At 36.5% G+C, this 72,089-nt stretch overlaps 1 long non-coding RNA gene and 1 pseudogene across 1 annotated transcript; both read left to right on the forward strand.

The window, feature by feature from the left end:
- Window positions 1-16,204: 16,204 nt before the first annotated feature.
- Window positions 16,205-49,381, forward strand: LOC127683310 (uncharacterized). Its single transcript, XR_007977517.1, has 3 exons — window positions 16,205-16,303; window positions 23,305-23,416; window positions 46,574-49,381. It is a non-coding gene; the product is annotated as an uncharacterized LOC127683310 (long non-coding RNA).
- Window positions 49,382-50,633: 1,252 nt separating this feature from the next.
- LOC127683682 (homeobox protein TGIF1-like) lies at window positions 50,634-54,544 on the forward strand (annotated as a pseudogene).
- Window positions 54,545-72,089: the final 17,545 nt, after the last annotated feature.

The raw sequence follows: 72,089 nt of genomic DNA on the forward strand, positions 1-72,089 counted from the left end.
ACACACGAATACAAATATAGTTTCTTACTCATTATAAACTTAAGCTTCAGAACATGTTAATGAAAGTAACGATTTGAAGGAGAAGACAGCTAAGATTTCCCTCCGCTATTTTGAAAAATGTGCAGAGATTTGATTGTAAAGAAAAGCGAAATGGGAGGCAGGTGATTGGGGAATAGGTGGAGGGAAGAGGGCTTATGGGATTTATGGGGAGGGGTGAACCAGGAAAGGGGAAAGCATTTGGAAAGGAAACAAAGAATATAGAAAAAAAAAGTCATCCTAGGGCTTTTCTCTCAACTTAAACCTAACTCAGATCACATATGCTCCTATGATTAACATAGTTAACGTTCAATTTTAAAGAAGTGTCTTGTGCTGATATGGGGCTTAAAGATTCTCCCTTCAAATGATTCTAAGTTTTATGTTTCTCAGAAGGAGGAATCAATAAAAATTTATGCTGAATTCCCAGTTCATCTTTTTTTCCCCATTTAAATGTTGCCTACTCTATGTTTCTGCGGTCTCTTTTGTATAGAATTTGATAAGATTTCTTGAACCAAGAACCAGAGCTGTTAAAAATTCTTTGTACCCTTTTCATACAAACATCCAGCTTCTTACATAAACATTTTTTATCATCTTGGAATGATTCATAAAGCCTCTAATCCCATGGTGTAATAGGACACTGCTCACTTACGCATTCCAGGGATGAGTAATTTTACAAGCCAGGGAAAGAGACAAATATATTAAAATGATTCTGTAATACAAATTTCAAGGAGAGAAAGGATAAAAATGGAAGTGAATGTAGAAATTGAAGGTTTTTCTCATTATGAAAAAAGGTGTAGTAGAGCTGCCTGTCAGAGGACTTAAAACATAAGTCTGCATAAGTAACCTGGCAATCACTCTGCCAGAATCCTTCCTCATGTTCATGGACCTACAAATATTCAATGTTATTGCTGCTAACTAAAGTGAAAATTGCATAATAATCAGCTTGCATTGAGCCAGGGGCCAGAGAATCAGTGAGAAATCTCATTTTCCTTTCAGGCAGGCTCACATCTTTTCAGAGGCAGAGTGGTTAGCGTCTCCTAAAATTTGAAGCTTTGCCTTCGAAGCTGTTTGTTGAGTCCCCACTGTTTAAGAGTCAGACTGTAGCCAGGTGGAAGCTGGGTTAGCCCATCACATGAGACAGATCCTATTTTAGAAACTGAACCACATAGTTAAACAATGTCCTTTGTCCTGGATGAGAAAAGTTAAAGATAGGCAGAGGTTGGCACAGGCACAGAGTGTGAATAATTACATAAGGTTTCCTGGATGAGCAGACAGATTGAAACTTAGAAGGCAGTCTCGATAAACAGAGGTGGATGAAGATAATGAGCTTTAGACATGATCTCATGAACGAGAACCAGTATCATGCATAGATGGCTAGGGCCTGGCGTGCTTCACAGCTGTTTTCAGAAAGCTTAGATGCTAGATTTCAGGATATGATGCTGTCAAGTTTGTAAGGTAGAATCAAGGATTACCATTTTCATAAATCGCAAGACTTGCAAAACTGAAGTCAAGAATGAATATTTGCATAGGATTTGTTCATAAAAGCAGTGGAAATGTTATGACAAGGTACATGGGCTGAGTCATTTTCTTCAAAACCTTCTCAAAATATGACATCTGAAGCTCAGTTGTATGTTTGTACACTTTTGATTCATATTGCTTTGCTTGGGCATTTCTGTTCTTACTGGTCTTTTACAGGTATATTATGGTTTCAGATTAGATTTTGTTTCTCTCTCTGTCTCTCTCTTTCTCTGTCTCTCTGTCTCTGTAATTTTTTTAAATTTTTATTTAATATTTATTTATTTACATCCCAGATGCCTCTCCTTCTGGTACCCCTCTCACAGAGACCCTCCCTATATCCCTCCTCCCCTTCTCCTCTGAGAGACTTCCTCCTCAGGTTATCTCCCCATCTTCTCCCACTGATGCCAGACAAGGCAGCCCTATTTATTGGGGAAGAGATATCACAGTTAGGCTACAGCTTTAGGGAGAGTCTCCACTCCAGTTGTTGGGGGACCCACGTGGACACTGAGCTGCACACTGCCAGCTAGGTATATGCCGGGGACTTTGTTCCAGCTCACATGTTCTTTGGATGATTCTTTGGTAGCCCAGTCTCTGAGAGCTTCAAGCAGTTCAGGTTAGTTGACTCTGTTAGTCCTCCTGTAGGTTCCCATCCCCTTCAGACTTCAGTCCTTTCCCAAAATCTTTTAAAAGAGTCCTCGACCTCTGTCCAATGTTTGGCTGTGCGAATTTGTTTCAGTCAGGTGTTGGGTAGAGCCTCTCAAAGGACTGTTATGTTAGCCTCCTATCTGTGAGCACAACAGGGTATCATTAATAATGTCAGGTATTGGTGCTTGATCATGGGCTGGGTTTCAAGTTGGGCCAGTTATTGGTTGGCCATTCCTTTAGTCTCTGATCCACCTTTGTCCCTTCATTTCTTTTAGACAGGACAAATTTTTGATCAAAAGTTTTGTGGGCGGGTTGGTGTCATTTTCACGCCACTAGGGGTTTGTTCTTTATTCCTTTGTTTGTTTTTCTGACTGCTTTTGAAAGAAGAAAGGAAAAGGGGAAGGAAGGAAGGAAGGAGAGAATGAGCAAGAAAGAAAGAAAGAGAGAGAGAGAGAAAGAAAGAAAGAAAGAAAGAAAGAAAGAAAGAAAGAAAGAAAGAAGGAAAGAAAGAAAGAAAGAAAGGGAGAAAGGGAGGAAGGAAGAAAGAAAGAAGATTTGTGGAGTTGGGTGGGTATGGAAGAAGCAGGGAGGAGTTATGGGAAGGGAACCAATAATAAGAATATATTGTATGAAAAATTTCTCAGTAATATATAGGTGTGTGTGTGTGTGTGTGTGTGTGTATTTGTTACAACAATGAAAGGAAAGGAAGCTGTGAATTTAAGAAAAAGCAAGGGTGATACATTGGAAAGATTGAAAAAACAAATCACAGGATTCTGAATCTCAGATTCTTCTAAGACCTCAAGAGAAAATGTTTATAATTTGGTCAGAAATGAACTTCTATCATTTGATTTTATAGGTTTGGAGATAATGAGTATATACCTAATTAAACACAGCTCCTTCTTTCATTACACTGAAATTTTAAAAAGAACGTAACTTGTGCTAAGTATGAAAAATTTCAATTAATTATCTGGTTCCATGTGCTTTTCTGATGTCCATGTAGTTTTCATTGTTCTTTTCCTTAACACTTTTCATGTCATTTTGGTTGAAACATGTAATATCTTTGTTGTTGCTTTTAGTCATCACACAAGTCTATGATGCAGCTACACCACAGACTGGCTGCCACATGACTTAGTAAAAAGAGATATTTGAGTTAGTGAATTCATCTCCATTCTTCAACTTCTCCTCAAGTCTGTTCACCAACAACTCTTGCCCTGCCTTTGAAACAATACTGGTCAGTTCTATGGGAACATGTCATGGATTTCAAACATATGTAGTGTTTTTATCCCTGCTGATGCTCTTTTGACCAATTCTAATTGTTTATTTAATGTAGACCCAAAGATTATTGCTACAAGTAAGCTAAAAAGTAGTCTTAATCTTATACTTCATTTTTTACCATTGCTTTATATTTTTTAGCTTTTACTTAAAGTAGATTTTTTCTCATACGGTATATCTTCATTGTCATTTCCCCTTTCTCTAATATTCCTAGTGCTTCCCCACCAACACTTCCCCTCTAGATCCACTCCATTTCTTTCTCCTATTAGACAACACCAAGCTTCTAAGAGATAAGAACCAAACATGACAAAACACAACATAAGATAAAGCAAAAACTATCATATCAAAGTTGGACAGGCAACCGAACAGAAGAAAGTTACAAGAGTTCCAAAAGTAGGCTCAAGAGTTTGAGATCCACTCATTCTGGTCTCACAGTCTGGAGAGCCAGAAAAATACTAAAAGCTATAATATATGAACAGTGCAGCTGGTATAAACTCATGTAGGCTCCTTCCTTGATGCTTCAGTTTGTGACTTGCTTATTTGCTTCAGAGGGTTTTGTTCTGTTATCCTCCCTCCCCTCTGACTTTTAAAATCTTTCCACCTCCTCTAATACAGGGTTCTCTGAGGTCTGAGTAGATGAATTTGATGGAGACCTCCAATTTAGACTCTCTTTCTAAATAATGTCTAGCTGTGGGTCTGTGAATCTTTTCCCATATACTGCAGGAGGAAGGCTCTCTGATGATGACCGAATAAGGTGCTGATCTATGAATATAGTAGAATATCTTTAAAAATGCTTATATTGTTTTGTTTTGACCAACTGTGTTTGGTTTTACCCTAGATCTCTGGGTGTATATAGTCTGGGCTATATATTGGTTAAATAAGCAGAGTTATGGGTTCCTTTTTGTGGAGTGTGTCTTAAGTTATATCAAACATTGGTTAGCTATTACAAAAAAGTTCTGTGCTACCATTACCCAATCATATTTTTCAGGTAGGACAAATTGGATGTTTTGTAACTGGGTTGGTGTTCATGTTTTCCTTTCAGCAGCTGGCAGAGAGAGTAGAACACAGGGGTGAAGAATCCACATGTAGGTACAAGCTTGATTTCTCCATTTTCAATGAGTTTTGTGGGTGTTATCCTTGACAAAGGGCCCTGCTGTCAGTTTTGGGGAAGCAGTTCTTTGTTTTCAGCAACAGCCTGTGTTGTTTTGGAATTTCCATGGGACCCACTTGGCCAACAATTCAGTTAAATGGAATCCAGTCCCTTCATTAGACGACTCTCCTAATGACAAGAGGTGAAGAGTTAATTCCAGCACTCTTTAAATTATTTCACAAAAAAGAAACAGAAGAAACACTGCACAGTTCATTTTATGAGACCACAGTTACCCTGATACTCAAACCGTATGAAGACTCAACAAGGAACAAGAATAATAGACCAATTTCCTCTATAAACACATACATAGAAATACTCAATTAAGTAATACTTGCAAACTGAATCCAAGAACACAGAAAAACGAGTACATATGTACTATGACATAGTAGGCTTTAGGCCAGAGATGCAGAGATGGTTCAATATATGAAAATCAGTAAATGTAACGCATCATATAAATAAACTGAAAGAAAACAAAATCACATGATTCACTCAGTAGATGCAGAAAAGGTCTTTGAAAAACCTCAGCACCCCTTCATGGTAAAAGTCCTGGAGAGACCGTGGATGCAAAGAATATACTTGAACACAATAAAAAATTAATGCAACGATAAAACCAGTATCAAACTCAATGGAGAGAAACTTAAATCCCCCCCCTTTTTTTTTACTCTTAACCTCAGGTTTTTCACCTCTTTTGTTGGTCTCCTTCAGAAAAGCTTCAGTTTGTGAAAAGTTGTATAAAGTTCAAATTCAATATCACACAAAAGACATCTTGCAATTTTAAAGTATATATATACGTATGTATGTATATATGTATGTATACAAAGTTTTGAATTTATATTATAATTCCATCACCCTGCCCGATTTTACTTTCTCTTCATCACCTGCCTTGCATTTCCCTTGCTCTCTATCAAATGCATGGACTATTTTTCTCTAATTATTGTTACAAACACCCACACCAGCCCCATATTCATAAGTATAATTTGTTCATGCTGTTACCTGTATGTATATCATCTCAGGATAATCAATAAGAAGCAAAATCTATAACTAATCAAAATGCAGAGAACATCCCAGTCTCAACTACCACATGTATAAAACACTTCCTGTACCAGGGGCTCAGGGATCACTGTGGAAGAGGAGGTGGGAAGGATTAAGAGTCAGAGGAACAGGAAGCTTGCTGTGATATTGTGTCTCTTAGATATGTCATTTGGATTTTGTATGACCATTTCTTCCCTCCTCCTGGAAAGGTATTCCAACTAATGCTTAATAATATAATAAAATGTTAGCAGCTACCATTCTAAGGGGAATCATATTAAATAGGCCTATTATTTCCCAATATTGATGTCCTATTAGGTTGTGAAATTATGAGATCCAAATGTATGGTTTGTTTACCACAGTAAGGACTGTCAGTTCAGTTCTTATTAAATGATATTTAAGTGTAAGTAGTCTTTTGCTTCATTTGCTGAGATAAGTATTACTTCAATCAACATATTATCCATTGATCTCAATTTTTCTTTTTACATTTGATTGGTTTATAACTAAACACATAAAGAATCAACAAAGAAAAAATTATGGACCAATTTTCCTTATAAACTTACATGCAGATATACTCAATAAAATAATACATGCAACAATTAATGAAACAAGCCATGAATTTGAAAAAGCGAAAGAAAGGAATGTATATAAAGGTTTGGAAGGAGAATAAGGAAGTTTGAAATTATACAATATTTTAATCTTGAAAAGAAAAAGTTGAAAATACATGTCTAAATAAAATTTAAAAATTACATAAATAATTAAAGCCATCTACTTTTGTAGAATTTTATGCTCACCAAATTACTGCAAAGGGAGTAGTTTTAGTTCCCGGCACTCAATTTTAAAATTTAGACAGCCGGGCGTTGGTGGCACACGCCTGTAATCCCAGTACTCTGGGAGGCAGAGGCAGGCAGATTTCTGAGTTCGAGGCCAGCCTGATCTACAGAGTGAGTTCCAGGACAGCCAGGGCTACACAGAGAAACCCTGTCTCGAAAAAAACAAATCCAAAAAAAAAAAAAAAACAAAATTTAGACATTATGGCCATGCTGCTGTTGAGTTCAAAGATGATTTGTGTATATTAGATACAGATATTTTATCAGATATTTGGATTGTAATCATTTTCTTCAGGTAAAAGTAACTTTAGTTTTAAAAGCTAGACTTTTAACATGCTTCCTTTAATCTGGGACCCATTTGGAATACATACTGCATATATGTTATTTCTCAGATGCCAGTGATTTTCAGTAACATAGACTTTCTCTGTTCTAGATGACATTGACAGTATTACACACTGCTGGCCATAGTGCATGTGGTGGTGATGATTTTTATGAGGAACATTACTGAGTTAAAAGCCATTCTCATATTTATTTATTTATTTATTTATTTATTTATTTATTTATCTAATATTTTTAATAATTTTAGATATTTTCTTTATTTACATTTCAAATGTTGTCCGCTCTCCTCATTTCCCCTCTGAAAACCATGTATCCATCCCCCCTCCCCGTGCTCACCAATCTATCCCTTCTCTCTCCCCTGTTCTGGCATTTCTCTACACTGAGGCATCAAGCCTTCACAGGACTAAGGTTCTCTCCTCTAATAGATGTCCAACAAGGCCATCCTCTGCTATATATGTGGCTGGAGCCATGGGTCCCTCCATGTGTGTTCTTTGGTTGGTGGTTTAGTCCCTGGGAGCTCTGGCTGGTTCATATTGTTTTTCCTATTATGGGGCTACAAACCTCTTTAGCTCCTTAGGTCCTTTCTCTAGTTCCTCCATAGGGGACCCTGTGTTCAGTCCAATGGTTGGCTGAGAGCATCAATCTCTGTATTTGTCAGGCACTGGCAGAGTCTCTCAGGAGACAGCTCTATCAGGCTCCTGTGAGCAAGCACTTATTGGCATCCACAATAGTGTCTGGGTTTGGTAACTGTATATAAGATGGATCACCAGGTGGGGCAATCTCTGGATGGCCTTTCCTTCAATCTCTGTTCTAAATTTTGTCTCTGAATCTCCCCCCATGGTATTTTGTATCTCCTTCTAAGAAGGACTGAAGTATTCACATTTTGGTCTTCCTTTTACTTGAGCTTCACGTGGTCTGTGAATTGTATCCTGGGAATTCCTAGCTTCTGGGCTAATATCCACTTATCAGTGAGTGCATCCCATGTGTGTTCTTTTTGTGACTGGGTTACCTCCCTCAGGAATTTTCTAGTTCCATCCATTTGCCTAAGAATTTCATGAATTCATTATTTAAATAGCTGAGTAGTACTTCATGTTGAAAATATACCGCATTTTCTGTATCCATTCCTCCATTGAGGGACATCTGGGTTCTTTCCAGTTTCTGGCTATTATAAATAAGGCTGCTATGAACATAGTGGAACATGTGTCCTTGTTACATGTTAGTGCATCTCCTAGGTATATGCCCAGGAGTAGTATATCTGGGTCCTCAGGTAGTACTATATCCAATTTTTTGAGGATCTGATTTCCAGAGTGATTTTACTAGTTTGCAATCACACTAGTCAGAATGACTAAGATCAAAACTCATGTGACAGCAGATAGTGTCCTGGATGTGGAGAAAGAGGAACCCTTCTCAGACTCATTTAAAGCACATGTGCTAGTAGTAACAGTAGACTTCTTCTTGGCATTAGGCTTTGTCAATGGGCTTTAGCACTGACCTGTTTTCCTGTCATAGAATCACTCCTTTGTCTTGTTTCCTCCCTTATAATATTCTTTGGAATATTATAGTACAGCCTACATTAAAGCAGAGAGAATACATTCTACTTATTTAAGATGAATTATCTACAAAGATCATTTGAAGTTCTTCCCCTTAATAATTTCTAAGACCTTCCCCACTTATTTATAAAAACATTTGTTTACATGATTGTAATTTCATATATTTGTATATACTTCATATGTAGACTCAGCAAACTCTCCAAGGAAACTTGGAACATATTATACTATTCTAAAAGTATTAGATACTAAGAACTGTACATTAGTTGTCTTTTCTACTTGACTTTCTGAGCTGACATAACAATTAGATACATGTGCAAATACTAACACATCCACAAATATACATATATTTAGCTTAGTATAGATAATGAAATAGATGTACATTGTATAATATATGTATACTAACATACATGTACATATAATTATATATACAGATACATATAAAATCAATCAAATGAGTTCAATTGATGACTCTCACTCATATCTACTATTATATGGCTTGTTCTAGCCTTCTCCTTTGCTTATTGGAATATTTCATCTACCGGAAGGATGCTTGATTCCATTTGCAGTAAATGTGTCTTCAGTAATTACATGGTGTGTTCAGTGGCCTGTCAAGGTGAATCTGTCTGAAAATGATCTTATCTAGTACAGCACAGTGACTATACAATTTATTTCTCCCTTAATCTTACACACTTTACTCATCTCTAAAATCACATAGGTTAGTATGTTTTTGCTTATTCAGTAGGGTTGCTTCACAATTGAATGAAGAATTATCCTGTTGTGTCAGGTTTTACGTTCCATGTTGGAACCCTACAAACTATGTTTTAGAAATTTGGATGTAATTCAGTTTATTCTTTTTGCTATAAAATCTTATGAACTTTGACAAATGATTAAATCTTGTATATAACACTGCTGTATAATTCAAAAGTAGTTTTGGCAACCCTAAAAAAAATCCCTCATATGTTACCTAATTCTACCATTCTTCCCCCAATACCGACTGAACTCCTGATAAGCATTAACCTGTTTGTCTTATCGTTTTGCACTTGTTCAGACTTTCTTGTGATTGGAGTAATAATATGTAGCTTCTTTAGATTTTTTTTATTAAACTTAATTCATTTTATGCAAAAATAGTATTCCATTACATATGTAATAAATACAAGTATACATAAATTATGAATAACATACACACATACACACACATATATATTCCTAAGCATTGGCAGAACTCTATTTGTTCACTCTTCTGTTGAGAGACCTGGGTTGTTCCCCTCTGTTAGCTGTGTAAGTAAAGTTGCTCTGAGCGCTGCATGTGTCTTAACTCAGTTCTAGTTTTCAAATCCTTTAGCTACTTTCTTATGATTGTGAGGTCTTAGAGCCAGGGTTGTTTTATCAGAAGTTGCCAAACGGTTTCTACAGTGGACCTTCATGTCTTATATTCTCCCCTGGGCCCTCACAAGGAATGAAGTTTGCAATTTCAGGAAATTCTTGCCAAAGAATAGTAACTGTTATGTTTCTTTCCTAGTGGTTATATTAGCACATTGTGGTTTAGATTGAACTTTCCTTAAGACATTGCACATCTACTTAAATACCTACTGTGTGTGTGTGTGTGTGTGTGTGTGTGTGTGTGTGTGTATTTCCCTTTAAACATATAATATTTGAGTTTTTATGTGGGGATTTTGTTGTTGAGTTATAAAAGTTCTTCATAACTTCTGGATAGTAAGCTCATATACTATATAATTGACAAATAGTTTCTGATTGTTTGTTGCCTTTTATTTATTATATGTAATAAACAAACATTAAAAATTGTGCTTAATTAGATTCTTCTTTTGACACCTTTGCTCTCTGCAACATTTAAAGAACTTATTGTCAAATCATTGCTATATGTAATGACACATTGATGGATTTATAAAGGCAGATGTGTCTTAATGCTTTTTATAAAAATAACTGCAGAGTTTTAGATCTTCCATTTAATGTTCTAGCTAAATTGCTGCCTGAAAAGACATTAGCAAGTGTTTCTCCAATCCAGCTTGATTGTTTATTTTCTCTTCAGTGTCTCTAATACAACCTCATAAATATTTTACTTATCTAATAATAGGTCAGGATAATAGGACATAATTCACATTTTTATCTGTACTTTCATAAAAAAGGCTAAACATCTTACATATACTTTTCTCTAATCTTCTGTTTATTTCCTTCTTTCTTTTATTTCCTTCAGAACTAATGACTGAACCCAGGGCTTCATGCTTCTTTCACAGAGCTAAGTCCCCAAACCTTACATGGAATCATCTTAATTACTTACCTTATGATATTTTGTTTGCCAGTGTTTTTAACATTGTGACAGTATTATGAATGGGCTTTATATTGCTCTTGTGAAGATGTTAGTGGCTGGCTTTTCAGTGGAAACTTGTATGGTAGTAGTGTTAGTGTCTACCTGTGAATAGATATTATATGTGATGCCAGGCACTTTATCTGTAACATTTTTTGAGGTCATTTAACCATTTTAAAAAGTGAAAGTAAACAAATGCACAGAGTTAGGATAGCTTTAATAAATGTTTCATGAGCATACAATAGGGATAGTTAATAAGTTCCATACTCAGCGAAGAAGGCTCATAATTCTTTAGTGAATGAATGTGTGGAAGAATCAGCCTGCCCCTAGGGCAATTCTGCCACTCCCCCCAAAGTGCCAAGTATTCTTCATGCTGACACCAGTATTGTCTATTTATTGACTCAGTTGTTTTGTAGTAAAGAACATTATGTACACTTCTTTGTGTTCAAAGGATTAGTCTGCATTTTGATACAAAGATATTAAATTTTATGTAGAAATTAAAGAAGATAACTTTTGGTGAGAAAATTTTAAAACAATTAGACTTTTTTTTATAACAATTAGACAATGTAATCAACTGTCACTCAAATATGCATGTTCTTCAAGTTACATTGAATAGAACTGGGGGATCTGATGGCAGAATCTGAAATCTATTTTAACTTGTTAGAGATTGCCAATAGAATCCCCCTACAGGGAAATTAGAGCATAGTTTGCCTATTTGGAAACAGGATGGTAATGTATTTTTATTTTATCTAGGAAAGATTTACTTGCATATTTTTCCTCTAAACTTGAGAGTACTGATTTATCTTTTGAACACTCCTGGATTTATACCAGTCTATCTCTTTGATTCACATACTCTGAGTTATTTTATAGCTGAAATGTCCAACTGAAATCTCATGTGATGCACACAAAAACAAAACTAAAAGTGTTACTCTATTTCTTAGGTTTGGGTGCAATGTCAGAGTCCTTTTATTGTATTAATTTTTTTCAATTTAATTTCCCATTTCCATATTTGTTTGCTTACCCTATAATGGAGCTGAGAATCCATGCTGTTACATGGAATAAGAGAAGTAGCAGATGTGTAAAGAACAGTCCTGAGGAAGTAGAGGCCTCTTGGGCCTAGATAATCCATTCTCTTGCCAGATTTTATCAGGTATTTTGGAATGCTGAGCGATATCACAAAGTTGTTCCCTACTGTGAATTCTTAAACTTTACTGAAAACAGGTTTAGGACAAATCACACTGGGAACTTGGATACAGCAACACAGGTGGAAAAGGGCTGGCTAGCTGGAAAGAGAGAGTTTGAGAAATGTTCGAAACACGAACGTTCACAAATTGCCAAGAACTTTTGACAACTTGAATAATTTTGAATAATTGTTATTATAAATCTCCACTGTGTGTGCCAAACATAAAACCTGGCAGTCAAAGACAGAGAACTATGGCTCAGTTTCTAGCTATTGATATCAGTTCTATAGTTTTGATTATCTTATATTATTATTATTCCTTAGAAACCTGTTTACTTTTAAAAAACTTTTCTGTCAGGTCCCCTGAAAGTGGAACTACAGATGGTTGTTGACAACCATGTGTTTGCTGGGAACTGAACCTGTGTCTGCAAGAGGAACTAGGGACTTTAAACCACTGAGGTATCTCTCCGGCTGCTGGCTGACTAGTTTTTTTTAACAAACATCTTCATCTTTGGATTTGTGTTTTGTTTTTTATTCCATAAGCTATTAATAAAAAATATTTCACATATTGTGTACTCTATATGGTTATTTAAGAAGTCATATGTGTTAATGTTTGAGATAAGTCTGAAAGTATATATTTCTATAATTAGTAACCATTGCTATCTCTTGGCATGAATAGTCTAAAAATATGTCATACCAGAGAAGATATAAGAATTAAGACAGAATGTTATGTTTAAAAGTGTTACATAATTTTTATGAAAAATATTCTCAAGAAGATATATGCATATTTTCAATATATAGAAGCAGCTTGTGTAGATCATAAAAAGTATTATAGCTTTTATCACAACAAAATAGTCATTAAGGAGAGCTTTCTTATAAAATAAGAAACAACAGTCAGCTGGGGTTTTATTTTATTTTTTTACAGGGAAATGCTTGTAATTCTTTTTTATTATTATTATCTTTAATCTTTTGTTTTACCATCCAGTCGTTAGTCATTATTCCCCTCCTATTATTACTACTTCACACTTACAACTAGCTTACACTCAAATGCAATTTCAAATCTTTTCAGAAACTTAAATAAAATAAAATGGAGTGCTTTTTTTTCCCTTCAGGTCATTCAATCAAAGTCCTAATAAGGGCACAAACTTCAGAAGCTGGGGCTGTCCTGTGATTCCTCAGAAATGAAGCAAGCAGCTTCCCAGGGCTTTATGGACCGATTTGGTCACTGGCACTGCGTTGCTCAAACAGCTTCATGGAGCAGAACATGGAAAAGCAGCTCCGGTCACTGCAAGAGTGTGAGCAGCTCGGACTGGACATGCTTCTGTTTAGAGAAGCTCTCGTTCTCTGAAATACTTCAGTGACACCAGAATGTACAGCAGTTCCTAATGACTCTAAAATGAAGAATAATGTCAACAATTAAACAGGTCTGTGGAAGGAATGAAACACTTGCTGCGCGAAGTATGTGCTAAGAAGCCAGAACACAGATCTCACACATTTGAGAGATATGTGTGGGCTTTTCAAGAAAGCACTCCCATAAAAGCAGTGGTTTCAGGTCTGTTTGCAGAATGATGATCTTTTTCAGCTTGACTGGGATTCAAATTTTTCTATGTGTAATAAATGTGCAAGTATTTTAACATTCCCTCTTAAAATACTTCCCTATTAGGCTTTAAGGTACATACTATATCACATGAACCCTGCATTCTGGGTTTAAAGAAAACAAAAGACTAATAGTCTAACATTTGCTATATTGTCTTAATATTTTTGGCTCATTTATATTTTTAACATCAGCATCTATCAGCATAAAATTTTCTAGACATGTTTCTGTGGAAGTATAATATGCTAAAATGTGTTTGTACTCAGTGCTATGGAATGGTTTGCTATGACCAAATTTAAATCTAGGGCAAAGGAAGAGCTTTATAGAGGAGAAGTTTATATTTAGAGAAATTCTTTTCTCTAAATTGCTTAAGTTATTTGGAGTATAAGCCTAAGTATCTCTTTTTAAACATACTTCAGCTTTTATTTCTCCATTTCATCAAATGGACATTTGTATCTCAATTGTTTGTCAATAACTACATTAATTCAGAAAAGAGAAGACAATACCCAAGAGACTAACATGCTAAAAATTTATAATTAAAATTCAGCATGCTGACTTCAGACCAGAAAACTGAAGAGTGTGTGTAACAGGAATCACAAGAATGTGAAGTTATTGCTATTTTTGTCTTCCTTGGGAATTTTCTGTATTTTGCTCTTCAAAATTCAGGTAAGGCATACACATTCACTTAGAATGGAAATGCTTCTACAAGCATCATGTCATGATTTTTTTTTTTACATTTCTAACATATTGAATATGGTGTCTACATGGTAATTGTTAATTACCAACATAACAGAACCTAGAATCCGCTGTGCCTATGGAGGTAATGGATCATTACCTTATTTGATTCATTTTGACTGGAGAGAGACATTCTCTAGACATAGAATGATCAGCTTCATAAAAACAGTATGTGTGCATTGCTTTGCTTTTGACTGATTATACAGTATGACTTGAGGTTTCTAGCTCCTGCCTTATTGAATTTCCAACTATGATGGACTTAATTGTTAGTGAAAACAAACCCTTTCTCCCTTGAGTTGTTCTTTTTTTTAGAATATTTTATTTCATATTAGAAAAAGAAACTAAGATACATTAAAAAGTAGGCCTGAATGAATGAGAAACAAATATTATTTTGCTAAAGTTTTTAACATTAATGCAATGATCTTCTTGACACTGTATTTTGAATTGGAATGCAAAATACAAATGTATACATATACACATAGCTGAAACCTAAGTCTCAACAACCAGTACAAAAGTAAAACAAAACAAACATAGGAGCCTACCTTATCCTTACTCCATGCTCTTCTCTAAGATTTTCCTTTTAAATATCTTTAATTTAAAAATACAAAGAACTATATTGGATTTACAAATAGAACTTTAAGATTCAGTTTAGAAGACTGATTTTCAGGATAAGAAGAAAATAAGAATCAGACAGTCTTTAGTTTGACTTGAATACAGAAAACTTAACAAACGATATTAATCCCAACCCTTCCATAGAATGATTCAGAAACACTGACAGAATACAAAAGGTTGCTGAGCACCAATTTCTGAATATTGATTCAAAGGCAATCTAAATATTCTGCAATGCTAGTGAGAAACGCAAGAAAAATGAGACAGAAACAAATGACTAACTAGAAGAGTTATAGTGAGCTACAAGGATTGCAGAAAATTGGAGTAGACACATCACAGGGAGGGAATGCTCAATTGAGGATTTTATGAAGACTTCAAATAATATGTTCTCCACATCTCTCTTACCCATCTATTGGAAACAGCTCAAAACCAAAAGCACTTGATTATTTATGTGACAACACAGAATCCAGAACTGACCATTTGGGTTGTAAATCTGGGAGGTATTGACAATTATAATGGCCAGTTTTAATGCCACCCTTCCTTCATTAATTCTGAATCTCTCATTAGACATTTTATCTCTTAACAAATGCTGAAACTATGGGGATACATAACTGCTATTCTCTCTACAAACTGGTGGTATTGTTTTTGTATCTGATTTGCCTATGACATGACCTTAAGAATCAGGTTCAAGAATTCTATTTGCATAACAGAGTTAGGCTGAACCTTAATGTCTGCATAACGTTCCAGCAGGCAGGCAAATATATTAGACAGCAGTTGAACTGAGTTGCTCTTGTTATAACGCTATTATGACACACCATTGTGGAAAATCATCAGACAATCTTGGTTTAAAAAAAAAGTCAGACCAGCAACAATAACAACATCATCAATAAGAGTTTCCTAAGACACAAGATACTAAATCAAGCAATATTTAGAATATTATGTAAAACATGACAATAATTACTTATTTTTGTCACAATGAATGGACAAATTTGGTCTTAAGAATCTTAACCCACTCTATTACAACCCCATGCTTTAGAGTAAAAATTTCTTAGCAATGGTGTCCTCAATCTCTCACTAAATTTACCTCCTTCAACCCAAACTGACAATTTTAAGTGTTGTCTCTGATGGATACTTCAGAGAAAAAAGCTGAATCCAATGAGATTCAGAGGGGGATCACACACAGTACTGCATTAGATGCATTTTAAGGCATTCAACTTATTTCTCTTCAGACTTCAGAACAATAGTTGAGCATTAATTTCATGGTTTGTTTGCTTCCTTTGGATTTACCAATGAAGGCAATCAAGAAGTTTTATAAGTGACCTTTTCTATAGTTGATACATTTTACTATCATTATATTACATGATGCAGAAATGACTTCTTATCATTCTAACTCAGTTTTGAACTGAATAGACATCACTATGAAGGAAGTAGCCAATGCAAACTGACATCACATCAACATGATGGTGCTGAGATATTTTGGCTTCATTTACCAGGTAAGTGATATGCTCTCACAGCTTTAGGCTATATTAAGATACACTAGATACTTATTCAGATGGTTATAATGTAGGACCTCCTATATTACTTGATAATGACAAAGCAAAATTTAAAAACATACTAGTTTATTTCATAGTCTCAGATTCTTTTCCATAGGTCCAAAGATGCAATAAACTTCATGAGGTGATGTATGACATGGCAAATTCATGCAAAAAGCCTGTGAGTTGAATAAGAAGATATAACTAAGTTAGATGAATAGATTTTGTGTGTGGGGAAGTCTATCAAAGGTGATCTGCAGAGCTAGTGGCAAGAATTATCCCACATACCATCTATTACAGAATACTGAAGGAGGCTTTGCTGGAGTATCAAATGATTGAAAATATTCTTAGTAAATATCAAAAGAACCATTTCCTTCAATGCATTAGTGTCTTGAAATCTGCCTTAAAGTATTCTCTTAGGTTAAATACTAATAATGATAGGCTTTAGAGAAGAAAACCCTGGAAACTAGTAATGGGCTACTTGAAATTACAATAATTTACTTCCATCAGGTAAAATACTGTTGGGCATAAGTAACCACTAATACCTCAGTGCTACTTTTTGTTTGAAACCATTCTACAGATTAGTAAGAGCTCTAAAATGCTATTTTTCCAAGTTACAAGTGTATAAGAAACTAGTTAGTCAGAATTGAATTTCTTTCTCTATTAATTCTTCAAACTGAGTTGAAATGGCAGTGAGAATGTAACATTAAATATCACAGATTCCATTCTACCCACTGTGAATAGCAGAGGCTGAGTCATAAGAAACAAAAACCCTTCCAGAGCTTTGAAAATCTGACAAGACTTCTGGTTTCTTTGAGTATAGTGATCATAGATATTCTGCTCTGCTCAAGTGAGCATTTATTAGCAGTGCAAAAGAAACATAATCACACAGGTTACTGCATGGGGTTGTAGAAGAGATCCCAGTTAAACATAAGGCATCAGATAGAAACAGGAGAGACATTTCAGTATCCTTGGACTTTTGGAAATTGATTCTCTATAGCAGCAAAGTCAAGTAGAATTTGAGATGGCCAGCTATGGCAATTTAAAGATAATGTGGACCTGGACCCCAGCAGACATGCAAGCCTCAGGTAAAACCAGAAATAAGTGCTTCCAGATCACCTAATTAGACTGCACACCTAGAGAAATTGGGTAGGAATAGTTAGCAATAAGTTCCGTTGCCTAATTGGAGAAGGGGAAATATGCCTTCCAAATTCCTGTAAAATATCTGCTTTTTCTAATCTCAGGACTATAATTTAAGTGAGACTCTTGGTGTCCCATCCCACAAGAATATGGCTAGTTAAATTTTTGTTTCAAAACTTTCTTTTAAAACTGTTCTTCTCAAAATAATACTCTCTACTTGTATTATTATGAAATGAATCTGAAAAATCCTTTGGGGAAGTAGAGAGGTCTTGTAAAGCATTCCTCTTAGCTTACTTTTAGATAAGATTCTTTTCTTTTAGTATTTCTTACCAGCAGAATAGAGGACAGCGAAAGATTCCCTGGGATTGTTTACACAAAGCTGCAGGAATCTGGAACTCATCATAGCACTTGGGCTCTGGAACATTTCATATTGCTCTTCATGCTACTGAAGAGGGGGGCTTTGTGCAATCTGTGAAGATGATCATTAGTAGCTCTAAATTATTATTTAAAATCCCACTCCACCTTGAGGCTCATGTTTTCATGAGTTACAGTATATGTATTATGAAAAGGATCCTCTCAGTCTCAATCAGAGAAGTCTTTCCCTACAAAGAAATGCACTGCATACAGAGGCATGGGAAGAGTTTCTCCACATGGGAGAGAACAAGCAATGCTTCTGGACCCAGTCCTAAACAGTACATTGATGGCTGTTGAAGCCTTTTGAAGCAGAGTCCATAAATATGTAAGAGTTGTAGAATGTCTGGTAAAGGTATATAAAAATGTTGTTCTGTAGACCAGACACAATTGTATCAATTAATTTTTTTTATTCGATGTGTTCTTTATTTACATTGCAAATGATTTCCCCTTTTCTGGGTCCCCATACCCACAAGTCCCATAAGCCCTCTTCCCTCTCCCTGTTCCTCCATATACTCCTTCCCACTTCCCTGTTCTGGTATTCCCCTATACTGTTGCACTGAGTCTTTCCAGAACCAGGGGCCACTCCTCCATTCTTTTTGGACATCATTTAATATGTAGATTATTTCTTGGGTATTCCAAGTTTCTAGGTTAATATCCACTTATCAGTGAGTGCATACCATGATTGATCTTTTGAGACTGGGTTACTTCACTTAGTATGATGTTCTCCAGCTGCATCCATTTGCCTAAGAATTTCATGAATTCATTATTTCTAATGACTGAATAGTACTCCATTGTGTATATATACCACATTTTTTGCATCCATTCTTCTGTTGAGGGATACCTGGGTTCTTTCCAGCTTCTGGCTATTATAAATAAGGCTGCTATGAACATAGTGGAACATGTATCCTTATTGCATGCTGGGGAATCCTCTGGGTATATGTGCAGGAGTGGTATAGCAGGATCTTCCGGAAGTGAAGTGTCCAGTTTTCTGAGGAACAGCCAGACTGATTTCAGAGTGGTTGTACCAATTTGCAACCCCACCAGCAGTGGAGGAGTGTTCCTCTTTCTCCACATCCTCGCCAACACCTGCTGTCTCCTGAATTTTTAATCTTTGCCATTCTGACTGGTGTAAGATGAAACCTCAGGATTGTTTTGATTTGCATTTCCCTGATGACTAATGAAGTTGAGCATTTTTAAAGATGCTTCTCCACCATCCGAAGTTCTTCAGGTGAAAATTCTTTGTTTAACTCTGTACCCCATTTTTAATAGGGTTATTTGGTTTTCTGGGGTCTAACTTCTTGAGTTCTTTGTAATATTGGATATTATCCCTCTATCTGATGTAGGATTGGTGAAGATTTTTTCCCAATTCATTGGTTGCTGATTTGTCCTTTTGATGGTGTCCTTTGCCTTACAGAAACTTTGTAATTTTATGAGGTCCCATTTGTCAATTCTTGATCTTAGAGCATACGCTATTGGTGATCTGTTCAGAAACTTTCCCCCTGTACCGATGTCCTCAAGGATCTTCCCCAGTTTCTTTTCTATTAGCTTCAGAGTGTCTGGCTTTATGTGGAGGTCCTTGATCCATTTGGAGTTGAGTTTAGTACATGGAGACAAGGATGGATCAATTCCCATTCTTCTGCCTGCTGACCTCCAGTTGAACCAGCACCATTTGTTGAAAAGGTTTTCTTTTTTTCATTGGATGTTTTCAGCCCCTTTGTCAAGGATCAAGTGGCCATAGGTGTGTGGGTTCATTTCTGGATCTTCAATCCTGTTCCATTGATCTGCCTGCTTATTAATGTATTATATTAGGGTTTTAAGATTTCATATGATGTGTTTTGATCATATTTACCTTCCTCTTTCCAAACATCATCCAGATGTACCTACCTTTTTTACCCACCCAACTTTGTATCTGTGGTGTTTCAAATTAAAATTGGTTCCATAGACCCACAGGGATCATCACTATTAGGAGATGTGGTCTTGTTGGAGAAAGTGTGTCTTTTTTGGAGGAAGTGTGTCCATGGAGGTGGGCTTTGAAGTCTCTAATGATTGAACCAGTTCCAGTGTCTCACTCATTTCATATTGCCTGCCAATTTAGATGTAGAACTCTGTGTCTGCCTTCATGCCACCAAATTTCTTTTGATGACAATAACAGGCTAAACCTCTGAACTATAAGCCAGTCCCAATTAAATGTTTCCTTCTTAGAAGAATTGCCAAGGTCATGGTGATTCTTCACAGCAATAAACTCTAAATAAGACAGCATCCTTGTGCTTTAAACCTGAAAGCCCAATTTGTGCTACCTTTGTTTTCTTAGATCTTCTATCTGGGTGTTGACTTTTTAGAGATTACACTTTTTGGAAAAACTAACTTTCCCTCTCCAACCAGATATAAAATATCAATAGCACCTTAGCTAGGGGTGTGATTTTGTATTAAACAAACAAACAAACAAACACTGCTCTTATCTGCACTGAGCACACCCAAGACCAGCACTAGCAACAAAAAGAAAGAGGAAGTAGCTTGTTGGTCCCTACCCATTACCTCTCACCTATTACTATCTATTGACACACTCCACGAGAGTGGGAAATAATGTGTTTAATTGTGTTCCCATTGCTGAACTCATTAAGCTGTAACAGAAAGCTCCAAACCAAAGGACATGCAGACAGCACTGAATTATCTCAATGGGGCATAAACTGAATGTGAGAGATAGAATTGTGAGGAGAAACAGTGTTAACAGCAACAATAGGGAAGTAGGGGTAAGAGTAAAACATATAGATTGAATACATGTGTAAAATAAGCTAAAAGCAAATTTAATTGCCACCCTTAATAATAACAAAGATCTATACTCACAGAGAACATTGACTTTCTCTCTCCTCGTAGCTGTCAAATGTCAATTGAACCTTAGCTAGAGGTGTGACTTTATGTCCATGTCCCTTACATTTAAGGCGATTTCAAAGCCTGGTGGGCAGAACCTGCATGAATATTGAGAAAGTCACACAGGTATTCTTTTACATACCTGAACTTTCTAATGGATTGTTTTTTTTAACCGTGAAAAGTCTTTGTTTTAAATCTTCCCTATTGCAGATACAAATGGGGTTGCTATGAGTCTAGGAAATCTGAGGGTGAGAAGTCTCCTCTGATGCAGTTTCCAATGCAGGGTCGAAAAATGCATGTTTTTAAAGAAGTGTGAATTATTTTGGAGTTTAGTACCTTGGAGATAAACATTTGCTTTTTGAAACCTATCTTTTCATTTTTTCCTCAGAATTAGTGTAGACATTAACATAAAAAAGGCAGGATTTTTAAAGTGAAGCTTCTCCCAAGAAGCAGAAAATTCTCTGGATTTTATGACATGGAGTAAGCAAAAACCAAATCTTTGATAAAACACTTAGGTTTCAGTTTCTCCATTTTTCTGGAAAACAAAGGCCATGTTAACAATATCATTATAAAACCATGCAATACATAAATCTTATAAATATTTGAATTTAAAACAATTCAGGCAGAAATGCACATTAAAGTTTCATAGAAAAAATGTTATTTAGAAGTTAAAAATGGTATGAAAAGAAATGGAGATATGCAGAAGAGTCTGGGAAGATACTCTTCAGGCTCTGAGGGAACAGACATTCCAGCCCCCAAACGACTATATCCAGCAAAACTATCAATCACAATGATTGGAGATATTCAAAACATAGATTTTTTTCTAACTTCTCCAACAGGTTGTGGTGATTGACAAGGAATGTACCTTTTTTTTTTAATTTGAAAAATAGATACAAAATAAAGCATAAATATTACTACATTTATGTGTGCGTGACTTACTAAGTTTACAGCATATAATATAAATAATAACTGTCATAATAGTGAAAGCTTTAGACACAGATTTGCCATTTTATAGTTGACTTAGGTATGCCAATTAGCAGCCTGTTATGTGATTTAGCATTACTAATTTTACACTACTTTTAATGTGATTTTTTTTTCAGTCAGTTAAACATGCACTTTGCATTTTTTCCCAGCACAGATTAGCTTCAGACAAAGAAGTCAAAAGAGTCAGTTCTGATGGAGATTGCCAGAAAATTGATTGGGCAACTCACCTAGGATCCCTAAAGAAGGTGTAGTTGCTATCATTCCCACCTTATTTTGCAGACACCATAGAGACAAATAATATGGTTAAAGGGACCTAACTATGTGGGAGTAAACATATACATCAGAGGAAGAACTATTCTTCTTATTTTAATAATGATAAAAAATGAGCACATTCTAAATCTGAATAATGAATACAATAAAATTATTTTTATATTTAAAGCATATGGAAACTTTGAAAGGGATAAATAACAAAGTGCTAAGCTGGAAAATTTTGAGAGCACTAATCCTGCCAGAGGCACTTCAGGGCGTGGCCATTTGTGACACTCATGTCTGGCAGCTTTAGAGGTGAGTCAGTGGGAGGTCGCAGCTCTCCCAGCAGACTTTGCAGTGTCATTCTTCTCTAATGTTCACACAAGCTGTACTTCTCTGGCAGGAGCAAAGGCCATGGCTTGACCAACCAAGCAAGTTTTATTTCCTTGGTTTTAGTAAATGTTTGAAAATGAACCCTGAAATGGATCTCCTGTGACCCCATCATGTGCTGAGCCTCCTCCTTTGTTTTTAGTTAAATGCCAAATGGGACAGACACTAACCACTCCTGAAAGGCAACATTGCACTATTGAAGTTGGACATATTCTATCTTGAATACAAAATTGTCATCTAAAATGCTCTTGGAGGGCTAATTCCTTTCCTACCTCCTAGTATCTCAGGTCCACTGTCTATCCACAGGAAAACTTCTGATTTCCCTATCAGCTAGGTTATTCTTCAGTGACTTTCTTCTTTTTCAGTTCTGAATTTATCTTTCAATACACTTATATTGGTTGTCATTGTACACTCATTGTACAGGATTGATTAATGCCTCTTGTTCAGTGGGAAGGGTAAATTAGACAGGATTGATTGATTATTGTACATCTTATTAGTAAATAGATAAAAAGTTTGAAAATTACTAGGAATTTAGTTAAGTTTGAACTTCATTAAAGAGAGTAATTACTCATATCTAGAAGTTGTTTATATAAAATTCAAAATCGACTGAACATGTGAATTCTGCAGTATGCTATTTTATCACAGTTATATCTTCAAGTCTTGTTAGAATATCTATAAAAGTTCAATTTTAATATCCTCACTGGGATACTGCCGATACAAAATAAAGTACTGTGGATTTTAGATAGTTATTAATACATGTACACAGTTGTACACTTAAAATATATTGCCTCAAACATTTCATTGAAACAAATTTTAATTTATCATATTAATATTATTTTTACTTAAAGGGTAACAAACATCATATAGATGCCATAGAATTTCATAAAAACGACATTTGAGAAAAATTATTCTTCTAGTTCTCCATGGTGTTGCTTAAAAATGTGTAAGAAGCTTACAAAGCAGAGAACTGCCCAGAAATCTCCAAGCTCGCAGAAGTTGCTGAGGAACTCAAGAACAGGCATCATAAAGGTGAGTATGCTCAAGGATTGCTCTTCCTCCTCATTTCTGTAAATGTGTAACGTAACTATAGGAGAAAACACAGGCATGGCCTGGCAGACAGCATACCTGACACCCTGTGCTTCTAAATAAGAAGCACAACACACCATGCTCCTGACTGTTTTCAGAACACTGAATTCTGAAGTAGTATGAGTTTCCAGTAACTGTCCTGCAGAACACTCTGCACTCCTCACATCACCTTTTATGTGCTTCTTCTACATAGAGGTCCTGGTCCTATGAGAGCTCATTGTCCAATCCAAGGGAATGAGCAAACCAATCATAGTTGATAGGCTTCTACTATATAATGTATAATAGTTGTTCACATGTACTAAAGCAGACATTGTTTCCTGAAACCATCTCCAAAGTGGTTCATCTCAGTGTCCTTTACTGAGCAAGAGGCATCAGTCTTAGATGTAATTCCTACCTAGAAATAGTGAAGCAGGTTGTTGACTTCTTGGCTTTTTATATTTACCTTTCCTTTAATCATTCTCGATAAATTCTGAATGCCTATTTATACAGAAAAATGTCAAAATACATAGTAAAAATTGTAAATTTATCAGAGATGGGCATAAATATATACCCAAGTGGAAATCGTATTACTTTTTCATAAAAGCCACAAAGCACAAGAAAGTATTGAAGATAAAAAGTGGACAGTGAAAGTTATTAATAATAAAATAGTGTGATATGCATTATAACTATAGGGCAATAAACCCATTAACATGTAATGTATGTAGTACTGCTCCTACCCACTTCTGTCCTATATAGTGCTAGCCATTTACTATTTCACTTAAGAACATTATTAATAAAATTTATTGTACTAATAAGTTTTACTTAATAACTAGTACATATAAACATATTTCTACTCTCTTTTGGCTTATTTACTTTTGATTTGTGGAAAAGCTTTTTTACAGAAATTCTAACAGTAATCATTAAGAGACTCTGTAGGTTTCTGTTTCTTGATTCAATTGTTAGGGTTATGACCAATATATTTAAAATCTAAATTGATTTCTGTAATATTGTTCATAATATCTTTTTACTCTGTGTCTTGTGCAATAGTTAATATTGGCTTCTTTAGGCCCTCCCTTCTTCCTCCTCTGTAGGCCTTCTACCTTCTGTCTTCATCATTAAACTTTGAAATTCTGTGAAAATGTAGTCAATTATTTTGGTGTAAAAAATCTGTATGTATTTTTATTCTCAATTTCACTTACATAGTAGAAGCTGCTCAATGTTTGCTAAAGTTTTTCTGAATGGGTTCAGTTGGTATGGAATAAGATAAACAGATCAAACCTCCTGAGAATAGATATTATAGGTTTGTTATCTTGCGTCCTTAGTGAAACACTTTTGGTAGAAGAATGAACCAAGATAGTTTATGTCACCAATTAGGTCCAGGAACCTTTACCTAAATTCCTGAGAGCCACCCAAGGCTATACCCATGTGAGCAAACTGTTTGAGAGTATGGATGTAATATGATTGACACTTTTTGAGAAGAAAAACTCTATGCACTATAATCCAAAACCTATTGTGAAAACACTAACTTAGCCTATAACACTAACTTAGCTGCTTGTATTCTAATGCTAATTATTTCCCCTTAAACTGTTTCCAACCTGCCCTCCAGTTGGTTCTTATTGGTAAATAAAGATGCCAGAAGCCAATAGCTGGGGAAGAAAGACAGAAGAGGAATTTTAGGATTTCTAGGGCTTGGGACCTGGAGAAGGAAGAGGAAGAGACCCGCTATGCAGGAAGAAGTGAAGGAGAGGAGAGACATTATTCCTCTGGAGAGTACTGCCTAGAGGGGTACTAAACTGGGTCTAGAGCAGTCAAGGTCGAACACAGAATTAAGTAGAAACTAGGAATTATCAGCAGAAGGTAGATCCTATCAACATTGTAGGTTGGGCACTGGCATAGCTATTGTGCTGTTAAAGCATATTAAATTATGAAGTGTGTGTGTGTGTGTGTGTGTGTGTGTGTGTGTGTGTGTCTTTTTTTAACTTTTTTATTGATATATTTTTTTATTTACATTTCAAATGAATTCCCCTTTTCTGGGTCCCACTCCCTGCAAGTCCCATAAGCCCTCTTCCCTCCCCCTGTTCCTCCATCTACCCCTTCCTGCTTCCCTGTTCTGGAATTCCACTATACTCTTGCGCTGAGTCTTTTTATGGGGATAGCATTGAATCTGTAGATTGCCTTTGGCAAGATGGCCATTTTAACTATATTAATCCTGCCAATACAAGAGCATGTAAGATTTTTCCATTTTCTGAGATCTTCTTCCATTTCCTTCTTCCGATATCTGAAGTTCTGGTCATATAGGTCTTTTGCTTGTTTGGTTAGAGTCACCCAAAGATACTTTATGCTGTTTGTAGCTATTGTGAAGGGAGTCATTTCCCTAATTTCTTTCTCAGTCTGCTTGTCCTTAGAATATATAAAGTCTACTGATTTGCTTGCATTGATTTTGTAGCCAGCCACTTTGCTGAAGTTGTTTATCAGCTCTAGGAGTTCTCTAGTAGAGTTTTTAGGGTCACTTATGTACACGATCATATCATCTGCAAATAGTGATAGTTTGACTTCTTCCTTTCCAATTTGTATCCCTTTGACTTCCCTATGTTGTCTAATTGCTCTAGCTGGGACTTCAAGAACTATATTGAAAAGATATGGAGAGAGAGAGCAGCCTTGTCTAGTCCCTGATTTTAGTGGGATTGCTTCAAGTTTCTCTCCATTTAGTTTGATGTTGGCTACCAGTTTGCTGTATATTGCTTTTACTATGTTTAGATATGGGCCTTGAATTCCTGTCCTTTCCAAGACTTTTAGCATGAAGGGATGCTGAATTTTGTCAAATGCTTTTTCAGCATCTAATGAAATGATCATGTGGTTTTTTTCTTTGAGTTTGTTTATGTAGTGGATAGCATTTATGGATTTCCTTATATTGAACCATCCCTGCATCCCTGGGATGAAGCCTACTTGATCATGGTGGATGATCGTTTTGATGTGTTCTTGGATTCGGTGGGCAAGAATTTTATTTAGTATTTTTGCATCAATATTCATAAGGAAAATTGGCCTGAAATTCTCTTTCTTAGTTGGATCTTCGTGTGGTTTTGGTATCAGAGTAATAGTCGCTTCGAAGAATGAGTTGGGTAGTGTTCCTTCTGTTTCTATTTGGTGGAAAAGTTTGAAGAGTATTGGTGTTAAGTCTTCTTTGAAGGTCTGATAGAATTCTGCACTGAAGCCATCTGGTCCTGTGCTTTTTTTGGTCGGAAGCCTATCTATGACCCTTTCTATTTCTTTAGGGATTATGGGTCTGTTTAGATGGTCTATTTGGTCCTGGTTTAATTTTGGTAATTGGTATCTGTCTAAGAAAATGTCTATTTCCTCCAGATTCTCCAGTTGTGTTGAGTACAGGTTTTTGTAGCAGGATCTGGTGATTTTTTGAATTTCCTCGGTTTCTGTTGTAATATCTCCGTTTTCATTTCTAATTTTGTTAATTTGGATACTTTCTCTGTGCCCTTTGGTTAGTCTGGCTAAGGGTTTATCTATCTTGTTTATTTTTTCAAAGAACCAGCTTTTGGTTTTGTTGATTCTTTGTATGGTACTCTTGGTTTCTACTTGATTGATTTCAGCCCTGAGTTTGATGATTTCCTGTTTTCTTCACCTCCTGAGTGAATTAGCTTCTTTTTGTTCCAGGACTTTCAGTTATTCTGTTAATCTTCTAGTGTATGCTCTCTCGAATTTCTTTTTGGAGGCACTCAAAGCTGTGAGTTTTCCTCTTAGCACTGCTTTCATTGTGTCCCATAGATTTGTGTATGTTGTGCCTTCATTTTCATTAAATTCTAAGAAATCTTTGATTTCTTTCTTTATTTCTTCCTTGACCAAAATATCATTGAGTAGAGTATTGTTCAGTTTCCATGTGTTTGTGGACTTTGTATTGTTTTTATTGTTATTAAAGACCACTTTTACTCCATAGTGATCTAATAGGAGGCATGGGATTATTTCAATCTTCTTACATTTGTTGAGGTCTGTCTTGTGACCAACTATATGATCTATTTTGGAGAAGGTACCATGAGGTGCTGAGAAAAACGTATATTCTTTTGCTTTGGGATGAAAAGTTCTATATATATCTGTTAATTCCAATTGGTCCAAAGCTTCAATTAGTTTCACTGTCTCCCTGTTTAGTTTCTGTTTTCCTGATCGGTCCATTGGTGAAAGTAGAGTGTTGAAGTCACCCACAATTATTGTGTTGGGTGCAATGTGTGCTTTGAGCTTTAGTAAAGTTTCTTTTATGAATGAGGGCGCCCTTGTATTTGGGGCATAGATGTTCAGAATTGAGAGTTTTTCTTGTTGGATTTTTCCTTTGACCAGCAAGAAGTGACCTTCCATGTCTCTTTTGATGACATTAGGTTGAAAGTCAATTTTATCTGATATTAGAATGGCAACTCCGGCTTGTTTCCTGGGACCATTTGCTTGTAGAATTGTCTTCCAGCCTTTTGCTCTAAGGTAATTTTTGTCTTTGACACTGAGGTGTGTTTCCTGTATGCAGCAAAATTTAGGGTCCTGGTTACGTAACCAGTCTGTTAGTCTATGTCTTTTTATTGGGGAATTGAGTCCACTGATGTTAAAAGATATTAAGGAGTAGTGGTTATTGCTTCCTATCATTTTTGATTTTAATTTTATACATGTGTGGTTATCTTCTTTGGGTTTGGTGAAAGAAGCTTAATATCCTGCTTTTTCCAGGATATAGTTTCCCTCGTTGTAATGGTGTTTTCCCCTATTATCCTTTGTAGGGCTGGGTTTGTGGAAAGATATTGTGTAAATTTGGTTTTGTCATGGAATATCTTGGTTTCTCCATCTATAGTAATTGAGAGTTTCGCTGGGTATAGTAGTCTAGGCTGGCATTTGTGTTCTCTTAGAGTCTGCATGAGCTCTGCCCAGGATCTTCTAGCTTTCATGGTCTCTGGTGAGAAATCTGGTGTAATTCTGATAGGTCTTGCTTTATATGTTACTTGCCCTTTTTCTCTTACTGCCCTAAGTATTCTTTCTTTGTTTAGTACATTTGGGGTTTTGATTATTTCTGTTTTGGCCCAGTCTGTTTGGAGTTCTGTAGGCTTCTTTTATATTCATGGGCATCTCTTTCTTTAGGTTAGAGAAGTTTTCTTCCATAATTTTGTTGAAGATATTTGCTGGCCCTTTAAATTGTAAATCTTCACTCTCATCAATGCCTATAATCCTTAGATTTGGCTTTCTCATTGTGTCCTGGATTTCCTGGATGTTTTGGTTTACAAGCTTTTTGCATTTTCTTTAACTGTTGAGTCCATGGTTTCTATGGTATTTTCGGCATCTGAGATTCTTTCTTCTATCTCTTGTATTGTGTTGTTGATATTTGCGTCTATGGTTCCTGATTTCTTCCCAAGGTTTTCTATCTCCAAAGTTGTCTCCCTTTGTGCTTTCTTAGTTGTTTCTACTTCTGTTTTCAGATCCTGGAAGTTTTTGCTCAGTTCTGTCATTTGCTTGTTTGTGTTTTCCTCTAATTCTTTAAGAGATTTTTGTGTTTCCTCTTTCATGACTTCTGCCTGTTGATGAAAGTTCTCCTGTATTTCTTTAAGTAATTTTTGCATTTCCTCCTTACTGGTTTTTGTATTCTCCTGAATTTCTTTCAATGATTTTTGTGTTTCCCTTGTAAGGGCTTCTAACTTTTGATCCATTTTCTCCTGAATTTTTTTTATGTATGTGCTTCATGTGTTCCTGTATCAGCATCATGACCAGTGATTTTAAATCCAAATCTTGTTTCTCTGGTGTGTTGGGGTATCCAGGACTTGCTATTGTTGGAGAATTGGGTTCAGATGCTGCCATAATGCCTTGGTTTCTGTTAGTAAGGTTCCTACGTTTGCCTTTAGCCATCTAGTTCTCCCAGGTGTTAGATGGTCTTATTGTCACTGGCTGGTGCTTCAACCTACTATGGATCTTTAAGGTTATTTCTGCAGCACTGGATGACTGACTTTCCTCTGGCACAGATTACTGATATGCTGCCTTCCTCTTTTGTGCCTTTGGAGCCCTGCTCAGTCTTGCCTCAAACAATATTATGCTTAGGTTGTCAAGGTCAACCAGGTGTTCTCTGTCTACTCTATTATGGAGCGAAGATGGTATGGTGGGGGTCACTCCCTCTGTTGATTCTCACCTAGGACAGAGGTCCGGCGAAGGACTGGCTTGCAGATGAACCGCCTATGTGCTCAGTTCCTGAGTGCAGGCAGACCCCTGGCGGTTTGCACCACCAGAGATCTAAAGCTCAGGGTGATACAGTACCTAGTGACCCTTTTCTGTCCAGGCAGGCAGTGAATATGGCCACAGGGCTTCTCTCCTTCTGCTGCTCTCTGGGCAGGATACCTGTGTGTGTCTTTTATTCGGAAAATTCAACCACACCAGGACTTATTTACTAGTAATTATTACAACAATGGAGAACTTAGAAGTGCCATAAACTGGAATTTTTAGTAGACATTATGTGAACTCACTGCATCTTCTTTGTTTGAATGTGTCCTACCAATGGATATTCTGTCTAAATTCAGAACACTTCCATCTAGTATTCTAAAAGAGAAAATATGTAAACTCATTCTTCCCATGAAGGATAAGTAGAAAAGAATGATTGCTAGTATTGGCTGCTTTTCTTGTTGCCATAACAAAATATCTAAAAGAGTTCAAGTGGGAAGGATTTATTTTGGCTTCTAGTTTGAGAGTCTAGGTCGTAATAGTAAGGCAGACATGGCGTCAGGATGCTGAAGCTACTTGCTCACATCCAGGTATACCCCACTCACCTGTTTTTCTACTTTGCCCCTTTTTATTTGGGATGAGCTTTCAGTCCATACCATGGTGTTATCCATGTTTAGAGTAACATCTATTAATATTTTCTGGAAATGACCTCAAGGATATGCCCAGTGGTGAATTCCTTTGTGCTAAGTACAATCAAGTTAGAAACCAAGATTAACTATTTCCTTGCTTAAGTTTATACAAACTGCTAATGTAGACTAGTGTTGATAGTCACTAGCATGGGCATGTGACTAGGCTTAAGAATACTGACAATGGTTGATTTAAAAGGTGTACACACCTTCCCCATGGGAATTTGAGAAGTGTGTTACTGGCAGATCATTCCAGGTTTGAAAGGTGATTGGAAGTAGAAAATAAATATCCTGGGATGCTTTTTTGAAGTGGCTACTTAAATAGAGAAATATTAGGGATGAAAGAAATAAGTTGGACCTTAGATATGTCTCCCTTACATACTCTCAAGTACAAATTGCTAGCAAGAACTATTTTGGTCACTGACAAGAAAGAGACTGTTCAAAGATATGGGCCAGATTCCCTAAGGAAAGGCCCTGCACATAGCTGGCAAATAATATTGATGCTAGTAGTCCCTGGAGACTATAAATGAGTCCAGACAGGAATAGACATTCTAGATAGGGTTTTAGACACATGGTAGGAGATGAAAACACCATAAAAGGACTGGAACAGAAGACAGAGATGATTGGGAATGCCAAGTCACGTTTCCTCCAACTAAGTTACACAAGAGCCATTACATCTTAGAGTGGGCAAAGGAACATAATCCCCAGGAATGCTGGGATGAGAATAAGAATGGGCAGTATGAATACATTTCTACAATTGGGCAGATAAGAGAAGAAAGGTTTAGTTCCACCTCTTCCTGTGTGTGTTCTCACACCTAACATGAGGGGTCTAAGAAAGAATCCTCAGAAAACAGATTGGTTCACTTTTCTCCAGTACCTTGGTAGATGAGCTAGGGGAAGCTGGTCTTTCTACACAGTTTTCTCTCTGTGATCATTCTAATTCCACTGTCATTTTTCTTACTTAGCATAATAGTTTAAGGATCTGGATTGCAATTGTCAGTGGCTAGAGGGGAAAATCTTTAACAACAAATAAAACACCATATAACTTTAAAAGTTTATTTTAAAAGATTCATTATTTACTTATTTTTCTAAATTGTGTGTGTGTATGTATGTGTGTCATGCACATACATGAATGAAGGTATCTGTGAATGCGACAGGACTTAGATAGTCCTGGATCAGGAGTTACAGGTAGCTTTGAGCTACCTTTTATGGGCTAGGATTCAAAGTCAGGACCTCTATAGGAACAGAACAGACTTTCAGCAGCTGAGTCATCTCTTTAGCCAATTTTAACACTTTATGATGTAATTTCTAAGGACCTAATGAGCTGTCTTGAGGTTTTATTTGATGGGCTTAAGAACTAATAAAAATACAGTAAAAAGAAAAAAGCTATATTGTCTATTGTTTGAGGTGACTCAGTAATTTTGTAACCCAACAATCTGACTGTGTGTAGGTGGAAATGGGTTTAAGGGGAAGCACTTGCTGCACTGTTGTTGCTACAAATAGCTGGACCTACATAGTGGTCAACAATCCTGATTTTCCAAAAATTGATTGGAATAATTTTCAGTGATAGAGTAGTCAGTGGAACTTAGCAATTAGCAGCTCCAGGATCTTTTGAATTCTGTTTCTCAGGTTACATCTACTGGCATATGACAATATGATATAACAGGTGTTATTTGTGTCTATAGTGCTCATACTAATATTAAAGTATGGCTTTACTTGATGTAATATTATGAAAATAAGAAAAGAATGGCCTATGGAAGAATGGGATTTAGACAGTCACTACATAATATTTATGCTACATCATCCTATACAAATAAGAGTAAAATAAAATAAAAAATGTTGTGTATGTCCCAATGACAATGTTGGAAAGACTAGTTGTTTTGCTTAGTCTTCCCAAACACTTTCCAAAGTTTTATAGTTGCAACAGTTTTGTATATTTATAAGGTAATTTACTAATAAATGATAGGGGCACTTTACTGAATGTGGATGCCCAGAGCAGTCTCATTGTTTTGGCTGTGAGAGAACTTTAGACAAAGTCCAGAGAATTTTTTTTGCAAGGAAAAAAAATTTGCTCTTGTCTTAGAAAAGATTTGGAGTCTGTCTCTGACTCTTGAGAAATAACTTTTAAATATCTTTGAATTTCTTTTCACATTTCCATCCAAAATTTTCTTTCAAAATTTCCTTTAAAATTTTAAGTCCTGTTCTACATGCATGATAATTTCCAAAATACAAGACTTAAATGCATTTAGTGTGCACATGTCTGTGCACACTACAGTGTAGGAGTTGGTTCTTGCTTCCCACCATGTGGATTCCAGCAGGTGAACTCATGTTGTCAGGCTGCAATGAAAGTACTGAGCCACTGAGTCATCTTGCGGGAGTATCTTAGTGTTTCTCAAGTGAGAAGCAGACCTTTGCTATTCAGGGTGGGCCTCCTGGAGCACATCTGATATTATCACTAATGAGGTCATTTATAGTAGACCTTTGGGCAACATGATATCAGCTAGACACCCAGAATGTGGGAAACCCAGGACTGAGTTTAGTGAGCCCATCAGTCATGAACACATTGCCACGGTAAAGTCCTCAGAACTTTAATTCACGTGCGAGCCAGTCCGCGTGGGTTCAGAATGCTCAATTCATACTGCCACTCCCCTTTGCAAGGAGGATGAGACATTCTGAGAACAACTGAACTCTCCTCACATGAAGATCTCTTCTGGACACTTGCCTATGTGTTTCTTCCCCTGGGCTCATTTTAATGAGTTTTTCTTTATAATAAACTATAATCATGGATCATAGCTTTAGTGAGTTCTGTAAGTCCTTCAAGTGATTTTTCCAGCCTGAGAGCTGCTCATGTGACCTAGAATTTAAGTTGTTGTTAGAAGTCCTAGGCAAACATGGCAAAAAGCCATGGTCTCAAATCTGCCCTGTAGCTAATTTCAGTGTATGTTTCTGTGGGTGTATTTAGAAATGAAGGAATCAAGGAAAAAAATTAGGAAAACAATCTGTCCATGCTTAAATTATTTTAAATATCCTTGTAACTTATTTGAGGAAGCCACAAAACAAGGTATATTTAATAAAGGCTAATCCTTATTTTATGAAGAACATTTGGGCAGAGAGTTCTGTACATTAGAAAGAATTTATGCACTCCAGTGAAATTTCTCAGGGTACCAGCAAAGAAAATGATCCACTTTCCCTTTGTTTTTTGAGATAACTGTTAATTGCTTTAAGACCTAATTTCACAAAATAGACAGGTACTCTATGTAGTAATTTTATCAGGGCTATTTTATATATATGTGTGTGTATAAATTGATATATACAACATTAATATATAATTTATTCATATGTATGAATATATTCATATATAATATATAACAATGCATAACACATAATGCATAATGTACAATGTATAATGTATAGTGTATAATATAATATATGATATATGATATATGGTATATGATATGCGATCTACAATCTACAATATATAATATATAGCATATAGCATATAGCCAAACATATAACATAACACATGACATATAACATATAGCATGTAACATGTTACATATAACATATAAGATAAGCATATAGCATATAGCAAAACATGTAGCATATGACATATGACATATGAATACGACATATGACATACAACATACTACATATGACATATAACATAAGACATACGACATATAACATAACATACAACATGCAACACACAACATATAATATATAATATATAATATATAGTATATAATATATAATATACAATATACAATATGTAATGTGTAATATAACACATAACACATAACACATAACATATAACATAACATATAATATATAATAATATAATATTTATTTAAAAATAAAAATTAAATTAAAAATTCCAAGCTATGATTTGAGAAAATTAGTAAAGAATTATTTATACATTGAATCTGTAGATTGCTTTTGGCGAGATGGCCATTTTTAACTATATTAATCCTGCCAATACAAGAGCATGGAAGATTTTTCCATTTTCTGAGGTATTTTTCGATTTCCTTCTTCAGAGACCTGAAGTTCTTGTCATACAGATCTTTCACTTGTTTGGTCAGAGTCACAACAAGGTACTTTATATTGTTTGTGGCTATTGTGAAGGGTGTCATTTCCCTAACTTCTTTCTCAGCCTGTTTAGCCTTTGAGTATTGGAAGGCAACTGATTTGCTTGAGTTGATTTTATAACCAGCCACTTTGCTTAAGTTGTTTATCAAGAGTTCTCTGGTGGAGTTTTTTGGGTCACTTAAGTATATTATCATATCATCTGAAAATAGTGATAAATTGACTTCTTCCTTTCCAATTTGTATCCCCTTGACCTCCTTATGTTGTCTAATTGCTCTAGCTAGAACTTCAAGTACTATATTGAAAAAATATGGAGAGAGAGAGCAGCCTTGTCTAGTCCCTGATTTTAGAATTTCTGAAATTTCAAAAACATTCCAGGTAAGATGTGTTGTTTGTAAATGTCAGCAGAAGACATTAGCTGAAAAGAGAAAGGAAAATAAACTAAAATCCAAGATGCTAACATGGGTAAATGTACTAATATTAAAAACATATGGCTCCATCTGTAGTTCATGACAGATTCCTTTTTGAGGTTGCTTTTTTTCCTGACCCAAACTAAACACAAGTGGGTCGCACATCCCTTGTCATGTCTTCTGTAATTTTAATGACTTATTATTTTCACAGACTCACTTTTCTGAGAGCCTGGTTCCCCAAATCATACCTCTCAGAATTTCTGCTACTGAGTCTGTGGGAGAGGACATCTCATCCACCTGGTATGATATTGACCCTGCTTCTTTGCCTTATATAGATGAACACTGGCTTCCTGAGTCCCAGAAGGCTTTTCTCATCCTTCCCTTCTCAGTTTCTCAAGGTTTGCCATGATGCTCCAGAGGGGAAATGCACAGCTTCCACTTGGAGGAGGGGCTTATGACACCTTCTGTCTCCAAGGTGATGTTAATGTCCAAGGCGATGTATTGAACATGTAGGCTTCATGTCATCAGCTTCCCCTTCATCCAGGGTGTTTCTCTTTGTCAAGTGATGGATAAAATTTTTAAGTGAGGAATTCTTCCCAATTTCTCTTACAAAGCTCTGTTTTCTCCTGCTTTTACATGCATGACAAGAATTTTCCTTTACCAGTAACTTGGTAGAATTTTTTTAAAAGATTTTCAAATTCAATGTCTATTCGTAATATCAAGTGGCATTAAAAAACTTTTTATTGATTCTCTGTGATTTTCATACCATGTACCCCAATCCTACCAATCCCACTCATCTTCTAGTCCCTTATATTCTCCCTTCATCCTTGGAACCCCAACCTCCCTCTTAAAATAAAACACACACACACACACACACACAGAGAGAGAGAGAGAGAGAGAGAGAGAGAGAGAGAGAGAGAGAGAGAGAGAGAGAGAGAGAGAGAGCATGGAAAACATTTCATTATGGAAGCTACAGTATGTCACAGTGTGTCCCATAGTGTATACCCCTGTAACATATCTTTACTCACAAATGTTCATTGAAATGAGTATTTGCTCTGGTTCCTGGTCTTGGTTTCTCTGAAACCATCAGTTTTGGAACCTCACCGGAACTCCTCCTGATTATCCTGTTGTTGCCTTATTTCATGGAGCTCCTGCAGCTGTGGAACAGCAGGACTGGCCCTTTCAGGAGTCCCAACCATTCACAGATGATAGAGATTTTCAGAGTCCTGGATCTTGACCTGAGTGGTAGATGTCCTGCTCAGCCGACAGGCTCTAAGTCACACCACCAGGGTGAGCTCTGCAGGACTGCTCTAGCTCGACCACCCATTTCTCTGGAGGCAGGGTCAGCTCTTCTGCTTGCATGCCCTCTGGGCCTGCTCAGTTACAGCCATGGCTCCTTAGCCAGCTCCACTGTGCTTCTTAGTCAAAGCCCTGGGTCTACTTTCCCAAGTACTGCAGCATGCAAAGGGCTGGACCAGTTTTTCCTGTTGTCACACCCTACAGCTTGCAAGAAGCTGGCTCACCTGTGCCTTCACTATCAAGGCCAGCTCCACTATGTTACCCAGGCAAGGTGCATGGCCTGCTTTCCAGAGTTCTATAGCCAGTGAAGGGGCAGGGGTAGCTCTCCCCCTCTCATTCCCTTGGCATCAGGTCTCTCAACTACTGGAGTTATTGTGTATGTGAGGGAAGTAATCACCCCTGCACCCACACCACCTCACTGCAGAGTGGCAAGGCTAGCTCTCCAGAGCTCTCACCCTTGGGATTGGCTCACCCGTGGCCCCACCACCTAGGTCAGCTTTTCTGTGCCATCCAGGTGAGATGCAGGCCCAACTCTTCCAAGTACTGTGGCTGCTGAGAGACAGAGCCAGTTCACCCACTCTCATGAACGCAGGGTTAGATCTCTTGCTTGCAAGAGGGGAGAGTGGGCATCACCCCCACACCCATGAAGTAGCATTATTTTTTAGCCACTGGTACCATCTCTTTGAGCAGCATTTAAACAAATATATCAATCAGCTTGCCTCTTGATTTTCTTCTGTTTTTGTTGTGTTTGAGCTTTCTATGGATTGCAACAATTTCCTATAAGAATGTTGGAACATTCCAAGAAAAGAGGCTCATGAAGCTATTTTAATTATACTTCAGACTCTTCAGTAGATAAGCTCAGTCACTGACCCAAGTAGTGGATTTCATCTTAGGGAGATCTTGGTAGCTGTTTGAGACTATGGATCAGAAGAAACTAATTTGATTCTATATGACAAGAATCAAGAATATGAATAGACAATTCTTCATGGCTTTAGAATTAATGCATTTGTTGAGCCTAGAATAATTTTGTATCAGGCAAGAATAAGTTACTGTTGTAAGCTTACCATGTGATGTGCACTTCTCTGGTTGCATAGGTAATAAGGTCATGCAACTTTACTTTGCATGATAAGAATAAGTTACTGTTGTAAGCATACCATGTGATGTGCACTTCTCTGGTTGCATAGATAATAAGGTCATGCAACCTTATTTTGTCGTGCCATGCATGTCAGTGCATGGTACGACAAAACTCTGAGGTAGATTGGTACTGCAATTATCTCCATTTTGCAGGTGAAAAGAGAAGCAGAGACTAAACTGTTTTGTTTCGTATGTGTAGAATGTTATGGATACAGAATTTGAACCCTTGGTTTCAGAGAGCTTGCCAACCCTTTGAATATATATTAACACACACTTAGACATCTGGGATTGATTTTCTTTCCTATTTTTTTGTATTCACAAATATTTTTTTCTTTTTCTTTTTTTTTATTTTCTATATTCTTTGTTTACATTCTGAATGCTTTCCCCTTTCCTGGTTCCCTCCGCCCCATCGGTCTCATAAGCCCTCTTCCCTCTGCCCATTTCCCAATCACCCCCGTCCCATTTCCCTGTCCTGCTATTTCCCTAAAATGCTGGATCAACTCCTTTCAGAACCAGGGCCCTCTCTTTCCCTCTTCTTAGATATCATTTGATATGCTAACTGTTCATGCGAATTCAGAGCTTCTGGGCTAATTAATATCCACTTATCAGTGATTGCATTCCATGTGTATTCTTGTGAGATTGGGTTCACCTCACTTAGGATAATATTTTCCAGTTCCAACCATTTGCCTAAGAACTTTATTAATTCATTGTTTTTAATTGCTGAGTAGTACTCCATTGTGTAAATATACCACATTTTCTGTATCCATTCCTCCACTGAGGGGCATTTGGGTTCTTTCCAGCTTCTGGATATTATAAATAAGACTGGATATTATAAATATGAACATAGTAGAACATGTGTCCTTATTGTATGCCGGGGAATCCTCTGGGTATATGCCCAGGAGAAGTATAGCAGGGTCTTCCGGAAGTGTCATGTCCATTTTTCTGAGGAACTGCCAGACTGATTTCCAAAATGGTTGTAAAATCTTGCAATCCCACTAGCGGTGGTCGAGTGTTCCTCTTTCTCCACATCCTTGCCAGCACCTGCTTTCTCCTGAGTTTTAAACCTTAGCCATTCTGACTGGTGTGAGGTGAAATCTCAGGGTTGTTTTTATTTGCATTTCCTTAATGATTAATGATGTTGGACATTTATTGAGGTGCTTCTCAGGCATCCGAAGTTCTTCAGGTGTAAATTCTTTGTTTAGCTCTGTACCCCATTTTTTAATAGGGTCATTTGGTTCTCTGGGGTCTAATTTCTTAACTTCTCTGTATATATTGGATATTAGCACTCTGTCAGATGTAGGCTTGGCAAAGATCCTTTCCCAATCTGTTGGTTGATGTTTTGTCCTTTTGACAGTGTCCTTTGCCTTACAGAAAATTTGTAATTTTATGAGGTCCCATTTGTCAATTCTTGATCTTAGAGCATAAGCTATTAGTGCTCTGTTCAGGAACTTTTCCCCTCTGCCCTTGTCCTCAAGGGTCTTCCCCAGTTTCTTTTCTATTAGTTTCAGTGTGTCAGGTTTTATCTGGAGATCCTTGATCCACTTGGAGTTGAGCTTAGTACATGGAGATAAGAATGGATCAATCCACATTCTTCTGCATGCTGACCTCCAATTGAACCAGCCCCATTTGTTGAAAAGGCTATCTTTTTTCCACTGGATGTTTTCAGCTCCTTTGTCGAAGATCAATTGACCATAGGTGTGTGGGTTCATTTCTGGGTCTTCAATCCTATTCCATTGATCCACTTGCCTGACATTGTACCAATACCATGCAGTTTTTATCACTATTGCTCTGTAGTAAAGTTTGAGGTCTGGGATACTGATTCCCCCAGAAGTTCTTTTACTGTTGAGAATAGTTTTAGCTATCCTGCGTTTTTTTGTTATTCCAGATGAATTTGAGAATTGCTCTTTCTAACTCTATGAAGAACTGAGTTAGGATTTTGATGGGTATTGTGTTGAATCTGTATATTGCTTTTGGCAAGATGGCCATTTTAACTATATTAATCCTGCCAATCCACAAGCATGGAAGATTTTTTCCATTTTCTGAGGTCTTCTTCTATTTCCTTATTCAGAGATCTGAAGTTCTTGTCCTATAGGTATTTCACTTATTTGGTTAGAGTCACCCCAAGATACTTTATGCTGTTTGTGGCTGTTGTGAAGGGTGTCATTTCCCTAATTTCTTTCTCAGTCTACTTATCCTTTGAGTATAGAAAGGCTACTGAATTGCTTGAGTTTATTTTGTAACCAGCCACTTTGCTGAAGTTGTTTATCTGTTGTAGGAGTTCTCTGGTAGAGTTTTTTGGATCACTTAAGTATACTATGATATCATCTGCAAATAGTGATAGTTTGACTTCTTCCTTTCCAATTTGTATCCCTTTGACCTCCTTATTTGTCTAATTGCTCTAGCTAGGACTTCAAGAACTATATTGAAAAGATATGGAGAGAGGGGGCAACCTTGTCTAGCCCCTGATTTTAGTGGAATTACTTCAAGTTTCTCTCAATTTAGTTTGATGTTGGCTACTGGTTTTCTGTATATTGCTTTTACTATGTTTAGATATGGGCCTTGAATTCCTGTTCTTTCTAAGGCTTTTAGCATGAAAGGATGCTGAATTTTGTCAAATGGTTTTTCAGCATCTAATGAAATGATCATGTGTTTTTTTTCTTTGAGTTTGTTTATGTAGTGGATTGCATTGATGGATTTCCATATATTGAACCATCCCTGCATTCCTGGGATGAAGCCTACTTGATCATGGTGGATGATGGTTTTGATGTGATCTTGGATTTGGTTAGCAAGAATTTTATTGAGTATTTTTGCATCAGTATTCATAAGGGAAATTGGCCTGAAGTTCTCTTTCTTTGTTGGATCTTTGTTTGGTTTTGGTATCAGCCTAATAGTGGCTTTGAAGAAGGAGTTGGGTTGTGTTCCTTCTGTTTCTATTTTGTGGAATCGTTTGAAGAGTATTGGTGTTAAGTCTTCTTTGAATGTCTGATCGAATTCTGCACTAAAGCCATGTGGTCTTGTGCTTTTTTTTCCATTGGAAGGCTTTCTGTGACCCCTTCTATTTCTTTAGGGATTATGGGACTGTTTAGATGATCTTTTTGATCCTGATTTAATTTTGGTATTTGGTATCTGTCTAAGAAATTGTCCATTTCCTCCAGATTCTCCAGTTGTGTTGAGTATAGGCTTTTGGAATAGGATCTGATGATTTTTTGAATTCCCTCAGTTTCTGTTGTTATATCTCCCTTTTCTCTTCTAATTTTGTTAATTTGGAAACTGTCTCTGTGCCCTTTGCTTAGTCTGGCTAAGGGTTTATCTATCTTGTTGATTTTTTCAAAGAACCAGCTCCTGGTTTTGTTGATTCTTTGTATGGTTCTCTTTGTTTCTACTTGATTGATTTCAGCTCTGAGTTTGATGATTTCCTGTCTTCTACTCTTCCTGGGTGAATTAGCTTCTTTTTGTTCCAGGGCTTTTAGTTGTGCTGTTAAGCTTCTAGTAGATGCACTCTCCATTTTCTTTTTGGAGGCACTCAGGGCTATGAGTTTTCCTCTTAGCACTGCTTTCATTGTGTTTCATAGATTTTGGTATGTTGTGCCTTCATTTTCGTTAAATTCTATAAAGTCTTTGATTTCTTTCTTTATTTCTTCCTTGACCAAGTTATCAGTGAGTAGAGTATTATTCAGTTTCTGTGTATAAGTGGGCTTTCTTTTGTTTTTGTTGCTATTGCAGACCACTTTTACTCCATAGTGATCTGATAGCAGGCATGGGATTATTTCCATCTTCTTATATTTGTTGAAGTAAGTCTTGTGGCTAATTATATGATTGATTTTGGAGAAGGTACCATGAGGTGTTGAGACAAAGGTATATTATTTTGCTTTGGGATGAAATGTTCTATATATATCTGTTAAATCCAATTGATCCAAAGCTTCAGTTAGTTTCATGGTGTCCCTGTTTAGTTTCTGTTTTCCTGATTGGTCCATTGAGGAGAGTGGGATTTTGAAGTCACCCACAATTATTGTGTTAGGTGCAATGTGTGCTTTGAGCTTTAGTAAAGTTTCTTTTTATAAATGAGGGTGCCCTTGCATTTGGATCATAGATGTTCAGGATTGAGAGTTCTTGGTGTATTTTTCCTTTGACCAGCAAGAAGTATTCTTCCTTGTCTCTTTTGATGACTTTAGGTTGAAAGTCAATTTTATCTGATATCAGAATGGCAACTCCAGCTTGTTTCCTGAGACCATTTGCTTTGAGGAAAACTAGAACAAATGTGTATTTGCATGCTACATTGCCTCTCTAGAAACTTGCTTTCTTATTATTTACTCTCTGCTCATGAAGCCCTTTTATCCTCATGCAAATTGATCTGCTTATTTCTTAAAGAGTAGGCTTAGATATTATTAAATAATCCAGAATTAAGAGTCTCAAAAAGTTTGTACGTTTTTTCTCTCTTATTTATATAACATATCAGAAAAAAGAACTATTCATGACAATGAGGCACAGTCATGAAGATACCTTTCAGGACCACACATATACTTAATTTCAAGGATCCAATCTTCATGGACATCAGGTTCATGCTGTTGTACATTTCTATCAAGAAAGAAAAGAGGAAAAAGAGTGGTTTTGATCATATGAAACTGGTGGTAGATCTGAATATAGCTGCAAAGGAAGCTGAGAAATATAGTTTCTACCTGAGTAGTAATTTCCCTGCTAATAGTCATGAATGTAGACATTGAGAATAATTAATTAGTGACTGAAAATAATGTTACATTTGTGTGTATCTGTTTATTATATATGTGAGTCATGTTTAGAAGCAGATAATACTGATTGATCTGTTTTGAGTAGGTTATCCACTCTAGAATATAAATGAAAATGGAGAGCATAAATAGCTGACTTAATATAATTAATGGTTTGTTATGTTTTCAAATATTCTATTATCAGTAATATACCAGATAAACATGTCCACAATAATTTGAATTTTAGAAATTTGTGTAAATTCAACTACTTTTATTTCAAATTCTGTGAGTTTTTATCTAGTATATAATTTAATGATGTTAGGAAGCATTTAATTCCAGATAATTGTTTTTCCTCTTTCCACAGGTTATTGTAACATATTTATTGCTATATTTAACTTTTATAAGGCACTTTGTATATGAATAGTTGTGCATAATTTATAATGTTCCAATTTTTCTTATTTTTCAAGTATAAATGCATGCTGACAACTTCCACTCCTATATTTGGCTGTTCTGTCGATGCTAGCAAAAATGTGGCCACAGTGCAAAAGAGAAAAAGATGCTACATTCAGTTTTTCTGAGGCTGTTGTAAAAGAAAATAATGCTACCACAAACTCAGTAACTAAAACAACACAGAAATTTATTCTCTCCATCTGGAGCCTAGAAAAACTGGAGTCTCTGTGGCCATTTTCTCACTGGGACACTGGGGGACCATCTGTCTCTTGCCTCTTCAGCTTCTGGTGACTGTCTTCACATTTCTGGGCTTGGGAGCTGCTCTCAGATCACACATGCTTTTCTGTGTTTGTGTCTTCATTGTTTCCATCAAAACATCATAATGACACTGTCACGACTTTAACAGTCCACCAAGATGACTCAGGATTATCTGCTTGTTTTAATAACCTTAGCTGTATTATATCTGAAAAGGTCTTCCTTTCCAAATAGGTTAATAGTTGTCATTTCCAGAGACCATGTGAATATCTACTTTATTTTCAGTATCTTTTATGCAAGGGAAATACATTCTCTGTGTATTTCACAATACATTCTCTGTGCTAACATCTATTTCATACATGGGGAATTCACTCACCTCATCCTAACATCTACCAAAATCTCAACACATTACTGGTTAGCTCAATTTAACTTATCACATAAATATCAAAAGCACAAAAGTCTCAAATACCATTTACTCAATCAAAAAATAATGATGCTCTCATTGTGATTTATCCTAGATCAAAATTTCTCTCCATTTCTAAACCTTTAAAAACTAGAGGAACAAAGTATTCCAGTGAAATAAAAATGAGAATGTATGAATCCTGAACAGTGGGGAAATACAGAGCTATGGCTTGGCACAGTGTGCACTGTCAAGAGTCTGAAGAAAGGTAGTGCTTGCTGTTCAATATCCAGCTCTTACATGTTCATACTGAAATCCCTTGAATGCTCATCAAAAGTTTATTAACTGGAAATATTTGTCAAAATAAATGGAATAGAGAATGAATGGTCAGAGACATTTTTAGGGTATAATGTGGAGAAAGGACAGTAGTTAAGACACCCTGGAAAGAGACAATTGATAATTAAATTAGAACTGAAACTGTAGAAATGTTATCACTGTGTTTTATTTTTTTAAAACAAGATTAAAAGGCCTGGAATAAAACTCAAAATATTAACTTCAAATAAAAATAGCCAAAATTGGTCTCAAATTTGTTTCAGGATTTCCTTGGTTGTCCTTTTCTAGGAATAATTATTAATGATGTGTATACACATTCAAATCTTTCTGCCAGAAATATGTATTTGAAGATACAAAATGAATGCCAAAATTTTAATTTACACTCTTTGCATATTTCTAAGATACCAAGAAATTGGAGAGAAATAATGTTTTTAGTAGTCATAGGCATCACTTAACAAAGCTGTATCATAAAAGTAACAGAAAATTACTTTTGCACTCTTCTCTGATCTTTTGATAATGACTTTTCTCAGATATGTCCAAAATTAGGTTCTTAATAGTATTTTTAAACTTTCTTTCTTTCTTTCTTTCTTTCTTTCTTTCTTTCTTTCTTTCTTTCTTTCTTTCTTTCTTTCTTTCTTTCTTTATTTATTTATTTACACTCCAGATTTTATTTCCCCTGCTGCCCCCAATCCACCCTCTAGTTCCATTCTAGATCCATTACCTCCTCCCCATCCCCTTGAGGATGTCTCTACCCCCTATTCTCTATCCCATCAGACCTCTAAAATTCCCTGAGTCCTCCAGTTTCTTGAGGATTAGGTGCACCATCTCTGACTGAATATAGACCTGGTAGTCCTCTGCTGTCTATGTGTTGGGGGCTTCATATCGATTGGTGTATGCTGTCTAGTTGGTGGTCCAGTGTTTGAGAGATCTTAGGGGTACAGGTTAATTGAGACTGAGGGTTGCCCTCCTCCTCAGCTTCTTTCAATTTTTCCCTAATTCAACCACAGGGAGCAGCAGCTTCTGTCCATTGGTTGGGTACAAATATCTGCATCTGAATCTTTCAGCTGCTTGTTGGAACTTCCAGAGTGCAGTCATGCTAAGTCCATTTTTGTGAGCACTCCATAGTGTCAGGCCTTGGGACCTCCCCTTGAGCTGGATCACACTTTGGGCTTGTTGCTGGACCTTCTTTTCCTCAGGCACCTCTCCATTTCCATCCCTGAAGTTCACGCATGTCTTTTTTTGGGAGGGGTTGGGGGGGTCTGAGTTACCTCACCTCACTCAGGATATTTTCTAGTTGCATCCATTTGCCTGCAAAACTCAGGTTTTTATATAAATGGTCAAATCAAGGTTTAATAACAACTACCAAGCATTTTAATAGGATTTGAGAGCTCAGAGATGATTCAGTGACTAAGCACACTGGCTGTTTTTGCAAGGAGCATGGATTCAATTCTCAGCCCCATATGATAGCATACAACTACCCATAACTCCTATTCTAGGGTGTCTGGTGCCCTCATCTGGCCTTTGTGAGCACTAAGCATGTAAGTGGTGCTTGCTGATACATGCAGACTAAATATCATCACAGTAAAATAAGATAAAATTGGAATAAAACTCGATTTGAAGGCTAGATGTTTAGCTTGGTCATGTAGCATGTTAGGAAGGAAGACCTTGGTTTAATCCTTAGTGTGTGCACAAATACACATGAACATACACATAGTGCACACACATTCACATACACACAACACACACAAGTGTTCACAATCACACACACATGTGCATGCACACACATAAACATGAGCACACATATGCACTCAACACATATACATGTAGACACACATGTATGCACATGTATGTGGGTATGCACACAACAATACACATATAGGTGCACATATGAATACACATATGCATACAATACACTCACATACACACTCAAACACATGCATTTGTACACACATGCATTCAAATTTCCAAACACATGCATGTGCAAGCATATATATGCAAAGCCATACACATGCTCAACCATATGTGCACAATGACATGTACATACATATACATAAGTGCACAAATGTATACAGTTCACATACTCATGAATGCTTGCACACACACACAGGCCCACATACACACATGAACATGCACACACAGACATGGACACACACACACACACACATGCACGCACATACACACATACATACTCATGGGCTTACTTATGTACTTTGTACACATGTACAGGCACACAAAATGTATACAAACATACATTTGTGCACATACCCATATACACATTCATATGAGCACACACACACACAAATACACACTCATATACACATGCAAATAGCTGCAACTTTAAAAATATCTTACAATATTACTTTTGGACCAAGGAACTTAGTTCCAAATTCACTTAGTTTATGTTTAATATTATGAAAGGCCATGTGTAGCAATCATAGTTTATATCTTTGCTAATTTAAAAAGATATCCATATGATAGTTACTGTCAACAATAAGACTAGAGTCTAAAATAAAGTATCTCTTAAATATAAAAAAAATTCTAAAAATGTGAGAGACCAAAAGGGTGGAAGGCTCAAGGTCAAATTTTCAAAAGCCATCATTTGTTTGTCTGTGTCAAGAACAGATTCTCCAGTGGTGAAACGTCCTTCTGTGGAACTTTTCAGCACTGAGTAGATTCAAGAACCACAGGAGTCTGGTCCAAATGAGAACCAAGGCAACCATAGCTCTGCTGTGCCTACCAAAGCCAAAGACAAGCAGGCTCCTCTTGAGGAGGAGACCAAGCTGACAGGAAGAAGGATAGGACAAGCCATGGACTGCAAGGAGGTGACTTCTGGGAGCACAAACAAAGCCATACCGACTCTGAGAATGAAAAGTGAAGACGGCATTGAAGATATTCAACATGCTGTGTCCTGTTGCACATATAGTTGTCTTAAAGTGCATGTAGCCTCTGGTCTGCCTGTTGTACATGCCTATAAAAGACACTTTGAAGTGCTGCATAGGATTAATATAGATAGTTTGGGCTAATAAGAGTAATTATAATTTTCATATCACCTCAATTTCAGAAAAGATTATAAGTATGGTCCCCTAAATTTCATTTATTTTAAAGCACTTGAGAGTAAGTTAAGAATGTGAAGCTCCCTCCCTTCCTAACATGATACTATTTTCTCTTAGGCAGGACATCTTCAGTACGTCTACGATGTGACCAGGATCAGGAACTGGACCTTGTTACACTGTGACTCTCTAATCACGAATTGCTTGAAGTTCCAGTACAGTTCTTTAGTCAAACACAATCCTCACATCCCACTCAATTTCTTGTCAGTTGTATGACAAGACCCTTTATAGAGAATATATCAGTGGAGTGTCTTGGCCCTCAGTTGTGGCATTTCTTTACATCTGGGAGCTGTTTTGGGGAGCTCACCTTTTGTGGCACATTTGTTTTGTGTAATTTCAATTAATTTGAATTTTTCTAGTGTTTCATGGCTGGCTTTAGATTGGCTTTGACTGAATTTGAGGAACATGATTGAAATGACCATGTCATCCTATGAGATCAGTTTGTGTTCTCTGAGCTCTTCTACTAATGCAATTATAAAGCTCACACATTTGTTTAGCCTTGTATGTATCAGTTACCATAATAATTTTGAGACATGTCCACTGATGTATGTATTTAACACTTCAATATTTCTATTGTTAAGGAAATCTGTGTTCTAAGACTATATTGTACTTTATTGATGCACTGCTGATGAATATGTGAATTCCATTTAAGGATTAGAGTATTCTAATGAAGCTGCCATGAACATGTTATCTGTCTTTCATTGGACTTTTCAAATTTATTGGGCAAACATATAGGAGTTAAATGGATATGTACTACTTCCAATATTTGCTGAAATTATTGTAAAAGTAACTGGGTCACTTCACGTTGCTCTGAGATGTAAGGAAGAGTTCTGAATGTGCTACACTCTTCCTGGTACTTGAATGTGGAAGATGTTGGATATGTTAAACCATTCCAGTGGGATTTTACTGGGTGTCACTGTGGCATTCAACACAAACTAACAGCAATTATTAAGTAGCTTTACCTTTTCATATACTCTTTTTACCATTCATATATCTTTTTCTTGTGAAAAGGGTGTATCTCTGACTATTTTGCCTGTTCTTGGGACTCTTTTCCTCCTACTTGGTTGCTTTGTCCAGACTCAAAATGAAAGCTTTTGCCTTGCCTTATTGTGTCTTGTGTTGTCAAGTTCGGTTTTGCCTCTTGGAAGTCTACTCTTTTCTGAGGGGAAAAGAGGGGGAGAGGATCTTTGGAAGAAGAGAAATGGGAGATAGAGCTGGGAGGAGTGGAAAGATATCAAACTGTGGTTAATATATATTGAATGAGAGAAAAATCTATCTAAAATAAGAAAATGATATACATATACATACATCTATGCATATATTGGGCTAATTTGGGTTAAGTTCTAAGAGATTCATTTTCTACTTGAAATGCAAGTTCTTCTAAAAAATCTGGATACCAATTTTGGGTTAAGTATAGCATTTAAAAGCTACTTTAGAGAACTGTTATTGTTGTGCAAATGGAAAGTTTCTAAGGCCCTGACCTTTGTTCAACTCTGGAACTAGGGTCACAGAGTCACCTGCACCCTCCCTCCCACCCCACGACTCAGCTGCAGCTGCTGGATTTTTCCACTTCTATGTGCACATGTTCCTGTTCACCTTATACAAACTACCCCCTGGCTTAATATGCTGCTGTCTCTGACACTCAGGGGTAGCCATTTTGTGTCTTGGCTAAGGAAATTTCTCTAGGGAGACCTTGCTTTGTGTGTGCCTTTCTTATAACTCTGTCTTAGTTAGGGTCTCCATGGCAGTGAAGAGACACCATAACCCTGGCGATTCTTATAAAAGAAAATGTTTAATGGAATCTGGCTTACAGTTTTAGAGGTTTAGTCCATTATCACCATGGCAGGAAGCATGTCAGCATGCAGGCAGAAATGGAACTGGAGGAGCTGAGAATTCTACATCTTGGTTCACAGGCAGCAGAAGGGGACTGCCCAACTGGGCATGGCTGGAGCATATAAAACCTTAAAACCTGTCTCCACAGTCACACATTTACTCCAACAAGGCCACACCTACTCCCACAAAGCCACACCTCCTAATAATGTTATTCTCTATGGGCCTATGGGAGCCAATAGGATTCAAACTACCACATTCTCACTCTCGTGAAATTCTTGGGTACCCTTTCATTTATTATTTGTATATGTGTGTGGACACGCATATACCACACTCTCGTGTAGAGGTCAGAGGACAATTTAGTGGAGTCAGTTCTCTCTTTTCACTATGTGGACACTAGGAATATAACTCAGCTCATCTGGCTTGAGGGCAAGTCCCTCTCTCTGTTGAGCCATCTTTCTTGCTCAGGATTACTATGGTTTAAATTTAATACAACATTAACTAAACTTGCTGAATCTATTCTGTTTTCTTGTAGTGATTTTGTAAACTTTGAGCCTACATTTACCTCTATGTTGCATAGTAGATTCTTCCAGATTGAAACATTCAATCAGCCATGGAAACACTTTAAGCCAGAAGAAGGTAAGAAACTCAAAATAACTTCAGGAAGCCTCCCAAACTCATCAGATTCACTATGCTTCTGAGTCTTCAAGATTATATAAACAACAACAAAGACAAAAGACCACTGAGAGTTGCTTGTAGATAAACCAAGTATCACAAAAGATTCTGAGATCAGATCAGCTGCCTGGAAGAAGCAGAGACATTAGGAGCTTCCTGGACGAGGTTTAGAACAAGTGAGTCACCTGGAAAGAATGCTGTCCAACATACTGAGATGCTTTTAGGTTGTGCAGTGTGTTCCAGATCCACAGCTTTTGTGAACTGGCATTCATGCTGTGATGGACTTTGGTGATACAGAAGTCTTTGAGTTATTTCTGCTCCTGTAAGTAACTACCATATTCTTGTAAGTAACCCCAATAAAGCAAATTGATTCACCAAGTTGGAATTTGGTAGTATCCTTACTTTGATTTGTCTAGGACTCCCTATCTGGAATAATTAGATGTGTGTGTGTGTGTGTGTGTATGTGTGTGTGTGTGTGTGTCTTGCATCTCCCCAGAAAGTCTTATCACATAACACTCTGATGTTACGTTCATTACAATTAAATTATATAAATATGTACAAATATATATACATACACACATATGTACACATATATATGTGTACATGTATATATATATATATACATGATAAATATTTGAGCCCTTCTTCCACATGGCACCTAATTTAAACATTAACTGACCATCAACATATGTTTTTTGTTTGGAAGCTCTGTTTTTTATAGTTGCACACCATTATTTTACAATAAGAAAACTGGTGTTATTTTAAATATATTTGTTTATTTAATTACTACCTCTTTATGTGATGGGCTTCTGCTGACTGCTGCTATTGATCTCCATATGAAAACTCTTCTCACCTGACTATACCTCCTATGCTCATGCTTGATATGATGTGCTCTTCTGGAAGAATACCCATCCCCACTCTTATATTGAAGCAGTACAAGGTAAAGCAAAGCTGTGCAAAGCACTGTCTCCCACACCTTTGCAAATATGAGCTTTATCTTCATGTCTTTGGGATTCAATTGTCCTGAAGAAAAAAGAGGTGGACGAAGAAGAGGATGTAGGAAATAAAGAGGAATAATGGCACAGAATAAAAGTAACAATATTTTGTTTTTATCTAAATAATATTTGAATCATGGTTGTATTCTACTGTTTGTATAGTCGAAAATTATCCTTAGAGCATGAGAGGTCTTGTAGTCATAATAATTATAAATAAGCATAGCATTAATGCTTTATATCTATGATGGTTAATGCTAATAATATTAACTGAACAAAACTTAGAATCCATTGAGAGAGCCCCAAACATTACTATGGGGGATTCTTTTCATTACATTAATTGATCCCCACAGATGATCTTGACCTATACAGAAGTGGAAAAGGTGCATGGACTGTTTGAAAGAATGCTTGCTGAACACTACCATGAATTCATTCCCCAGTCTTTGCTTCTCACTAGAGACATAATTTAACAAGCTCCTTCAAACACCTTCTATTGTGACCTTTTTTGAATGAGGGACTGAATTGGAAGAGTGAGCTAAATAAACCCTTTCTTTTTCTTTCTTTTGTCCATTTTACTTTCTTTCTTTTTTCCCCAACTAAATCATTTAGGTGTCCTTAACGAAATGATTAGAAACCACAACTCTAGACAAACAAGGTTGAAAACAACATTTTTTCATGCTGCATAACAAAACCAACCCTACAGGAAACACAATAATAATGTTCATGGTTGGGTCTGGATATAAAAATCATTCATACAAATTTCATAACCTAAAGAAAGAAGGAGAAAAAAGCCAAAGACAGAATTCCAAACACCTTCAGAGTGGAGGTGTAGTGTCAATCCAGAAATATTCCAGAACCCTTCAATAAACCAAGGGAAAAGCCCTAAAGATGACTTTGTCATGGAGTGTCAAACCTTAGCAGTCACCAGTTGTAGTCAACAGTCCTGAGACTGACTGTACTTGCAAACTGTCTTCACTTCCCTCAGCTTGTGGGTGTCCTGTTAAGACTGGGGCAGAAGGGTGCTGTTTGATCTGCTCACATAAACCAGCATCACGATTGGAGGACTGGTGGTGGTTTCTTTAGTTGGAATATATTATCACAGCAAAGGAAAAGAAGTAAGGCCATTTCTATGATATACTGATTGGGTCATTATGGTTTTTTTTATTTTTTCATTTTTTTTATATGAAGAATCTGGCTTCATTCGGCAACGTTCCACCATGTTCTGGATAACTAGAATGAACTTACATATTAAGATAATGGACTAATTTGTTTGATGATGAAAGGTATATAGATAGGATTAAAGTTGTGTACAAACCATGCAGACAACAAAGCAACTGTAAATGTTAATGAGATTAAGGCCATTAAAGGCCAACTGGGTGCTCTGCATTAGGGAAATGGCAAAGCAAGTTATTTCTTTAGCTGCAGCACATGGAAGTTGTCATAACTTATCCTAGCGGGATAAGCCATATCTTGAACTGGCAGTGGAATTCTATAACATTGTCCACATGGCCTTGGTTTCAAAAGCCTCACAGATGAAGAATTGAGGTAGTCATGAAGAACAGATGAAACCAGGCATGTGTGGCAGGGCTGGAAGTCCTGTGGAGAGGCTCTAAGAGGCCATGGAGCAAATCTAAGAAGCCTAAACTGCAGCAGAAAGACCAGTGGACTATTGGAGCTGACTGCCCCACAGGCATCCAATAAAGGTAGTTTATAGGTTTGAAGTGGAGCTTGCCCCAGAGTCCACACTGCTGAAAACAGGAAAACTGAAGGGTGAAGTCAGGAGATTACTTTATGAACTCTGGGTAATGGAAATGAAATGATAGATTAGTTTTCATTCCCTTCTGCATTTTTGTTTTTCTCTAGTTTGATCATTCCTTTGGATTCCAAGATTTCCCCTTTTAGGAATAAGAATGTTTACTTTGTCATGAAATATTGGAAGTAAAGGACTTGTTTGGAGGTTATAGGATCTTACAGTAAGGGACTTTGGACTTTTTTTTTTTATTCGATATATTTTTTGTTTACATTTCAAATGATTTCCCCTTTTCTGTCCCTCCACTCCCCTAAAGTCCCATAAGCCCCCTTCCCTCCCCCTTTTTTCGCATCCACCCCTTCCCACTTCCCTGTTCTGGTTTTGCCCTGTACTGCTACACTGAGTCTTTCCAGAACAAGGGGCCACTCCTCCATTCTTCTTGTACCTCATTTGATGTGTGGATTATGTTTTGGGTATTCCAGTTTTCTAGGTTAATAACCACTTATTAGTGAATGCATACCATGATTGATCTTTTGAGACTGGGTTACCTCACTTAGTATGATGTTCTCCAGCTCCATCCATTTGCCTAAGAATTTCATGAATTCATTGTTTCTAATGGCCGAATAGTACTCCATTGTGTATATAAACCACATTTTTTGCATCCAAGCTGGAAAGAACCCAGGTATCCCTCGACTTTGGACTTTTAAAGTGTTGAATGTTAATGAATATGTGGACTTTTAAACTTGAACTGCGTTTTAGGTTATGAGAAAAACACAAGGTCATTATTAATAAGGGGTGGAGTGTCAGGTTTTAAATATCATGTCTTGAGTTATCAAATGATATGTACAGAGTTGTATTGGGCAGGGATAATTATAAATCTGACAATGCCTACAGTTATCTGGGAGACAGGCTTCTATGCATGCCTGTGAAGGAGTGATTGTCTTGAATACATTAATTTATGTGGAATAATTATCTTAACTGCATCAGAGGATCCTGGACTGTGTGAGAAAGAGAAAGTAGTGTAGTCACCCACTGTTCCTTAGTTCTGAGAGCAAACGAAGTGTGACTAATTCTACCAAGTTCCTGTTGCTGTGATTTCTCTGTCTCAAAGCACTATAGCCAGGATTTGTGAAAATAATAAATTCTTTTGAGACCCAGACCTTGGCTGCTTTTTCCTTTTTTTATTTGATATATTCTTTATTTACATTTCAAATGATTTCCCCTTTCCTGGATCCCCACTCTCTGAAAGTCCCATAAGCCCTCTTCCCTCTCCCTGTTCCACTATCAACCCCTTCCTGATTCCCTATCCTGGTATTCCCCTATATTGCTGCACTGAGTCTTTCTAGGATCAGGGGCCTCTCCTTCCTTCTTCTTGGGCATCATTTGATATGTGAGTTGTTTCCTGGGTATTCCAAGCTTCTGGGCTAATATTTGCTTACCAGTGAGTGCATACCATGTGTGTTCCTTTGTAATTGGGTCACCTCACTCAGGAAGACAGTCTCCAGTTCCACCCATTTGCCTAAGAATTTCACGAATTCATTGTTTTTAATAGCTGAGTAGTATTCTATAGTGTAAATAGACCACATTTTCTGTATCCATTTCTCTGTTGAGGACATCTGGGTTCTTTCCAGCTTCTGGCTCTTATAAATAGGGCTGCTATGAACATAGTGGAGCATGTATCCTTATTACATGCTGGGGAATGCTCTGGGTATATGCCCAGAAGTGGTATAGCTGGGTCCTCCGGTAGTATTATGCCCAGTTTTCTGAGGTACTGCCAAACTGATTTCCAGAGTGGTTGTACCAGCTTGCAACCTCACCAGCAGTGGAGGAGTGATCGTCTTTCTCTACATCCTCTCAAGCACCTGTTTTCTCCTGAGTTTTTGATCTTAGCCATTCGGACTGGTGTGAGGTGAAATCTCAGGGTTGTTTTGATTTGCCTTTGGCTGCCTTTTCCAATGGGACACAATTAACACAGTTGCCTCCAAACACACACCCTGCTTTCTACCTTATATAGTTGTGCAGATGTAGTTACATGAGAGACCATAAAACATATGGAATTTTTGAAGACTTCGGGTACTTGGCATTGCTGCAGCATCTAGCAGAGACACTGAAGATGAAGACAGCATGGACATCCCCTCTGGCAAGAAGAGGAGAGGTAATCTTCCCAAGGAGTCTGTCCAGATTCTGCGACGCTGGCTGTATAAACAGAGCAAGAGAAAGCACTACAGATATACTTGTCCACACCTGTTCATTGACACGTATTCCAGGCTCCTCCCTGACTAGGTGAGAAAGGATGGCAAAGATCCAAATCAGTTCACACTTTCCAGCCACGGGAACAGGATTTCAGAAGCTAGCTCTGTAGAAACTAAGATAGGTATCAAAAATGTCATGCCAGTTCTAGAGGAGATACAAGTTCATTCCTGCACTGGACTCAACCTAACTCTAGGAAGATCAGTGTCTCCTACACCTTCTTCCCCAGGATCCATTTTGGCTTACCCATCAGTGATCTGCCATACCACCATGACTGCATTGAAAATGGGACTTTCTCTCTGCCAAATGATTGATGTGGCATATAACATGGATATACAGCAAATAGTGTAGCAACTTTACAGACATCTTCTTCATGTTCCCAAATAATGCTTGCAAACCCCAGAGAGGTCTTTTCAACACTCCTCCCAGCTACTCGGTTAGACTTCAACCAGAATTTTAGCAGATTCCAGATTCTAATGAATGTTGCACTCAATGGCAGCAGAGATGAGTCTTCAGGTCAAACTCACAGCTTGAACATTTTTCTTCAAACGAAGCCATTCCCCAAAATATGGTCCTGATTGTTGGGGTGAGAGCAAGAGACACATTATTTTATATTTTTTCTATTAATATTTGCACATGGGATTGCTCAAAGGAAGTTTACAGTTGTTAAGATATAGCCAATGGAATACAGTCATTCCAAGAACTACAGACTAAAGCTACTGTAGAAACAAAGGGTTTTCTTTTTCAAATGTTTCTTGGTAGATCTTTCATAATGTGAGATGGTTCTCAATATTGTTTGATCTTCTCTCCACTCTTTCTTTTTTAAATGTGTTTTTTTTTTAGAAGCCCTAACAGCTTTCTCTCCCCAGGTAGAACAAGATGGCCACATACAGTCTAATGAACAAACAAATTTTCAGGGTTTTTGTTTGTTTTTTAGATTCAAGCAAGTGTGAATCTAGTAGGTGGAGTTCTTTTTTTTTTCTTCATGATGTAATAAAGTATTTTCTTAAAACATTCCTTTTCCCTAATAATGCTTTTGTCAGGGTGTTTTATCAAAGCAACCAGAAAACAATATTATTCACACTGTCTATTTAAATTAGCTGCCACTTTTTCCTACAGAGTTCAGAGCATTCTGGCTTATTTCATATTGTTTATTCTTTCTTAATGGTTTTGCTCTCATCATTGTGACCATAGGTTTTAAGCCACAAACAAAGATTCATGATGGAGAAAATGTGCTAGAAGTAATGTCTCATAGTCAAGTTTAAAGTTGATTTCCCTAAGAATCCTTAGCAAAATTTTGAGGCCATTTTCAGAGAAGTAAAAGACTTTTATAAATACTTGGATAAAGAGCTACAGGGGTCAGTAGTGGGGCTATGTCTGTGAGTGGAGGATGATATCTGAATACTTTGCATGGATTTGTATTCAGATAAACCTCAATATGAGGGCAGAAGAGATCTGGAAAGCTTTAGCAAAAACAGTTTCCTCACTTAGGATGATATTTTCCAGATCCAACCATTTGCCTAAGAATTTCACTAATTCATTGTTTTTAATAGCTGAGTAGTATTCCATTGTGTAAATATACCATATTTTCTGTATCCATTCCTCCATTGAGGGACATCTGGGTTCTTTCCAGATTTCTGGCTATAATAAATAAGGCTGCTATGAACATAGTGGAGCATGTGTCCCTATTGCATGCCAGGGAATCCTTTGGGTATATGGCCAGGAGTGGTATAGCAGGGTCCTCCGGAAGTGTCATGTCCAGTTTTCTGAGGAAACGTCAGACTGTTTTCCAGAGTGGTTGTATCAACTTGCATTCCCACCAGCAGTGGAGGAGTGTTTCTCTTTCTCCACATCCTTGCCAACACCTGCTGTCTCCTGAGTTTTTACTCTTAGTCATTCTGACTGGTGTGAGGTGAAATATCAGGGTTGTTTTGATTTGCATTTCCCTAATGACTAAAGATACTGAACAAAAGAACACACATGGAATGCAGTCACTGATAAATGGATATTAACCCAGAAGCTTGGAATACCCAGGAATATCCAAGACATAATTCACATATCAAATCATTCCCAAGAAGAAGAAAGGAGAGGGCCCTGGTCCTGGAAAGGCTTGATGCAGCATTGTAGGGGATTACCAGGACAGAGAAATAGGAGGGGGTTGATTGGAGAAAGGGCAGAGGGAAGAGGGCTTATGGGACTTATGGGGAGGGGGAACCAGGAATGGGAAAATCATTTGCAATGTAAACAAAGAATATGGAAAATAAAAAAATGAAAGTCACCCTTAAATTAAAAAAACAAAACAAAAATAAAACAACAACAACAACAACAACAACAACAACAAAAAACCCCAAAGTTTCTTTCAAGCTGAGTATTGCTTCTTGTTACGATGTAGATATATGGGTATCTATATGGGTATATATGGGTATCTATATGGTATCTATATGGTAGATATATGGGTTCTAAAGAGGTGTAAACACAAGGACAAGGACTGAAAAGAATGGAAAAGGAATCTCATCATAAGCATTTTATTTTGCCATTTTTATGTTTACTATAATAGAAACATGGTACAAATTACCATTAAGTTATTTTAAAAATTTCCAAAGGTCCTGAGGAATAATTTTATTTATTTTGGCTTCTGGAATATAACTTCCAGTCTGTAAACAAGGTCATAAAATTTTAAAGCCAAGGACTATAGAATTCCGAATGAAGAACAATATGTATGTAAATAGCGATATTAAGTGTAAATGAATGAGAAAATAAATAAGAATTTTCACACTTCAATGAATACTTTAATACTAAAAAAAATTATGTTCCCTTTCACGGAAATTTCCAAGTGTGAAGAATTGCTTAATTTTACAAAGGCAGACACATATACATAAAATTTTCTTCAAAATTAACTTAGACTATGGAAAAAAAAGTTTCATTTCTGTGGTTGTACAATAAGACTTAGGGCTTTGTGCATGAGTAGAAAATGTCCTGCCACTGAACTATACTCTAAGAAATAACTATTAATTTTTATTAAGATGCATGTGAAAATCTGTACTCTCAGGACTAACAAGAAGTATGGATTATTTTTATAACTGTCCACTAATTTAGTAGGCATTTACTTACAGATAACATAGAGATCAGATGTACTAATTGGAAAGTCTTTAATTTTCAGATACATTTTATGACATACAGTTATGAAATGTGGATTTAAACATGTGGTTGCAGTTAAGATTATAATCGCTTTGATATGGTTGACACACTAGCAAATTACTAATGCTTAGGGAACTCTTAGGTATTATTTCGATGGAAGTAGTTTTGAGAGAACTCTGAAGAATCTGTAACATGGACCTGAAGAAAGAGAGAGAAAATTCAGACAAAGAGACATTTCTAATGAAAGGGGGCAAAAGGAGAGCATTCTGGGCTGTGCAAGTTCAGTAATGGTCTATATACAGGGAATAAGAAAAGTCTCACAGATGAAGGCTAAATTATGGTTATTAAAAAGTTTATAAATGATATGATATGCCAATTATTTTATTATTCATGAAATGTTGTTAAAATATTTTCACTTGACAAAAATGTCAAGTTGACTTCTGATAAAAGAGCAGATGTGTATATTACTTTGTGGAAGTGAAGGAGAAAGTCAGAATCTAAAAATATATGTCTAGCTCTGCTTACGTATTTATTTATATCATATAAATCTAAATATGCTATCCCAAAGAGGGTTTTTCTTGATGGAAACAGAAGGATACTACAAAACAACAGAGACAAAAGCTCCTTACAGAAAGAAAAGCCCACAGAACACAGCTGTGCAGTGGCTGCTGGGAGAAGGGGAGCCAGTGGGAATTGCAAAGCAGAAAAGGCTCCCTTTGTTACACCGTGAGACTCAGAGGGCAGTAGTACGGCACCATCTAAGGAGCGAACCTAGAACCTATTAAAAATATATTTTTTTTAAAGAAATGGGTAAATCACTTGACCTGTATATTCATTTAGTCGCTGATCCATTTCCCAAATGTTTACTTTGTTGAGAGCTACAGCATTTCATATTCTTTCCAGACATTTGGTCAGTTGTGCTCCTTGAATAAGTGCTTGCTCTAGTTCTCATGGTATATGGGAATCAGAACCATGCCTGACAAGCGATCTAAGGACATACGTGGAGTGAACAAGGTGGTGGAAAAGGAAAAGATACACCCACCAGCAAGTTCTCCCTCGGCACAGCTTTTCACTAAATGGTCTGGACCAGAGCATCTTTTCTTCTTAAGGTATTTTACAGAGAGATACTATTATAGCAAAATTGTAGTTTTCCATTTATCTGACAAATATTCTCAAGATACTTATGACTTGTGAGCTGTCTTTAGTACTACTTTTTAAAGTTTATTACAATTCTTAGCTTAAACTCCCCATGGATAGAAGATGCTGAACTGTATAAAAAGAGATAGGGAACTTGGGAGCACCATGTGTCATAATTCTGTTCCAGATTGTGAATGAGATATTTGAACTGTGACCCAGAACAACCTTTTTCTCCCTTAATTGTTCTTGCCAGGGTATTTTATCAGAGAAATAGGAAAAGAAACTAAGACACTAAAATACCTTCCGGGGGTGGTGGCAAACGCCTTTAATCTGCACTTGGGAGGCAGAGGCAGGTGAATTTCTGGGTTTGAGGCCAGCTTGGTCTACAGAGTAAGTTCCAGGACAGCCAGGGCTACACAGAGAAACCCTGTCTCGAAAAACCACAAGAACAAGAACAAGAACAACAACAACAACAACAAACCTTAATATAATCCAAATTGAAAAAATTATTTAAGAAAAACACTTAGAATAGTTTGGTATTCTAAAATTTGCTAATATAAAATTATTCATTTCTTGTGTTTCTTTATTAAAATATAGCATTTAATGCACTGTATTTCTCTCCATGAGAAATACTCCTTTGTCAATAGGCTTAATGGGGCACTCTAATCACATTTTCAGTGTCTGGACTCCAAGATAGTATATTAAAAAGGAAAACTATGAACTTTGTTGGCACCTATAAAGACCAACTTCCTTTAAAAGAAAATTAAGAGCTCGGTTTCTTTGGTTCTGTAACCAACTTTGGAATGTTCTACTGAGTTCTTTTAAGTCAACCTAATTTATGGCTAAAAGTATTATGGTTACTTCAGTATATAGTTAATTCATTTAAACAGCTTTGGATTTACATCTTATCCAAAGATGGTATAAAATATATTCTCTCTTAGAAGAGTTATTGTCCTTGGTCTCTATTACTGTTAGCTTTTTAAAATGAGAGTTCTTGCTGTCTTAAAACTGGAAAAGAAATGTGTTTAACAACAAAATGAAGTGTGTGAATGGGATTTCAGCAGAGTCCAAGGAGGAAAAAGTAAAGCAGAATAACAACTTGCTCATTTATTCATTGGCTTTTTTTTTTTTTTTACTTCTTGAAGCACACATGACTTCTAATTGCTTGAGAGGGATTTCATGTTTGACATGGTCCATTCATATTGTTGATACAGTTCAGATGCTTAGTAACAGAGATACATCTGAGAAATGTGTTATTCAAGAAATTCATGGTTCAGATGCCATCACTTTATGTGCTGAAATTTCATGCAGCTAGCTGCACAGTTGGAATGCTCACACATTATCACAAAATCATGTGAATAATGTATTGTACTACAACACCATGTTGACTATCATTACCACACAAGAAGAATTTATTAGTTCTATTCTAATTTTTTGGGGGGAAATTCTGTTGAAGATCAAACTCAATACCTTGGACAATGCTTGACAAATACTATTCCAATGAACTATATCCTTAGCCCTCAACTCCACTGTAATCATACAGATGCACCTTCTGTCTATATGGTTGTGGTTTTTAATCAGCCAAACTGTCAATATGTGGTATATATAATTTGACTGCAAGATGGTTAGATGGAAAATGTGAACTGGAATTAAGCTGAGATTTTAAAACATTTCAAGAAGTCTAAAATATCTTTAATATCTAAATGATCCATAGCAATTATCTGATTTTTGCTGCAAGGTGCTGAACCATGGCCTAGTATTTTGAACTAGTATAAATACTTCTTTGTACTCAAGTATAAGATTATCCCCATACAGACTTCCAGGGTCATAGGTAAGAGTCCCTACTGAGGTCTGGTAAAACTAAGATGACCTCAGTCTCATACAGTGAATGAATAGTTTGAACACCCTATTGTCTCCAAGGAAAAGAAGGATAATGCTAGGCATTGCATGAAATTCAACAGCAGGAAAATTTGGCATGTTATGATATGGCCAGTCAGTCATTCCTAGCTACATGCAGGGTGAAAACTTCCTGTGGCATGAGCAGTCATAATTTGCTCTTGAATATCACAATAAGCAAAATGTAAAATCTCCTCTTTGTGTTTACATGTGCAAATTAGATGAGGAAAATGTCTGCAGATCATATCTTCATATAACTTTAATTTATTCCTATTTATTATTATTTTTTTAATATTTTTATTTTCTATATTCTTTGTTTACGTTCCAAATGATTTCCCCTTTCCTGGATCCCCCCTCAACAATCGTCCTTTCAACTCACACAACTGACTGTCAACTTAGATAACTTCTGTCACATTCATTTATTTTTAAAATGTCCCCTTTCTGATGATATGAGCTGTTTCCCCCCAGGTTTCCTTAATAGAAGTCAACATGATCCAGACTATACAATCTTTAGTAATGGACTACCTGGAAAGCTTCCAGTCTCTCTGTTCACAATATATTTACATCTTTCAATCCTCTGGGTAACTCCATATTAAAAATAACTGCATGTGGCTTATGATATACTCAAAGCTGAATCCAGTGTCCTCCCTTTATCACCTCTATCTCTGATGATCCTCTATCCACAGTCCTTTCCCTGGGGAGGCACCGCTGGAACATACTTGCCATTCTGATTCCATCTTACAATATCTCATGATATTCATGATATTTCACTTGCCTTTATTACCAGGTCTTCCTAACTCGATTCAGTTCAGTTTATGACCAGCATACACTCCCACTTAGGGTTGTCACTTACGTGACCTTTTCAGATGAAACACAAGGAGATTGTTACTCCCCAATTGATATTTTTCAGTGTTTAATCCACTAAAATGTTCTCTGTACAAATGCAATGCTCATGTAGCTGTTGTGTTTCAGGTTCTCGGACAGGCATTGAGTCTCTGTGATATCCACTCTTCTCTCCTCTATGACTGGCATCTATGCCCTGTGTTCTTAGAAGATCCATGAAAGCCAACAGGGTCTGTACAAGATCCTCCTGGTTTCCTTCTGAACTGCAGCACTTACCAGAGGTTTTTTCCCTTCATAAATTGGGGTTGGTGAAATATAAAAATGCCTTTGGCATAACTGAATAGTATAACTAAAACTTTAAAATGAGAAATTGCTGCATGTATGACACTTGTTTTTAATATGGTTTTCAGCTTGAATCATCTGTGGCTTCTATAAAACCTGCCTACATTGATTACAAACTGCTTGATTCTTAACCTATTGGGCTGAGAATGTAAGAATGGCAGTACTTGTGGAAATAATTTAAATGTTCCTGACAAAACATATGTGAAGTCATATTTAAGATCGTGTTTCCTTTAAAGGATCCAAAGTTTCTTATAAAGTAAATATGTTGAACAGAATGAGTTGTACTTATTATTTAATGGAATAAATAATTAAATAGTAATAAAAATAGAATAAAACTATAGTATTACAGCTAACCTAAGCATAGAAATTAATTTTTCCATTTCTGCTTAGTTCTTTATTCCTAGATGGTTTCTGCTTTATCCGTAACTGTAAAACTCAAAATAAATCTTAAAATTTCAATTGATATAATTGTTTTCCTAATAAAGAATTACAAGTACCATGAAACTTGAACATTCTACTTGAAGTTCATTCCATTATTCTACAAAAAAAAAGTTTTGTTATCATTTAGGTTCAGCAATGAATTATCTTTGTGCAAACTCATCAGTATATCTAGGGCCATCAAAAGTTATTTTCCCCTCATGTAAACATCCTTGGCGGGCATGGCATAGGAAATCAACATCAAATCAAATCTTATTCATGGTTCAACTGAAAGCATCAAGAAGTATGGTGGAAAATTTGAAGAAGTGGAAATATAAATAAGATATACATTTGGCTTTTAATTTTAATTCTACGTTTAGTGGAGCTGAAAGAAAGTACTACGCACATGGAGGAGAGACAATGTATCTAAGGATGAATATGTTGGGGTGGAGTCAGAGGATTTTTTGATGATAAAGTTATATTCAGGAATCAACTTATCTAATTAGTATTGTGGACATAGTGCTTAAGGCTTGTGTTGCTGCAAAATGCTGTTTTCTTAAACAGAAAAATTAAGGTAGCAATAGTGAATACAAAGCAAAATTATAATAAAGAATTTGTATAAATCACTTATGAAATATTTTTAATGCTTTAGTGAAAAAAAGTTTTCCTTAAGGGAAAGTGGCCAGGGCATAGCAAAGTCGTACAGTTTTCCTTGCTGGAACAAGGTTACGGCATATATTGTTAGAGACAAAGCAAAGAATCAATAATGCTCATAATGGAAGAAAATATACAAAAGTATAGTCCAAGCCCAAGATATATAAAGAAAGATGCAGATTTGCAGGAAGAATGGGGCTATAGTATTTTCATAATCAAAAAAGACTAATAAATATGGATATAACATGGTTATAGCCTGTGTTTTATCCATGTGTAACCTTTATGGTTAAAGCACAGTTTTACACTTAGTACTACACCTTCACAAAGAATTTTTCAAGTTCTTAATATGTGCTACACATTATATTTACCATGAATTTGAAGACATAGAAAGTCTTATTGTATAGAATTAATATTTTATTGGTTCACAAAAACTATCAAATGAATGATACTTTTCCAAAGCAATAGAGGCTTTGGGGACAGAAAGTAGTCCCATAAGTAGAAGTAACACAGTGTGCCATTGTGGATGCAATGGCCAATATTGAAAGTGGATGAGTGCAGAAGAGGGAGAAGTTCCAGTAGTAGGCAACCTTGCAATATGAACCAAGACCAATATGGCCTCAGTGAGACAGCCAGAGAATAAGACTAAGAGTTCATTGTCATAAAAAAAAAAAAGACTTCGTCATTTACTTTGCATAGTCTAAGGAATATCTTAAGTAAATTAATAAGCATCACATGGTTATTTAAAATAATTCTGCTTGGGGTTTTACTTGATAAATACGATCTTTGATTTGACTTGGAGTTTCATTCAGTATTATGTCAGTCCCTGAAAAATTCTAACCCAAAGCAAAACTGAAAGTTCAGGACTGATTCCTTCAATAGCTCCACATTAACTCTAAGCAATCAAAATAGATTCTACTAATTGAAATAAAAGCTTTGAAAGCTTCAGGAGGTTGTTTTAAGGTCAAATATCATCTGTATTTGTGGAAACATTACCTATATCATTCTTAGGTGATTATAAAATTAGAAAATAAGTCTGGGAGATTTGGGGTGATATATAACCTATATAATATCTGCAGATACAGTAATTCTGTAGGGAAAATGGCATTTTTTACATGTATTTTCATAGAAAATTGTTCAAACTACTGTACTTGTTGTTTTAAGGAGGTCATTGCACTCTCAGATGTTTTTCTAAAATTTGTCAATAGAATTTGTATGATCCAATTTATTATGAAAGACTGATTACTGAAATTTCTTAAAATAGTCCTTCCACTTATGAATGATAAATAAATATTAATCAGATTTTACTTGAGTAATACTCTTCAAAGAAGTAGACAAATAGGAATTAATCCCTAAGTCCCTAAAATTAAATATTAAAATATAATTTTAATTCTAAAATTAATACTCCAGTTTTTGAGAAGAGCAACATGAGCCAAGAAGTAACCCTTTAATGTAGATTTTCTCCTCTTCCTTCTCCTTTTCCTTCTTTGTTTTTCGAAACAATATTTTTCCGTGTAGCCTTGGCTGTTCTGGAACTCACTCAGACTCAGAGATATGCTTGCTTCTGCCTTGAAAGTACTGGAATTAAATGCATCCATGACCACCACCGAGCATAAACTATGTGTGTGTGTGTGTGTGTGTGTGTGTGTGAATAATACCCCCTAATTGCAATTGCATCACCATGTTGGCAGTGAAGGCAGGGATTACCTAAAACTATTGTTTATATTTTGTTTCTTCCTGTAACTCTCACAGAAATACTTGTGAAGCATTATAAAAAAATGAAGCTCAAGAAAATTTTATATTCTTGGGAAAGCAGACAGATTTTATTAGCCCAAGAGGCAATATTCATAGAGGCTGAGAGCAAATACTGAGTCTTATACATATCTGGGAACAAATCCAAGCTCTTCCCTTTCCTAGATACAAAGCAATTTGTTTCCAAGATCTTTACTTTTCCAAAGCATTACCTCACCTGGAAAATAGTCCTACAATACCTCACTCACAGAGTTACTATGAAGTTGAAATAAGGCATTATGTATTGGTCTTTGAGTGTATTACATGAAATTTAAGTAATAATTTGCCATTTGTAATACATTTTCTAAGTGTCCCAAGTGATCTCTTAATTAAATTATTTTGAGTCATTTGCCATAAAAAAATGATGTGGTGACAAACACATCACTAGAGTTAGACACCAGGTCAGTAATCATTAACATATTAACTCACTTGATTATTAAGTTTTCTATTCAAAAGCATGGCTCTAAGCCATAGCATGAAAATGTTATTTTGACTGAAGGAATGAACAAGTGATTTTATAGTAGAAGCAGATCTTGAATAGACACCACTGGGAACCCTGGTTTCTGATGGAACCTTGGGAGATATGATAGAAAATATATTTAAAAATGTCAACAAGAGTTTTTATTATTCCCATGCCCTTTCATGGTTCATTGTTTTCAAGAGGTGTGGCCAAATATCTACATAAGTTTCTTAAATCTCAACTGGACATGTTGACTAGTTGGCCAGCTTAATGTTGGCATGACATTTTTTGTAACTTTAGACACTGTCATCATAGTCTCAAGTTTCCTTCCAAATCTTTTGGAGTATTTATTCTTGGGTTGCCTTATCAAGACAACAAATTGCCATCCTGTGAGAGGCCTATACCATCCCACATGTTCAGGAACAAGTAATGTGCTCTCCAACTGGGTTCCCCATTGGGAATGCTATCAATTACTAAGCATGTTAATACATACTTTGGATGACTTCAGATAACTGTAGCTCCATCACAGGTAAGACTGTTGCCACATACAAGGCCCGTAATGAAGAGTGAACAAATTGAGAGCCCACAGAAGCATATGATAAAACTGTAACCCCAGGTCACCAAATCATATGTTTTGTTGGCAAGTCAGAGATAGACTCTGCAGTAAAGTACCAAAGTATATTTAAAGTGTTATCTAATAGGGATTTGGAAGAAAGTGAGCACAGACAGTTTTTTCTCTCAATTATTGTTTCCCCCAGAACCAGCCTATCCATACTGAGGGCATAATTTGGACATAGCCAACTTTCTTGATTAGTATGAATACCAATGTTTTAATAGAATTTTAGTTTCATGCCATTCATCAGTCAGCCAATGTTTTGGGGCTAGGCAGATAGCTCAGTTGGTAAAGTAATTGCTTGCAAGCAAATGGAGATGGGGTCAACTTCCAGAACCTATGTTAAGAAAATCTGGCTCTGATAGTATATACTTATAATCTCAGCCCAGTGAGCTAGCTAGATATTTTTTAAACTTGCAGTCAAGCTTAAAAAATATCTAGCTAGCACTTGGAAAATGATAGCTAAAGTTGTCCTCTGGTATCCATGTACACATACATGGATACACATCTTAAAAACACATATCTCCAGATCCACCTTAAAAGCACATGCATACATTCATAGACACACATGGAGTTTATTAAGATTTCAAAAAATCATTGAATTAAAAAGTGTAGAGTAAGATTTTTTATATAATTCTTTGAGGCATATTGAAAGGTCAATCGAATTTTACTGTTTTTCTTGTGTACAGGGTAACATATTTTTTTTTAAAAAAAATCTATAAAGGCAGGTATATTGCCACAATGAAGAAGAAGGAGCAGAGGGAAAAGAGAAAGAGAAATTGCACACAAGGAGACAGAGATAGAGAGGAAGAGATGGCAGAGAGCACATGAGGCACCATTTTTATCTGTCTGTTTACTGTTTCAGCAGATTGGAAATCATGATTAAATACTCCCTCTGGGGAGGAGAGAAGACAGAGCCAAGAGAGTCAGTGATAAAGGCTGTTTCTAATACCTGAACTTGTCATTCCTGGTTTTCAATTCTCCTTCTCTTCGCCCATCTCTAGAGTGGTTTCTTTCTTACAGCATGTGAGAGCTTTCTTAGAACCTGTTATTAGCCACAATTCAGTTTGTTACAGCTAGATGAATCAAATGAAGAAATACATATAACTTTCTAACTACCCATAACATTGGGAAATTTTCTGGGAGAAAGAGACATGTATCTATTCCTCACAGGTTCTGTATAGGAGGAGGGCAAAACGTTCACACAATAGCTTGCTGTGCTTACTCTTATTTGAACATCAGGGCTATCTCATGCACAGTGATATCTCCCTCTTATTTTTTTTTTACCAAAATTACTCTCTTTTCTATGAATTTAATCACATTTGCAATTATAAGCTAAGTTGGGTTAACTATTAGATTACATTTTATTGCATCTCTATAATTTTGATTTTATTCTGAAAATAATATTCCAATCAAAATCATTTATTCTAGTTCTTAAATAAGATTTTGGCCCCAATTTAATGTTGATTTATTTTTGTGCCTTTATCTACATCACATATATTAATTATCCCCACCCCCAAGTTAGGAAGCAAAATATTTGGTCAGACAGATGATTGAGAAATAATTTATTTGATAATGGATTTTATTGGCAAGTTAATGAAAGACATACTTGTAAGGAACTTAGGAGTTTCAAGCTAAATAGGCTTAAAAATAAGTTTGAGGTACTTGTTTACATGAAATAGCCAACATGAAGGTAGTGGGTAATATGTATTTTTCTTAGGGAAGGACTATATAAAGGAATTCTGGATTTGATTACACTATTATAAGAGAGTAAACAGTGCTCATAGTAGAAAATACCACCACCTTTATACTTCATTTAATTTTCCTAAGAAACTAATATTTACTCTACTCCACCATGTCCCAATCTTCTCCTATGTAGAGAAGATAAGCTCATGTTATCCAGTGTTTGAACCGAGGACTGAGCCAAATATCAGAAGGGACTTATGGGAACTGATCACAACTATTGCTCCTGGAATACTTTCATATAGGCTGTGGGGGGGGCCCTGAGAAAGTTTAGCTACTGGAACATGATCTGTAGGAATTCGAGGAGATGATGGGGAGGAATTTAACAGAAGAACTGTCACTACTCTCAACAGCCATTTCTGAGACCAACACCCCATAGAGAAGTTTAAGAGGTGATGAGTCACATGACACAAGGGTACAGAAATATCTTCAAGACATGCCCACTTTCCCTCTCCCACTGCTACTGCTGCTACCACCACGACTACCACTTAAGTTGTTGTGTCTGGATATAGCCATCCAAACATTCAGTGGATCATTTCTTGCCTCCTCTGGACTCTGCAAGAAAGTACACTTAGTACCTGGTGTTGAGGGATCATCATTGGGTAGTGAGTGTCATACTCCTTGTGGTGGTTTCAATGGGTTTGGTCCTCATAGACTCATGCTTTGAATGCCTTGTTCACAGGGAGTGGCACTATTAGGAAGTATGGCATGGTTGGAGTAGGTGTGTGGCCTTTTTGGAGGAGGTGCATCACTGTAGAGGTGAGCTTTGAGGTTTCTAATGCTCAAGCTTGACCCAGTGCAGAAGACAGCCTCCTCCTGGGTTCCTGGGGAAGACAGTATCCTCCACAGTGCCTTCAGACCAATATGTAGAATTCTCCTTGGCTCCTCAGGCACCATGTCTGCCTGCCTGCTGCCATGATCATAGTGGACTGGACCTCTGAAACTAATTTATCTCCAATGAAATGTTTATCTATATGAGAGTAGCTTTGTTCATTGTGTCTTCATAGAAATAGAAATTCTAATGAAGATTAGTTTAAACCTGATAATGGAGAGGACAGCTGTGCTTCATGTGGGGTGACTGGGTGAAAAATCTCTTGCTCTAGAGGAGATTTCTCTCTGGTGGACAATCCTAGCCAATTGTAAGCTGTGTGTGAACAGGCACCAAAAAACAGGGAGAAGAACTCTCAAAAGGGGAGCAAGGGAAGCTAGTGTTACCATGTATATACGCAAGGGGAAAAGTGTTTGTCCAAGTTAAATTATGTTCAGGGCAGCTTATAGCTTTCAGTAGGAATGAACATCAATGTTCTTAAGCATCCTTGACATTGTCATCTTTGACGGAATCTCACTGAGGACAGAACCACAGATCAAAGGTAGCTGATATTAAGTTTGAATGCTGACTTTTAACATGTGGCATTCATATACTCCTTACCTGGCCATGTTTGTATATAGGTGTGAGGTAGATTCTCGGATGCTTTTAGACTATAAACATGTCTCTCTAATGGTGATCAATATAATATGAATAAGTTACATGCTAGCATTTTTAGGTTGATTTGGCACTAATCTTCACTTCCTACTGGTATATTTTGAAGGTCAACAAGTTGTTGACCTTTAATTAAACTACAACAAGAATGGTTCTACTGCAAAGACTAGCACATGCTACAAATCTCTGCTTCATTTGTTGTTCTGTTGTTTGTACCTAAAATATTTTTGGAAGAAAACTTTTTATTAAGCTTGAAGGTGTTTGCTTAGAGTTACTCGGTTGTGAATGAAACAATAATTAGGAAACTTATTTCTATGCTCAAATTTATTTTAGATCTTTATTAGATTAAAATTATTAGATCTTTGAAATGTCACTTATTACTGATAAGCGAGTGACATTACTACCTCTCCCTCCCTCCCTCCACTCTCTGTTTTACTTGCAAACATAAAGTGAATTGCTAACAATATTGACTTCAAAATTTTACTTATTGTTTAGTTGCAGCTGTATGTTTTCTATAGGTAATAGATTTTAACAGATATTATTGAAGTTGCTTATAGAATGCTTATGCTATAGATAATTGTTTTATAGATAAATGGTTTTATTTATAAAAATTAATGTTCTATGTCTTTGATTTTAATTTTATTTATAAATTTTTATTAGTGTATATTCATTACAGAGATAATGTGCTTTGCTACCAGGTTTTTCCATACATCTTTATCATGTATTTTGATCATATTTGATATCTCTTTTTCTTGTTTGTCTTTTCTATTTATACATATTCTTCCTCTTCCCAAGAAAATTCCTTTCTAGTTTTATGTGCTGTTATTATTTAAAAACTTAGACTCCACAGAAAAAAAGAATATGTCTTTCTGGCACTGGATTGCTTTTTTAACATGATGATTTCAATTTCTACCCTTGTGTTCAAATAACACAATTTTATTCTTTATAGAAGATTAACAACTCCACCAAACAAACTTAATCATGTAATATTTGTCCATTCATCTGTTGCCTGGCACCTAAGCTAATCTCATGACTCAGGTGTTAAAAATAGGCATGTAGTGAACAGAGATGGACACATGTTTTATATTATTAAAGTTTAGGTATGTACTAACTTAAAAAAGCTTCACAAGTCTTAAATTAAAAATCCTCATAACTCTGTAGAGATATAGGTAGTTTTACACATTTTGTACATTTTTCATACACTATGGAAGAATGGTTATCTTAGGAGAGAATAACCAAAAATCATTTCCAAAAGGAAACTTTTATGGATAGACCTTAAAGTAAGGTGAATGGATTTTGAGAAGTAACATGATATTGTAAAGCTAATGTGATTCTGGGCACCCATATAGCTATATTCTGGATCCATTTATTTTTAAAGAAAGAAACTATATTACCCCTGAAGAGAAATGAAATATGGTATAATACATAAATGATCCAAGTACCTTCTAGCCACAGAATTGTCTCCTTTCACACTCATCACCCCTGGCCCCTGGTACCTTTCCTTCTCTTCCAATTTTCTATTTTATATTCTTTACATTTTTATCTCCTTCACAATTCCTTGTCTGAGAGTTTATTAGAAAATCCTACACACCGTACCTATATAAGTAAGCCTGTCTAACTGTGACACGATCCTATACCTCAAGTCATTCACGTAGATCCTACCTCTACAACCTCCAAACAATGCCATTCTCCGAGGATCATGCATTCAAATACAGGTGGCAGATATTTCAAGTTCAAACTCTTAACATTCAAGAGTCTCAAAAGCACCCAATAGTTCCAATTTCTGACAGACTGTATCACATAATTATCCATAGGATTTTCTTTCCATCTTGCCTGGCTCAGCTTTTCCTCTTGGTGGTTTTATCTTTTGGCAAGTTCATACCACAGTGGATAAAGATGAACTCTAGTAAGGTTCTCAGAAGTATAAACTCCAGTGGCCAATTCTCTATTCTTTGAAATTCCTAACAAATGCTTTTATTGGCTTGTGTGCTCTTTGTAGGACATAGAGGTAATGTTCTTTACATTGCTAACGCTTAATCAGATACCAGCTTTTGTTTTGGCTTGTGTTTAATTCTGCATGCATCAAGACTGGCTGACTTCACTCAACAAAGTAAAATATCATAGGTAAAGCAGAACATATTAAAAACAAAGAAAAGATATCTAATAAAAGCCTACAGAAAATCACATGCACCCCAAAACTCACAATATTATGTCCTGGGTTGTGTGCCATCCAACTTATATGTTGACACACAGGGACCAATGAGGTTAAATTCCTTTCTTTCCAGTCTACTCCCACTAAAGCTTTTCCCCAGAATACAATTTTCACCTTTATGGTCATGGATTTCTAGTTATAAGGACTGTCAGAGAACATGTTTCTGTTATTGAAGCCACTGAGGCCACGATGTTTTGTTTTGGCATCCAAAGAAGGCAAATACATACAATAAACTGTACTTTAAAATAACACAAGTTGATCCTTTTCATGGTGGAAGTCTAAATTCTGGTAAGGTGGCTTACTAATATAGGATCTGTGCTAGAATCTGGTCCTGGATATCCAGCCTCAGGGTCTGTGTGAGAGTCTGCTACATTCTGGCATAGCTCCTGGGCATTGACGGAACCCATGGTTATCCTGAGCAGGCATTCACACCATTGCAGTCACTGCCTCTCTTTTCACATGGCCTATGCTTTCTCTCCTTATAAGGATGCTGGTCATTAGGCTGACACTTACCCAGTATGAGTCATTTTAGTTTGATTATATCTGCAAGGATTCCTTTTCCTAATAAACTCATGTGTGTGCAATTGTCCGTGTTCCTCTGTGTGTAGTTGTGCATATGTATATGTGAAGGTCAGAGGTCTTCACTAGCTGTCTTTTATTCACTTTCCAACTTACCTTTCCATTGTTTGAGAATTTCAAACATGTGAAATTCAAACAATGTGTTTTTATCAAATTCCTAACCCTCTTTTCCTCCCTTCAACTCCTCTTGTATTCCCCTCACAATATTCTGCCCCTACTTCATGTTTTTATTTGTTTGTTTTTGTTTGTTTTTAGCTTACTGAGTGCATTAATGCTATCACTATGTGTGTGGATTTAGACCTATGTCCTACCGAATGTATAGCCTCTCTGGGTTTGTGTTCCTGAATAAAAGTGACTCTCCCACTCCAAGAGGAACAAATGCATTCACAGAGTTGTGACTACATATAACTGACATGAAGCCAAATTAGACAAAATCTCAACAAGAGTAAAGGAGAAAGGTCATGAACTCCTATATCACTTTTTGAGACAGAACCTCTCCTTGAATCCGGAGTTCATGCATTGTTTAAACTGACTGGCAAAACCCAGCAGTTCCACTCCTGTTGCCTGAGCCACACGTTCACTGTGAAGTAACATTCTTCCATGCTGGGTTTATGATGTTAACAAAGCTTATTTGATAAGCACAGGTCAACCCACACTATTATATCATTTAAATCTTTGACAAAGTGGTATTAAAGAGGGGAAGATCGTTTCCTTTTATCATTTCACTTTACTGGTTTCTATCAATAACAAGAATAATTTATAGTGGAACATTTAACA

Source organism: Apodemus sylvaticus, chromosome 4 (genome assembly GCF_947179515.1).
Source record: "Apodemus sylvaticus chromosome 4, mApoSyl1.1, whole genome shotgun sequence".
Taxonomy (NCBI): domain Eukaryota; kingdom Metazoa; phylum Chordata; class Mammalia; order Rodentia; family Muridae; genus Apodemus; species Apodemus sylvaticus.